Genomic DNA, 67,568 nt, shown 5'->3' with positions numbered 1-67,568 from the left:
TAAGTATCAATTATTGTCTTATCATCTATACTACTACTATTATTTAAAAAGCTTTCCCTATTTGGGATGGATAATTTTGTGGTTTAAAAATATCCCTACATCTTAAGTTTGAAAAATTATTGTGTACTCCTGGAGTACTATAAATGCGTACTCCCCCCTCTCAGCCAAAATACATCTCTAACTCCATGTGTCTACAAAATAAGACTATTATGTATTCAAATACTTGAATTGCTCCAACTCACCCATACTCCTTCATTCACTCAAAATTCTAAGCCCATGTTGTTGTTGTTGTTGTTTTTTTTTTTTTTTTTTTTTTTCACGACTAATTTAACCTTTTTTTTCTTTTTGAATTTGCAGTTTACTTACTCCTAATCTCACTTTTTTTTTCCGGTTTTTTTTTTTTTTTCATATCTCTTCTTCTATATTTTGAAAAAAAAAAAAAAAAAAAAAAAAAAAAAAAAAAAAAAAAAAAAAAAACTCATACTATAAAACTGTTACTATAACTTCTCATCCATAAATTAGGCACTACTACATATCTTTATTTTTTTTTTGAATTGCAACCTGAGTGTCAAAACAAAACATAAATAAATGTCTTCTCTTCCCCTCTCCTTCTTTCTCTCTGAAATATAAGTTGAGGTAATTTTTGTAATACTCGATCTTTTTTATGTTTTCTTACTCACATGTTTGTATGTCTTTTTTATTCTCTTCTCCACTAGAATTTATTTATATTTCAAATGGTCATTTTGTATATAAAAAGTACATAGTAAAGACAATCGATGCAATATTGAAATACAAATAATTATTCAAATGCTAGTGATAATAAAGAGCAATCGTCGTAGAGTAGAGTAGTGCCTCAACGGCCAATACTTAAACTTATCATTTCACTAAAAACAGAGTATAACAAAAATAAATGGTAGCTTACAAACAAGAAAGTGATGGGGTTGGTGATCCGAGTCAGCAACTTGTCAGACTCATCCAATACTGACATGTCGCATGAAAGGGACACGTGGCTTACATGAAGAAGTGTCATGGCTTCTATAAAGAGCCACTAACCCCTTCCTTTCTTTTCATGCCTGAATTTTCGATCTGTCCCAAATAGACTCAAGGAGTTCCACCTTTTACGAACTCCTCTTCATCTAAAATTTAGGTTCCATTTTTGTTTTTTGGTTTGTCTTTTGGTACTTAGTTTATTAGCTCAAGAGTAGCACTTCTATTGGGTTACTTTCTTTTTTGTTTTGGGGTTTGGAATTTGTTCTTGGAAAAATGAAAGAAAGCACGGGAAACCCATTGCTTATCAAATCTTTGAACCACATCTCACTTGTTTGTAGATCAGTTGAGGAGTCCATAGGTTTCTATCAGAATGTTCTTGGGTTTGTCCCTATCAGGAGGCCCGGCTCTTTTGATTTTGACGGTGCATGGTAATTAATTCATTTCACGCACAAGAAATCAAAATGAAAACAGTTTAATTTAGATGAAAAAATTAATGGGAATCTATAGATATCACTGTCCCTTTTCATTCTTGGTTTCACTAAAGTTTCTTGATAATTTTCTTTATTGGGTTTTGATAATCTGTGTGTGTTTGTTCTATATATGTAGGCTGTTTGGGTACGGGATGGGAATCCATTTATTGCAATCAGAGGACCCGGAGAGCATGCCCAAGAAGACTGAAATTAATCCAAAGGATAATCATATCTCTTTCCAGGTAATTTTGGGTATACGTACTGTGTGTGTGTGTGTGTGTGTGTGTGTTTGGTATACGGTTTAATTTGGAGTTCTTAACAAATTCTATGGCAGCGTTTTGGTTTCGCTAAATTTTGTGATCCATTGATCATTCTGCCAACAGGACCATAAATAAAATATTTTTTTTTAATTTTCTTTTTTTTTTTCCTTTTTAATTTCCTTCTTAGAAAAAAGATTTTGAGTTTGTTGGTTTGATTTTATATTATAATACTGAGAAAGTTGAGTCATTTGAGCTATTAATTTAATTTATTTATAACAATTTTTTTAGTTTATTATTTGCAATTTGTTCCTATCAGTATCAGTTATGTTGTTTATTTATTCTTAAATTAATGAGCTTCTTATTATAGAGATATTAATCATATTATATATCTCCTTGTTACTAGTATGTAACTATGTATCAATGATATTAAGAATATATTATTATTTTTTTTTAACACTTTTCAATTGATATAAATATATATATATATCGCTGTAACTCAGAATCAGAACGGAAATATTCTATTTCAATATATACAAAACCAAAATAACTTTGATTTTATTTTAATAGTGGATTTTTTTTTTTCTATGAAGTTGCTGCTCAGATTATTTAAATGGTTCATGCAATAATACAATTGAATAATTAAAGGGGAAAAAACTAAACAAAGAAGTGATTAAAAAAAATACCAAAAAAAAAAAAAAAAAAAACAATTCAGGCATTATTTTCTTTTGGATGAATGCAGAGAGAAAAGGATGACCCTCGCCCAGCTTTTGGGGAAATTTTGGGTAAGTTTTTTTAGCTTTAAGAAGTAATTTTGAGGGTGAATTGGATTAAATTTCGTTCTGCAAATTTTTTTTTTTTGCAATTTCTTTGAGGTGTATCTTAATATTTATTGCTTTGTATTTTCTTACATTCTGAATCTCTGTTACAAACCAACCAACCTATGGTCAAATTGCTGATAGTTGGAGCCCTTAAAACATTAACCTATCATTGGAGTTCTAAGACTAGTGGTTGTGAGATTTCATTTTAGACCACATAAATTGGGGAAGTATTATATATAAGAAACAAAAAGGAATAAAGATTTTCTTTTTACCTCAAAACAAAGCCCGAGTTATATGTTCCTATGATACAGGATACAGATCTTAAGCCCGGCCCAAACCTAAGGTGTTTTGGTGCTTCACGTGATCCTTGACCTATCCTAAGGAGAATGAAAGGAAAAACAATATGATGTTATTTTGGAAGAGCATGATTATTGAAATACAGTAGAATGGTTGGTAAAGATTAGTTGATATGGTAATGCACTGCCAGTATATAAGAAAGTTGCAGCTAAATTTAGTCTTAGCTTTCGGGTTTGGCTATTGATTATAAGCTAGTTTTTTTTACTTAAATTATTCATTGTTTGTGATTGTTACACTACTTTTTATCTCATCTTTATTTCAAATAATATAAAAGTTTAAACTTTTAAGTTTTAAAATTTTATTTTATATTATGCAAATAAGTTATTGAAAATAAAAAATTCTCAAACAGACATATTCCATATATGCTATAGATACATGTTATATACAAAACTCCCCTCGTGGATTTTTCATTACACTAAAAATACTCTGGGTTTCAAGTATAAATTACACTCAGCATCTCTATAAGATATAATATAATTATTTGTTTTATACGTAAACTAATAATATAGAATAGATTAAGTATTACATTCAAATCTTTAAAGGGTTTTGTATAAAACTATTTATTTATTTTAATGTGATATACTGATATGTGATGTGACGTGCCTATTTATATGTTTATCTGTACAAATCTTTTATAGTAGCGTACATTAATTATTCTACAAATACAACAAATGTTATTAATATAAGGTGATTTTTTTTTTTTTTTTTTTTTTTGTAAAGGAGTAGTTATATTGATGTGATGTGAAGTGATGTAACTATTTATATGATATATTGTATAGGTTGGTTGATTGTGCATCCTCACATCCTAGATTAATTTATGATAGAATAGGGCATTATATTTTCACAATATTCTCATGGTGAAAAAAGTGATGTAACTATTTTATATGATATATTATCAATGTTGGTTGATTGAGCCTCCTCACATTTTGGATTAATTTATGGTAAAGAGTTAGGTAAATTGCATTTTCACAATACTCTTTTAAAAATTTCTAGATAATAAATTATTATTAGTTCTAATTTAAATTTATTATTAAAACTACTTTTTTGTTCACTAATAACAACCTGTCACTTAAAATAAATTGTAAAAATATTATGGATATAATATTTCTCCTAATTTAATTACGACAATCTAATGATCATGTTACTTGCAACGAAATTGTAATATAATTAATAACATTGTCTATAACAATTTTGATGATAAAAGTTACAAAATTTTGCATGATGGGCAGTGTGAGAGCATGGGTGCAGTTGAGAAGAAGCTGAAGGAGATGGAGATTTCTTACGTGCGATCGATGGTGGAGGAAGGTGGGATTCATGTTGATCAACTCTTCTTCCATGACCCAGATGGCTTCATGGTGGAGATATGTGATTGTGACAACCTCCCTGTGATTCCATTAGCCGGCGAGATGGCTCGATCTTGCTCGCGCCTAAACGTTCAGATGGTGCAGCATCAGCAGCAGATCCGAGTGATTCAACAATAAGAAACAAGATTTGTTAGGTGGAGTTGTTGACAATAAAATTCATGAGAACTGCTTGCTTGTTTTTATTTGTGTGTCATTTTCTATTTGCTTAAGTCTTGTAATAAGACAAGATTTGACAGTGAGAACTCATACAAAGTGAGGACTCGGGTTTGTTTAAAAACTTTTAAAATTGGAATTTATTTATCTGTCTTGCCTTTTTAAATCTCAAACCTATCGATTTCTGATTCATTGCCATGATTTTGAAAACACCTAATTTAGTTTATAAATTCAACTTAATCTAAGTGGGTCAGTGACGTAGTGCTATTGTAGTATAGTATGGGCCGTAATGTTAAACAAACAAACGGGAAATGGTTCATATACTTTTTGTTTATACTAAGGAAGTTGCTGTTTTTATTTTTATTTAGGGATGAAAGAAGGCTTTTCTTTTTTATATATATAAAGAGAAGTTGTCCCAATTTTGGTTAGGTTTTTGAGCTACCAATCAATGATATTTTAGAAATCATATAGATTGATAGTGTGGTGGGTTAAACCTAGGATTTTTGAGTTTACATTGTATTCCAAACCAATAGATCCATCATCTGCATACTGGAGGAGGTTTGTTTCTAAACTAATTTGGAAGGAAACTCTTTTAATTCTTTCTATATATGTTTTTTTATTGAATGTGAATTTAAAAAAAAACAGCTAGATTGCATTTTTTTTTCTTCAAATATATATTAAATTTTATTTAAATCAAATGTTATATACTATTCGATCAATGAATTTATTTTTTATGCATTATATTTTATTACAAAAACTTGAAATTTAAACATGTTATCAATTATATATTTATTAATTTTTAATCTTTTAAAAATTTTACAAACATAGAAGATATATATATAATTCAATAATTAAATTTTTAAAATTTAGATTTAATAAAAAGATATGAGAAGAGTATTGGTTTGGAAATAAACCTTTTCCATAACTGCATTAGAGATGAAAAAAACGTGTGGAAATCTGATTTTGGCTTATTTCTTTTGGAGGAAAGAGACCTCTTTTTTTATTTTTTTGACAAAAGGCGATAAAATTATATTAAATAATCAAAGTACAGACTACATAGGAAGAAGAGTGTCAGAAGCAAAAAGCCTACGCAGAGGCAATGATTGCTACTGGGCTCAGAAAAAGAAAAAACAAACATGAAAAAGATCAAAAGAAAGACGTGTGTACCATTAATACTACACAGGATAGAGAGCTGCCATGTGCCGTTGATACTCCGAGGAAAGAGACCTCTAGTATTGCATTAAACAAACGAAACAAAAAAACAAAACAAACCCAAAACAAAATACATAAAACATAAATAAATAAATAAAGAGACCTATCGTGGACGTGATCTATAAAAAAGAAGTATTCTAATTAAAAGCTGATGTTTTTGTTCGGTTTATATTTCAGAACGAGCTACACGCTACTCGTCCCAGCCACCAGTGCTAAGAAAATTTAGATGCTAACGTTTGAAAGTGACATTCTGTTTTACTACAAGGTGAGCTCTAAGTTTTCCAAAACAGCAACGAAAAATGATTGGACAATTTTAGACATGCAACACTATTTACAAGCTCGTTTTCATAATCGTCACTCGCTTGCCTTTTTTTATGGGACCTACATGCAAAAGACAAGGGGAAAACATATAATTGTCCCAAGAATTTTTAGAATAGTAAGACCTTTTTTTTTTGGTAGTTTAGTTCTAATACATATTTTTATATTTTAAATAATATTACATATTTTTTTATCCATTGTATATCAAAAATTTTCAAATAGCATTATTCAAATTCTTCTATCAAACGGGCCTTAAAGGACTAAAAAACTAGAGTTGCATAAAGTTTATGACCACTTGAAATTAATGGAATATGGGGGTTTATTTATGATAGTCTTAGAGCTTTTCATCTTTAATTAATGGAATGACCTAACCATTAACCAACCATTTTCTCCTTCTCGTGGAATTAAAAAAAGAAAAAGGTAACCCTTTATCACTACTTGGTCACTAGAGGACACTGCGAAAATACCTTTTTTATTTTTTTGTTGATAACGTCTTCCTTTTTACTAAGCTTGCATTAAGTTTGGGTATTTTGCTCAATCCGTGCATCTGTGTTTTTTTAGTGAGCTTTATGAGTACTGTTTACAAATTCATAAAAGTCAACAAAACACAGATTTTTAGATAAATTTTTGTCCCATACCACCATTTATACCTTTAAAAATTATTTTGTTACAATGTTTTTAGCAATAAATTTTCAATTTTTAACAAATAAGCAATATCCAAACCCACTCTAAAGCCACCAGGAATGATTGCAGGAATCTTTATTCAATTCTAACTGAATTGTAAGGTTAAAGGGTACTTAGGTCACGAGTACCCCTACACATATTATTATTATTATTATCTGGTTAAAATCATAAGGAACGTCAAGGGCTGGCAATAACTCTTGTCAATGGTAGGACAAGTCATATATTAAGTTAGATTCAAGTATATCCCTTTTAAGACCAAAATGACAACAGGGTCTTGATATTTGCCATAGTAGATGAATAATTTAGCTATTTTGACAAACTTTGCTTGCGATTTTGGACCAATCCTAACATGGCTTGGGCTAAACAGCTGAAAGCAAGATGTTTCCCTTAGTTTTCCTTTCTAGATAGGGTAACGGGCACAAATAAGGGCAGCTGGCGGCCCTCCTTACCAGCAAATCCTTGCTCAAGTAAGGTTTGAAATGAAAAGTGGGCATAGGGATCATAATTCCTTTTGGAATTATGTGCTGGTTTGTTTAAGATACTTCGAAAACCTTAGAAAATGGCATTTGAAAAAAAAAACTAGACTCCCTTGCGTGTTTGAAACAGCGTTTTACAATTTTTTTAATATCGTAAATTGATTTTAAAATGTGTTTAAGTTGCATAGACGCCTAAATAAACGCACCCTGTAATTGGCTACTTTATGGATTTTTATAAAATTTAATTGATGGGTCACTTTCTTTGGAAGAGATGAACTTTCAAAGAAAGCGACCATCAATCCCCCCCCTTTCCCCCCCTCTCCCGTTTCCCCCCCTCTCTATCATTCTTATCAAAGCCACCCATGTTCCTATCTTCCTTTATGTGTCTATATAACTTTAACTTTTCTAGCCCAACTTGAGTGGTTATTGATTGGTCAAATCTACTTTCACATTTAGACTTTTAAGACCTTTTAACTCATGAATATTTTCACATTTATGATGGACATTATCATAAATTTAATTAATACGATCCACCATAAATGTAAGTAAAGAGAATGCTACGTTGTCATACTTTAAAAGTATCTAATAATTACTTTAGATATATGTATATATATATATATAAGTAAAAAAAAAAAAAAAAAAATTAAGAACAAGTATATAACAACAATTTTTTAAAAAAAATCAATAGATAAGGGAGGGATGATTTGAACCTGGACATTAAGTTAGAAATATCATCGGGTGCCAGTTGAACTACAAACCTCTTCTAATGATTGGGGTTAGTTTCCAGTTCATTATTTTTATTCAAATTATCATTTTCATAGTTCTTCTCAATTATGTTCTCTTTTGGTCAGCCATATATGGTTCAAAGTGAAATTTCTCCCCTTTTTTTCTATTTTTTGCCCACTAAACGCCCATTAGGCCATGTATTAAACGAAGTGGTTGTTTTTTGTTGTTGCTGGGCTTTTTGTTTGTACAGATTTCTGGGTTAGCTGTGTTGTTACTTGTTAGTAGTAGTACTGTGGTAAGAGGTGAGTGCGTAGTACGATGTAGCTTAGAGGTATTCAGGTTGAGGTGGGGAAAGCTGGTGTAATTTGTTCAAGCTATACACCCCAGCAGGTTCTTGTCTAGCTAGTCTAGTATGATAATTCAGGACAAGTCCTTTCGGCCCATTATTAGCCCTTGAGTTTCCCTTAAAACTCTCATTCCTCAGATGTTCACTCGGTGCCATTTTGTTTTTTGTTTTTTCCTTTTTAAGACCAAAAAATAAACTCCCCACATAGGGAGAGAAACACCTCACATAGACTCCCATTAAGGGTTTTATTTATTTATTAGAAAGACTCCAATTAAGGTTTATAATATAATATAGAGGGACATTATTAATTCAAAAAATTAGTCATAGTTTTGGACCCAATTATATTATATTAACTACTCAAATTCTTTATTTCTCTAGGTAAAACTTCTACTTATATGTGTATATCTAACAATTTCTCTTTCGTATGTAACTTTCTTGGACGTTTTTCCAAGATTATTTGTATGAGTTTTGCGCTCAAAGTACCTACACCTTGTCCATACTCCAACTTCGAAAGGAATCTTTATAATCTTATTACCTTACTACACATCATCATCAACTTTGATACTATTTGTTAGAGAGATGCTCCAAGGACATAATATAACAAATGGAGATATATTATATCACTTAACCTTAGGTTTGGTTTAATTATGTTATATTTACTCCTCAAGTTCTTTCTTTTTGCACCATGTATGTGAGACTTTTACTCAAACGTGTATTTCCAACAACAATTTAATTCACAAATTCTAAATTGCTACATTTGATTGTCTAAGATTTGAACTAAGGCTGTGTTTGGTTGCCGTAAAACGTTTTCCGGAAAATACATATTTTCTGGAAATGCTAATTTCTGGAAAAGAAAAATATTTCTGTGTGTTTAGTTGCATTTCAAAAAATTTTCCGGAAAATATTTTCTGGTGTTTGGAAAAGAAGAAGGAAAACACAAATCCAGAAAAACACAAGCCACAACCTAGAAAACACGAATCCAGAAAACACAAATCCAGAAAACACGATCGCGATCCGAGATCGCGATCAACGTCGCGATCCGAGATCGCAATCTCGCGAAGGCGAGATCACGATCAACGTCGCGATCTCGCAACGGCGCGATCTCGCGTTCGCGAGATCGCGATCGACGCTTCGCGAGATCACGCCGTCGATTGCGATCTCAATCCGGCGCGATCTCGCGAAGGCGAGATCGCGATCGACGACGCGATCTCGTGAAGCGTCGATCGCGGTCGTCGGATTGGTCTTCTCCTCTCGCGCGCGCGGACTGGAGCTCGGACTGGAGATTGGCGCGGACTGGAGCTCGAACTGGTCTTCTCCTCTTGCACGCGCGCGCTCTCTCTCTCTCTCTCTCTTTTTCCTGAAATCCTTTGAAGTGAAAATGAGGGGAGAAATTCATTTCTGGGTCAAAGGTGAAATTAGTGGTCAACCGGAAATCATTTTCCGAAAAATAATGTTTTTCGTGACAGCCAAACACATGGATTTTCCGGAAATTGATTTCTGAAATTGGCTTTCACCCAATTCAAACGCAGCCTAAAACGAAATTGTTGGTATCCGTTTAAATAAATAGGTTTAAGAAAATTTATTTACCTTATTGCGGTTTGATCATATCATGATCTATTTCCACAAACTTTTTAATTGCCACATTTCTATCTCCTGATTTGGATTAAAATGAAATCATAAATCTTATTTCGGACTGATACTAGCAATTTCATTTTAGTCCAAACCATAGGATCAAATGGTCAAATTAAGCAATTAAAAGTTGCGAACTATATGTGTAAGGCCATAAGTTACGAAGATAAATTATAATTTAACCAAAATATAAATCCCTAATGTTTTGTACAGCTACCAAAAATTTTCTTTAGTTGACGGTTCTGCTTTATTCAGGCTTGGGCCTTTGAAGATTTTTATTTTTTTTACATGTGGAGATTCAGTTACTGCAAACGTGGGCCTTAAGAGTGGTTTTTTTTTTTTTTTTTTTTTTTAGAAGAAGTTTGCCTTAAGAATTTGTTCTCTAAAGTTATAGCCCATGTCATGAACAATTTCTTTTAACTATTATATCCTACGCCCACTTTAATTAAAACTAATACTGCTGTTCCATGTTGATCTCAATGATCAGACTACAACTTTAGAATTTTCATGGAAAGCATTTAATTATATAAAAAATCGAAAATAGGCTACTCATTATTAAGTTGAAACTAATTCCAGTGCTTTATGCACCATTGAGTTCCGATAGTTACTAGATTCGCATTCTCAAGACTTACGAATCTCTAACTTCAAGTACTAAAATTTGGGTATTTAAAAAATTTGCTATTTTAAGTTTTGACACTTAAAAAGTTTCTATATCTATTTTAACATCCCATTTCATAATTCACCTTATATCTCATTTCATATTTTAACATACAATCGATTAAAATAATATAATCTAACCACCACAAAAACCAACCACCGCCACATCTAGCCACCGCCACCACCAGCCACAACCTCCACCAGAAAAACCCACTGCCACCGACAAAATCCACAACCCACAAATGCTTATAACCAATCTCAAAGACCCACACCACCACCATCACACCACAATTCATGACGATCCACAACATCCCACAACCCATGCATGCACAACCCACAACCCAGAAAACTGAACATTACACAACTCATCAATGAACCACAAAACTACAACCCACTACCAAACCAATACCCAGCAACCAATGCCAATCTCAACACCTCCAACTGATCTCGACCATGACCACACCACGACCCATGCTGATCTCTACGCAAAATGACCCACCGATGGCAAGGTCAGAGAGAGAGAGAGAGAGAGAGATTAAAAAAACTATTAAAAGAAAATAAACACAAGCTACAGTCTTATTAGTAAGAATTTACTATAGCTAAGTTGCAAATTTTAGCAATAGCAATCCAAATAAAACTTAGTTTTTGTGGGTTGATGTGTTAAAATAGCAAAATGGGAGTTCAAAAACTCCCATTACTAATGCTTGCTATTCTAAAGGTAGAAGCAGCCAGGAAAAAAATAAAAAAAGAAATATAACTAGCTAGAGATATATTTAAAAAAAAAAGAAGTTGATTTTGGCGTGTGATATACTGATATATATTCGATGACAAAAAAAATTATGCATAATAAGATAAAATGTATTTGTTTTTGACACCATTGTGCCTAATGATTACTCAATCTATTAGTACCTAAGAGCAAACTTACGCACAAATGTGGTTAATCAAAAGTCAAACAAGAGATTGCTTGCTTTTTGTTTTTGTTTGTTTTTGAGAGATATATATAAGAGATTGCTTGCTGGGCATAGGTAATCATGTGAGTAGATTGCCTAATAATGAATCTAGAAAATAATAATTTAAAGGATATAAAATGATAGAAACATCTTTAAACGTACGTCGCCAAGCAATGAATTTCATTGTTTAAGCAAACCTCCAAAAAAAAAAATAATAATTAATTAACCAATTAAATTGCTGAAACAATTTGATTATTACATTTTTATTTGAATAATTTAACAGTTACAATAATGAAGGAGGGGTTCCAATCCTAATTCTCATTATAAAGAAAAACAAACAATACCATTGAATTACAAGAATACTTCATTTTTAAGTGACTAAAAACATTAATTTTTTTTAATATTCCTAATTGCTTATCCCTCTAAAACATGCATATCTATCAAAGAGTGGAAACAAGCTACAACAAACGAAACGAAACACAAACTTTATTACAGTCACATGAAGATCAAGAAAGAGTATATATAATATATGTTACAGCCCTCTTTCTAGCATTTGCTCGTAGTTCTCTATGGATTCAAGCCTTTGGATCAAAAGTTGTTGCCTGAATTTCTTGATGAATGCTTCAGCACTTTCGTTGATGTCTTGGGATGGCTTGCTCTCTAGCTTCTTTGTCACCGCCTCTTTTATCTCTATTGTACGAGGCTTCACATGATCTCCTTTCTCTCTGAAATCGTTGGCTTTCTCTTTTTCGTGTTGCAGAGTTGTGGGAGGATCGAATGAAGACATGGAGCTATTCTTCATTATAGCTTTTTCCTTTTCTTTTCTTCTCAAAACGAAACCAGTTCAGGGCGAATGCTTCTTAAAATCCTTTGCTTCCATACATATATATATATAGAGAGAGAGAGAGAGAGAAGGAAACGTGGAATGATTTGTTGTGACTAGTAGTATTATTAGTTTATTCTGGTGTGAAAGAGCTCCTCTCTAGTAAAGGAAAATCTTACTGGATATACCCAGCTAGGATGAAAAGTGCATATACTTTTCCGCATCGAATAGATGTCCATTCAAATGGCTTTGACCTTTGAATTTACTGTTCAAGTTCCACTAAGCTGCTTTGTTTGAATAAAAGTCTGCACGAATCAACATGAGACGACTACGCTTTCTCTTTTTACAAATAAGAATATTCAAATTATATGCAGTTTTTTCATTTTAAATCTATCATGGAGGAATCTCTTAGATTAATTAATATATATATACATACCTAATTTTAACCATTTATCTATTATCTATTATAAATAAATATTAAATAAAACAATATTCTTTATTAACGGTTAAGATCGGATGGAGGTATTATACATACATATCAAAAAGCTTATATATATAAAACTTGCCATACTTTGATTATAAAGTCTTAATCTCTTAATTAGCGAACCTCTAATATAAATTCATCATTATAAGTTAAAAGGGTCCATATCCGGAGTAATTTTTCATTTTAGATAAATTAATTGTTATAATTGGGGCATAGATATTTAAATTATAATTTTCCTTGTAAAGGAGGCTAAATATTATCACTGAAATACAAAACTTTTGACATCCAAATTGTAGACTCCAAAGTAAAGTAAGGGTCAATGGTTTATACTTTCTACACAAATACTAGAGTTATGTATTCAATTTCTCCTCTTTTATTTTTTTCAAGGGAAGTAACTCAAAAAATTTAAAAAAATAAATAAATAAAAAATCATGGAACGGCTAAACATCTTTGTTGACTTTGGAAATAAAGTTAGTAGTTAACCCTCAAGCATGTTATTACTTATTAGATCTTCCATATCGATCGTGCGCCTTAAGGCATGGTTTAGGAGTTAGGACCGAATTAAAGGTGTCGATCAAAGCGCCATTTCTGCAGTGTTAAGAAATAATTAATGTAACATTATGTTTATGTTCACACACACACACACATTATTAGAAAGAGGAATCTTCATGGTTGACGGCAAAATGAGAATAGTATGGCATCTACACCTAACTTTTCTAATTACGAATAGCTAGCTAGGTACATTGCATGCGCATGTTCTCTTCAACGATAACAGAATAAAAAATTATACATTGCACATGTTTGGCATTAAATATTGAGCATGGCAAGTTGTCACCGTGACATGGGTTCCCCTAATCATTTATAGATATCCCAAAAAGTGCATCTGGTATGGGCCACGTTAAAGAAAACATAGAAGAATGGCCTACAAATTTTTGGCTTGTCTGGATTGCAATGGAAATAATAGGTTGAGATTTTATTTTACAATTTCATTTTCCTGAGATTTCCCTCGTTTTAAATCTTATTACAATAGGAGTGAAGTCGTGTACTTGTGTTCAGTTGAAATCTACCTTATTGGAGATATATTAAGCCCAATAGTATAGGCTCAGCTCCAATTATATTTGGTGTGCAATTTAAGTCTTATACTACAAGTCTATTAACAATATATAGTCAATGTGTGGTTAGTATGGGGTTTAAAAGTACTTGTTTTGCGTTCATTATATTGTAAAACAATAATTAATTCTACTTCACTCATATATCAAATATATAGCCCTTAAGAGTTTTTTTTTTTTTTTTTTTTTGTTGGACGTAGGTCATTAGACCAAACCACGTAATATTTTGTATGTGTTCTTGTATTACTCTTTTACGCTTCCACATCTATTTTCTATTTCCTCCAATTTATTTAACATGGAATCATAGTATCTTTAATTAATAGACTACAATATTTTTTTTTGGGTAGTAATTACACTCTCCTCTCCTAAAAAATTGGGAGAATGACACTTTATCTTATCTTAAACTTGAAGATAATAAACACTTAACCACTTATTGATATTCATTTGTTCAAAATATGAAAAGCGATAGTCAGTAGATATGGAGTGTAAGAACATTATCATCCGGTTTCTACAAAATATTCCATTTTACCATCTCAAAAACTACTTTATTTATTATACCATACTATTTTACAATACACTCAATATCCCATTTTTATTTATTTCATCTATTCATTAAAATATTAATTTCACCACCCCTTTCTCTCTCTTCCTCTCCTCTCCCCTCTTTCTCTCTCAGTCTCTCTTCCTCTTCATAAAAAAAAAAAAAGATAATTAAAAAAACTAAGCCACCACCAAGATAAAAAAAAACTAAAACTAAGGCACCACCAAGAAAAAAAAAAACTAACCACCACCCCCATCAACCACCGCCATTAACACAACCCAAACCACCACCATCAACCACTCTTCCTCTCCATTTCATTGTGTCTAAAAGATCACCACCACCATAAAAAATATTTATTAAAAAAAAAAAAAAAAAAAAAAAAAAAAAAAAAAAAAAACCTAACCACCACTACCATCCAGCAAACCTACCATGCCAATCACATTAGCCACCACCACTACAATCACATTAGCCACCACCATGCTAACTACCAAAGCCCATTAAAAAAACCACCAAACCCACTACCAACAATAACCACAAAAAACTAACCACCACTACCATCCAGCAAACCTACCATGCCACCGACCAGCAACCACCACTACAATCACATTAGCCACCACCATGCTAACTACCAAAGCCCATTAAAAAAACCACCAAACCCACTAGCAACAACAACCACCAAGAGAAACCCACGTCAACAACGATGCCAACAACCTAAGATGAAACCTACATTGACAAACACCAAGAGAAACCCACGCCAATAACCTAAGATGAAACCCATGCCAACAACAACGCCAATAACCACCAAGAGGAACCCACTACAAGAACCACACAAAAAAAAAATAATAATTAAAAAAGAAAAATAACCACCACCAATCTCGCTGACAACCACGTTGATTTAGAAACCTATCACACCGATCTCGCTAATAACCATGCCAACACACCGATTAGCAAACCCATTACCCATGATAGCAAACCCACCATGCCGATCTCGCCGACAACCACACCGACCAGCAAACCCCCATGGCAGCAAATCCACCACGCTGACAGACAAAGAAGAGGGAGAAACAGAGAGAAAATAGAGGAAAGAGAGAAACAAAGAGAAAATAAAGAAGAGAGGAGAGTCAGTACAAGATAGAGAGAAAAGTAGGGTAGGGAGAAAGAGAAAGAATGAATAAAAATGAATATTTTATTTTTTCGATTGAGCTACAATGCCATCATAAATTTAGGATGGTATTTGTAGGGATAAGAGTCCAAAATCATATATTGGGCCTTAGGCTCTGGCCGAGAATATTGATTAGTCCGAGGATGAATAAACAACAACGATGATGTCAAGTTCAAAGTCCTACAAGTAACATGCAAGAAGAGAGGTCGAGAAAGGTGGTCCGAGGAGGATTGTCTCCTCGGACGAATGAAGCACAGATCAAATGCCTATTCTACCACTTAAAGTGACCCTATAGGAAACGTACTTGAAGAATAGGAGCTAGGAAATATCTAAGAAAAAGCTGCTGTCACCGCATTAAATGCCCTGCAGCTAACTTTCTGGCCACATTTATGTGGAGAAAACCCCTGAACAATACTGTCTTGGCTACCGCAACTCACAGAAGGCCTGAAGGAGTGTTTGATGGGACAAGCACTCGAGTAGCAGCTTGGATGATCGACAAGTGTAGGATCATGATCATCCGAAGGGAACTATATAATGTAAAAGATCCTCCATGGATAGGGGATCGAGGAAGAAGAAGAGAAACACTGTAGCAATCAAGAACCAACCCTGTAATTGAACTTGAAAGGAATATATAAGAACTGATCTCTTCAGACTGCGCCGAGGACGATTTTCTCTAATTCAATTTAACTTGTTTCTCTGTTCTCGTTAATTGGGCCCACTTTATTTGCGATCCAACTCATTCTAATCCAGTCTTCTAACCCACTCTCTAGAAATTCATTATTTTGGGCTTTTTGGGCCTAAGTCCATCTATCGTCTGGGTTAGGGACTCAATTCTAGTCCTTACAATTAGGGCCGTTTGTGGGAATTTCTGGTGTGATTATGAGTTTGATTTTCAACTATGGTAGGTTTAGACCCACACCAGGCAGAGTCTAAGGGGTCCCAACGTGTAGATCATTTTCTCAATCTCGAGAGAAGAAGGAACCGGGGGGGGGAGTGTGCAGACTACCCACACTAGTAGAAGCCATTCTCGAGGCGGTAGTCACCTCTCTCACAAGAAAAATACCAAAGCCATGCAGCAGGAGATCAACCATTTGAAGAGAAAGCTGTGCCACGAGCGTAGAATGCGATCTCCCTCCATCTCTGACCTCTCCTAATGATGAAGAGGATGGTAGTTATAGACGGAGGTTAAAGACTCCTCCTAGTGAGTCTTTCTCGTATGAAGAAGAATATCGCCATGGGCATAGAAACAGAGGCTCATCTTCCAAGGGCCTGGGAAATGATGCGATGAGCAGGGCACTCAAACAAATTTCCAGATCACCTTTCACGCGCAGGATTGTGGAAGGGAGACTTCCTCGGCGGTTCACTTTGCCCTCATTCACCATGTACAACGGTCGTATGGACCCTGTGGAGTATGTGAGTCACTTCAACCGAAAAATGGCTATGCACTCCATAAATGAGGCATTGATGTGCAAAGTTTTTCCATCCAACTTGGGGCTTGTTACGATGAGGTGGTTCGATGGTCTAGGTGCAGGTTCTATTGGATCATTCGAGGAGCTCACACTTCTTGGATATCAAGTGGAATTGGAATGAAGATTAAAAGTGATCTCGAGTACTTCTAATCTTTTGTTTTGAATTTCACCGCAACAAGGTACACTCTTTTGTTCTTATATTCTGAAATTTACATAGTACATGTTATCAATTGTGAATGAGGTAGATCCATTAATTTTCCACTGCGTATGTTTTGTATACGATACAAACATGTATTGATCCTACACCTCTTCAATCCAAGCAATATAGTCAACAATGCTAGACACATGTTTAGCTAAAAGGTGAGCTAGTCTATTGCCCTGTCTCCTCACATGAGAAAATTCTAAATGCCTAAACTCCTTACTCATTTCCTGCATTCCTTGTACAACCGATGCTACAGAGGACAAGGAAGGGGATGTATCACAGAGAGAATTATAAACAATCAAGGAATCCCCTTCAAAGATGACATCATGGATGCCAATATCTTTTGCAAAGGGCAAGCTTGCTTCAAATGCTTTTGCCTCTGCCTCTACTACCCCTATTGGAGCTGTGATCTTCCTGCATAACGTTGCTTTGACTCTTCCTTTGTCAACGCTGATAACCACCCCTAACCCTACAGCTTTCTATGTTAGGAAGATAGCACCATCAATATTTATTTTGAACCAACCAACTTGTGGAGGAGACTAAGACACAATTCGTCGTGTCACTAGTAAGACAAGGCCAACAGACTCCATAGCAGACTTGTACTCCATGAGATAATCCGTTGCCCACTTGACCAGGTTCTGCCCAGATTTCCTTTCTCCACCACACCTCATCTCATTCCGGTTGTGCCACAAAGCCCAAGCAATGGTAACAGCTAGTGCTACCTAGTCATCTCCTATTCTTTTGATCATTAACAGGTTCCACATTACATCTTGGAACGATTGGTTTGCTACATAATTTTGCGATAGCACCACTTTTGAACGCTCCCATGCCTCTTGAGCTTTCGGGTGGCTTTATAAAACATGTCCTACAGTCTTCGATACCTCCCACAGCTTTCATAGATATCCTCTTGTACTACCTTTCTCTTCAACAAGTTGGTCTTTGTAGGTAGGGCATTGCGACAGGCTCTCCATCCGAAGTGGCAAATTTTATGTGGGATCGGTAGGCTTCAAAGTTTTTTCCAAAAATGCCAAAGAAGGCTATTGTCCAAACTATTACCTTGGTTGGCAGAATAGGATAGATTCACGGCTAGATTATAAGCACTTTGCATAGTAAATCGTCCATTCTGAGTTTCAATCCATATAAGCTTATCAATAGGCAGCCGAGAGCTTAAGGGAATGCTCTTGATGATATCGACTTCATGGGAGAGAAATAATGCATCAATGACTGTGGAATCCCAGCTAGTAGTGACACTATTAATCAGCTCTTGTACCTGAGTATCTAAATGCAGAAAATTCCTTGGAGAGATTACTCTATACGTGGAAGAAACCAGCAACCATTTGTCCTCCCAAACATGAATACTCACACCATTGCCTACTCTCCATCTTAAACCTTCTTTAACCAGGTTTTGGGCTGCCATAATACTTCGCCATGTGCAGGAAGGATTGTTGCCAATTGAAGCATGTATAAAATCACTCCTTGGGAAGTATTTAGCCTTTAGAACCCAATACACTAGTGAATCTTGACTCATTTGGAGTTGCCTACCTGTTTAGCCAGTAGTGCCAAATTAAAGAGTTTTAAATTCTTGAAACTCATACCCCCACAAGACTTTGGTTCACACATCTTCTCACAGCTAAGCCAAGCAATTTTCTTTTCATCTTTCCTTTGTCCCCATCAAAAATTTCTGATCATACTTGTCAACTCCTTGCAAAGAGATTCTGATAGTTTAAAACAACTCACGGTATAAGTCAGTATAGCTAGGGCCACTGCCTTGATTAGAATCTCCTTGCAGACTTTAAATAGCATTTTTTCCTTCCATCCTGCCAACTTCTTACCAAGCTTCTCCTTTATGTCATTGAAATAGTTTCTTTTATTTTTCCCCACAAGCGATGGTAGACCAAGATACTTTTCATGCTGTTTAATGATTTGAGTGCTAAATCTTCTCTTTATCTCCTTTTACCAAAGATTAATGTTACTACTATTAGTTTCTCAAAAAAAAAAAAAATGATACTACTACTGCTAACAAACAAAACGGTCAAATATGGAACTTTTACTAGAAGAACTCCCATAAGGGAAGAAGAATCATTTTTCTTTTCTTTTTCCTTAATTCTAAAATTAATTATTTTTATTAAAGAGTATTTTAAAATATACAATATGACTTTTGCTTTTTTTAACTCGTCTAATTTTTGAAAAATAACAACTCAAATTTGAATTTGAGCTCAATCATACCATTCTGGAAGCAAACTTGAGCAGCCTAGTGATTTGATATTTATGTAAGTTTATTTCTTGTTTTAAACACGTGCCTGACTTTTATAACCTTTATAAAAGGAAAAAAAAAAATTGTGCCTAACTAAATTAAAGCATGAAAATCAAGTTGGGTGAATAATAGATAAATATCGCATTACAGGACAAGCAAAGCTCATGATCAAAATTCAAAAAGGCAAACTTTTCAGCTATAATTTCTTGTCGGCCGTAATTCATATGTTGGCTTGCATATTTTATATTTCATATTTCATATCTTGAACTTGAAGGTAGCAATATTATCCTGATCTAGGTATGGGAAACAACAGTTGAGAAAAATAAAACTATATAAAAGCAGGAAAGTAAAATCAATTTTTTTTTTTTTTGAGAAAATATTTAATTTGTTTTGGCGTAATGTTTTTCTATGAAAATTATTGGAGACTGCTTTCCAACTTGACGAGTACTTTTTGGGAAGGAAAATACTGCAACTCTCATTTTGGGCCTGTTTCTTGAAAAATATTTATTTTAGCAACTACTATATAAAAAGAAAAATAGCAAAGTAGATAATTTTATTTTTAGTAGTATGACTTATTTAAATGATTTAATGACTCATATAATTTGATAGACGTAAATAATTTTATAAACCATCACATAATGGGGTTAAACAAATCCCAGTTAATTTTGAAGGAAAATTTTGTCAATAGAGCAAAGTAGCAAATTGTTCGGGAGAAATCCAAAGTCAAAACTGCACTTGATGGGCCTTGATCAAGTTGAGCAGCATTGACCTTTGATTAAGACTTTTATTGGAAGCGATCTTAAGATCAAATTGACTTACTCACTTCACAGCCAAAGTTTCTCTCTCTCTCTCCCTTAGTAGGAGCTTTCTCTCTCCCTAGGAGCTCTCCCTCTCGGTTTCCCCGAGCCTCCCTCCCTCTTGATAAGGGTCTTCCCTTCCCCTCAACCCCAAACCCCTGTCCTCCCTACCTCTCTCTTACTTTCTACCTTCTGCAAAATGGACATGTCCGTAATAGATGACCTGCAACACCTACGTCTCACAAAGGATGAAGAAGAAGACATCCAAATCTCCTCCATGAACAAATCGGGCCTTATGGAGGAGTGCGCTCTTAGTTTATTTGGCAAGCTTCTCACTGATAGAAAACAAAATCAGCGAGCTTTGAAAAATACCCTCAGAGCCGCCTGGAAGATGGGCTCGGATCTAAGAATAGTAGATGTGGGGAAAAATCTCTTTCAATTCAAATTCAACTCAGGGTTTCAATTGGAATGGGCTGAAAGGAACGGCCCCTGGAACTTTGAGAACAACTTGCTTCTTCTCTGCAGATGGAAAAGGGGTCTCTCAGCCACAAACATCACCTTCACTCATGCCCCTTTCTGGGTTCAAATCTGGGGCTTGCCGTTCGAAAACTTATCTGAAGATGTTGGAAAAGATTTAGGCAACAGCTTGGGGCACTACCTTGAAACGGATAAACGAATGTGGCTAACGGAGCAAGCTAGATTTCTAAGAATCAAAGTTGATATTCCTCTCAATAAGCCTCTTCGCCGAGGAGGTAATATTCTCAACCTTGACGGGGAGAAAACCTGGGTAAATTTTAAATATGAGAGGCTACCCTCATTCTGCTATGTTTGTGGTTTCTTGGGTCATGATGAAAAGCATTACCCAAACTTTTCTTGTAACCCGGATTCTCCCAAGCAATATGGAGAATGGCTGAGGGCTACAGGCAGCCAGAAAAGCAGTGCGGATAGGCAAAAATCTTCAAATAGCTGGAGCTTTGAAGATGAACAATCAGGTCGTTCAAGTGGAAGATCGGCTCCGACAATGACAAATCCATTGGATTCCACCTCCAAACCAAGGGCACCTTCGGAAATTCATGTAAACCAACAAAACAGAGACTTTGTGAAGCCCCAAAATCCTGACAGAAAAGAAAACTCACGATCTCATGCAGCGGATTTTCAGGGAAAGAATAGTGAAAGTTCAAATTTCAAACTCTCCCAGTCAGACCTCACCTCACGTGACAAGAAGGGGGTTGTAAGCTCAAGTATTGAAGCTATGGATGTGGTTTCTGAAGTAGGCCACACCTCAAAGTCTCACCAAGAAGCCCAAGAAGTTAGTAGCCCACTCAAACTCTCCTTAAATAACCCCATTCCTCTACAAAAGCCCAACTCGCCCACCAAGCCATCTCAGCAGAAAGAAAAAACAAAACTAAAAAGAATAGCCCGTGAAAAAGGTAGACAAGCCCATGGTGAGCAAAAAGCCAACCTCTCTAGGTCTAAAAGACCGAGTAAGTTAGTTTTTTCTGATGGTTTATATGAAGCTCACCCTCAAAAAAGATTGTACGATATGCTCCCACAAAACTCTGAACCTACCCTTGCATTATCGGCGGTAGCTGCTAAGCAGCACCGCCGGGCACAATGAATGCCTTATGCTGGAACTACCGGGGAATTGGGAACCCCCGGACAATTTATACGTTGCGCGATTATGTGCGGCGATGGACTCCTTATTTAGTCTTCCTAGTGGAGACCAAAGTAAAACACAAACGTATGGAAAAAATAAAGTTTTCTCTGGGTTTCTCCAATGGTCTCATAATTCCCAGCCAGGGTCGAAGTGGGGGCCTTGCTCTCTTCTAGTCCACAGACGTAAATCTCGAAATTAAATCATACTCTTAGTATCACATTGATGCTACCATCACTGAGCAGGACAGCAACTTCACCTGGAGATTCACAGGGTTCTACGGTCACCCCGAATCCAATTTAAGGAAAGATTCATGGAAACTTCTCTCTTATCTAAATAACCAATTCTCTCTGCCATGGTTTTGCTGCGGCGATTTTAATGAAATTTTATCTGTGATTGAAAAATCAGGTGGCCCCCCTAGAACTCAACGTCAAATGGATGGCTTTAGAGAGGCGGTGAATTTATGTGGTTTTCAAGACATGGGCTTCTCAGGGCCCCAGTATACTTGGTGCAATATGCTAGACAATTGTGACCGGGTTTACCTCCGCTTGGATCGAGCCTTTGCAAATTCCGACTGGTCAAACAAGTTCAGCAATTGCAAGGTTTATCATGTTGTTGATTCCACCTCCGACCATTGCATACTGAGAATTACTGACTCTATTGCCTCTCCCCCTCGCCGGAACCGCCATTTCCATTTCGAAGCTTTGTGGGCCAAGCGTGATGATTGCTATGACATTGTGGAATCCGCCTGGAACAGGGGAAGTCTCGAGAACACTCCTGAAGGTATTACCTCAAATCTTAGCTTGTGTGCTTCTACCTTGACCTTATGGAGTAGAGATGTTATTGGTAATATTCCTAAGAAAATTCAAGAGCATAAGAAATTGTTGAATACTCTAACCACTCTTGATCGGGATGGCTCACACAGTGTAGAAATTAATGAATTAAGGAAAGATTTAAATGGTCTTCTGGATAGTGAGGAGGTACTTTGGCATCAAAGAAGCAAAATTCACTGGTATAGAGAAGGTGATAGGAACACAAAGTTCTTCCACACTAGAGCTTCGGAAAGGAGAAGAAAAAATTCCATTTTGGGCTTATGGAACGATGATGATTGCTGGTGCGATGACAGAGACAGCATTGCTCGCACAGCAGTGGATTATTTCACAAAGATTTACACATCCTGCTCTCCCAATAGAATTGAAGAGGTCATCAACACCATTCCAACCCAGGTAACAGATGATATGAATGCTGAGCTTACTAAAACCTTTACCAGTGAAGAAGTTCTGCGGGGCCTCCACCAAATCCACCCGACCAAATCCCCCGGCCCCGACGGTATGTCAGCTATATTCTTTCAAAGATATTGAAATATTGTTGGTAGAGATATTACTAATATGGTGCTGAATGTGTTAAACTTAAATTTGCCCATGACTGAAATAAATAAGACTAACATTGCTTTAATCCCAAAAACAAGCCACCCAGCAAGAATGACAGAATTTCGGCCTATCAGTTTATGCAACGTCACGTATAAGCTCATCTCAAAAGTCCTTGCTAACCGTCTTAAAGCTGTCCTTCCCCATGTGATAGTTGAAAATCAAAGCGCCTTTACTGCAGATAGGCTCATAACCGATAATGTCCTAGTGGCATTTGAGCTTATGCACTATTTGAACCACAAAACAGAGGACAAAGACGGTTTTATGTCTATCAAGCTTGACATGAGCAAGGCGTTTGATCGGGTCGAGTGGGGTTTCATCAAAAGAGTCATGGAAAAATTGGGTTTTCATAACAATTGGGTCTCTCTGATCATGCAATGTATCTCTTCAGTCTCTTATTCCGTCATCATCAACGGAGAAGCTTTTGGCTGCATCACTCCTACGAGGGGCCTTCGCCAAGGCGACCCTCTTTCTCCGGGGCTTTTTCTCCTGTGTGCCGAGGGCCTATCTGCCCTTATCCATCAAGCCACAAGAAATAAGGCCCTTTCTGGAATCTCAATCTGTAGGGGCTGCCCGCCCATCACCCACCTTTTCTTCGCGGACGATAGCCTTTTATTTTGCAAGGCTAAGGTCATGGAATGCAATGTAATCATGAGCATCCTCGAAGTTTATGAATCTGCCTCTGGGCAAAAAATAAATCCAGATAAGTCCTCGGTCTTCTTCAGTCCAAATACCTCTCCTGCTGCCAGGGACGAGATCCTAAATTCTTTAGGACCAACGCAAGACTCCCGACACAAGAAGTATCTCGGCCTCCCTTCCTTGATTGGGAAATCAAAATCTCAAGTTTTTGCTGAAATTAAGGAGAGAGTGGGCAAGAAACTAGTGGGATGGAAAGGAAAACTTCTCTCCATTGGAGGTCGAGAAATTCTTATCAAAGACGTAGCACAAGTGGTGCCCACGTATACAATGAGTTGTTTTCAACTTCCAAAAACCTTGTGTGATGACTTGGAAAGCATGATGAGAAACTTTTGGTGGGGCCAAAGGAACCATGAGTCAAAACTTGCATGGGTTAGTTGGAAAAAGATGTGTAAGTCCAAATTGTATGGTGGCATGGGCTTCCGGAACCTCCAAGCCTTTAACCTTGCCTTACTCGCAAAGCAAGGGTGGCGGATCCTCACTAATCCCACTTCTTTGGTTGCAAGGGTCTATAAAGCTAAGTACTTCCCTTTTGAGGATGTCCTTCACTCAAGGATTGGAAGCAACCCAAGCTACGCTTGGAGGAGCATTTATAATAGTCTTCGGGTCCTAAAGGAGGGCACTCGTTGGAGGGTGGGTAATGGTAAGCAGATTCACATTTGGGAAGATAGGTGGCTCCCAACTCCAACCACCTATAGAGTGACCTCACCTCAATTAGATTTTGGCATCTTTCCAATGGTCTCTTCTCTCATTGATGAGGATACAAAATGGTGGAGAATGGATTTGGTAAGATCTATCTTTCTGCCCCACGAGGCTGCTTCTATCCTCAAGATTCTTATCAGCTTTAGACTTCCTGACGATCAGCTTGTTTGGATAGGTAACAAAAGAGGTTCGTTCATTCACCGTGAAAAGCGCGTACTACATCGCTATGCGCATGATAGATGATCAAGATCTTGGTGAGTGCTCTGCTGTGCACAGCCAAACCTCCTTCTGGAAAGCAATTTGGCATCTGAATATCCCCCCAAAGATCCGGATTTTTGCTTGGAAAGTTTGCAGAAACGGCCTTTCAACCATGCTAAATTTGCGCTGTCGGGGTCTAAATGTTTCAGGTTTCTGCCCAATCTGTGATAAGGAAATGGAGTCTATCCAACATGCTTTGTTTCTTTGCTCTCATGCCAAACTTACTTGGGCTAATTGGCCAGATTGCCCTGCAAGCTTTTCATCCCCAAATGCATCTTTTATGGACTCTGTTTCTAAGTTCATTGATTCAGGCTTGTTTGCGGATTTGGCTCTTTTTTTCTTTGTCCTTTGGTCAATATGGGGGAATAGAAATCAAGCCATTTTTGGGGACTCTGCACTTCCGCCAGCCATGGTTTGGGACACCGCAAAAAGAGCCCACTTGGATTTTGTTGACGCTAGGCTCTCCTTCCCCCCTGCTCCACCTCCTGCCCGTGCCCATTGGACTGCTCCCCCTGCCGGCTTCTTTAAGATTAATGTGGACGGAGCTACTGATGTTGGGAGTAGTAACTCTTGCATTGGAGCTGTCATTCGGGATTCCTCAGGCTTCCCCATTGGTGCTTTCAGCCTGGTTCTTTCTTCTTGCTTCCTTGCTGAAATCACAGAAGCATATGCTTTGCTTCATGGTGTCCTCTTTGCTCTGAAATGCAAGTCCACCAAGCTCTTTTTGAGTCCAGCGCACTATCTATTATCCATGACTTAACCTCTGAGGTTTCTGGCAGCGACTTTGGGCACATCCTTGAGGACATTCGGGTAGCATCCAGCTCCTTCAGTTTTTGTTCCTTCCATCACTTTAAGCGCGAAGGTAACAGAGCTGCCCACTCCTTAGCACTAGAAGCTAAAAGCTCAGGCCAAACAAAAATATGGAAAGGATTCCCTCCCCCTTGTATTCAGGATATTCTTAGTGATGATCTATTGTAATAGTAGGCTCCCTGCCTCTGTTGTACATCTTTCTTAATGGAATGAAATCTCTTCCAAATTTCCCATCAAAAAAAAAAAAAAGATCAAATTGACTTAGCAACATTGATCTCGATTTCAGTGCCATATACTCGTGGAATACAATTGTTAAAGAAAAAAAAAGTGTAAATAGATGAATGGCATCCAAAGTGCTTTACAAGAACAATTTTGCTTTGCCAAAGGCTGCCACACATGACCAAGAATTTACTTTTTTTTAGGGGAAAAAAATTCCTTAAAAAGATTCCAATCTTTTGATTCATCCATACTCTACCTTAGACGTTTACCACCTAAGCAAAGCTCAAGTATAGTATGATTGAAGAGATCAACTAAGCTTTAGCTTTTAATTAGTTCTTGAAATACTAAGACCATTTGCATTGTTGGTGTATAATAGAAAAATGAGTAAAATTTACACTTTTTTTTTTTTTACTAAAAATGACCAACGTTAATAAGTGTATTATTATATAAATTTACAAATTTTTTACGGTAACCATGTAAATTTACCTTATCACTTTTCATTTTGTATTTATTTATTTTTATTGTTACTTTTATTTTACATATTATGATGATGAAGAAAGAAATTGGATGATGGTTATTGTATGTGAAGAAAGAAAAATAATTAAAAATTTTAAATTTTAAATTTTAATAAAATATAACATAAAATAAATAATCTTTTGATGTTTTGAGAAGTGATAACGTTAAACAAGAAGAAGAAAAAAATCATTATACAAAACTAGATAAATATGTTTTTTATTTTTATGGGAGATAAAAATGTTTGCACACAAACAAATGTGAATACTGAATACTCTACAACTTTTGAAAAATGTAGAAACTAATGATGGCTCCCCTTCACGGAGTAGCTACATTCAGGGGAACCAATACGGGTTATCTTTTAGAGACAAGCTTATCGGTGAAATCCCTGGGGCTTTTGCTCAAGCTTTCGACTTCACCGACCAGATGGACACAGAGAGTGATTCGGATATTGATGAGGAGGAAACTACCAAGGAACTCCGACAGGGCATGGTGGCTATCAAGATATCCAAGGACACAAAGAGGCGCATAAGGAAGCCCTGGTCTAAGGCTATCATTGTGAAGTTAGTGGGCCGGTCAGTGAGCTTCTCCTATATGCAGAACAAGCTTAACCAACTCTGGAAACCAGAGGGGAGAATGGACTGCGTCGATCTCAGCTACGGTTTCTTTTTAATCCGGTTCTACTCTAAAGAAGATTTAAGCGATGTGTTAAAGAAAGAACCTTGGTTCGTGGGCGACCACTTTCTGTCCTTGCGGCCATGGGAGCCGTTCTTCAAACCGGATTCAGCAGATGTGTCTTTGGTGGCTGTTTGGATTAGGCTTTACCAACTGCCTATTGAACTTTATGAGGCAGAAGTCTTGAGAGAGATTGGAGAATCCATTGGCAAGGTCCTTAGAGTTGACACTCATACCACCTCGGAAGCCAGGGGTAAATATGCTGGTTTGAGCAATTAGTTCATTACGAAGGTATTCAAAGGCTGTGTTTTTCTTGTGGAAGGGTGGGTCACCTAAAAGAGGCTTGTCCATACACCATTCACAAAGGCATGGGCGCGGCAAACGTAGTGGACTCAGCGGAGATTAGTACGGTAGGGGAAGATGGGTCATGCAATGGGCATGAGGCTAACCACACTAATCCATGCAGCAAGTTGGCTGGCATTGCCACGTCGGATACTAGCGGAGTGGAGGAGGACTCAGACCTGTACGGGCCTTGGATGGTAGTGACCAGGAGAAGGAATGGTCACAAGGGGACAAAGCACACTCCCACTACCATGGAGGGGACCACTAAACCGGTTTGGCAGCACAAGGACACTCATACGGAAGCCACTAGAGGTGTGTCTTCACAATCCCAGCGTGATGCTGGTTCCCAGGGCCGTTTTAGCGCATCAAATAACATGGGCAAGAGGGCCCATGGCGCGCAGTCCTTTAGGCCCAGTCCAGAACCTTTTACGCTGCCTAAAGACCATTTTGGTCCCAACGTCCCTGTTGGGTCTGCCCCAGCGCCGAGTCGGGTTCAGGCCCAGAAGAAACATGCTAATTTAGTTCGGGGCATGAAGGTACTTGCCAAAAATTTTTCTTCCTGTCCGTTCCCTAGCAGCGCCGTCTCTACCCACTCTAAAGGTTTTGCTCAAAAACTCTCACCCCTCATCTCTGCGACCAATCCTAGCACTGAACATGGTTCCGATCTGGGCTCTGACTTGCCTTTCAAATTTATAGCGTCATCTGGAAGTATGGGTGGCTGCGTCGATCAGTGCGTCGAAGAGGCTGACGCTCGGCTAGAAACTAAAGGTCACGCGGAAGCTTGCCGTACCGGCCCAGTGGTGGGTCTTGACAAAACTTTGGATGCTTGTCCCGGAGCTCATGGGGTCTCGGCTCTTCATCAGGGTGGCTCAAGTCTTAAAGCTAACCCAGCAAATCGAACTACGCTTAATCGCCCGGAAGTTGAGGTTGGAAATGTTGGTACTTGGAAGGGGTTAAGCGAAGGAGGTGACGGTGAAGATAGGATGGAATCGGAGGAAGGTGGCGATGCTACTATCCCTCTGTACTGAGTGTCCAATTTTTTCTTCTGCCTCCCGTTTAATGGATATCATAATTTGGAATAGTAGAGGCGCTCTGAAGCCCAATTTTCAGAGCTACGTCGGTGATCTAGTTCATGACCATAATCCTGCTATCATGGTTGTTATGGAGACAAAAATTGGTGGTGCTAGAGCAAAAGAGATTACTAATAGGCTTCCATTTGATGGAGCCATTCATACGAATACCATTGGGTATGCAGGGGGGCTCTAGCTACTGTGGAACTCAGATAAGGTGGATATAACTGAATTAGCCAACATAGAGCAGGAGATTCACGTCGAAGTTAAGGTACGTTCCTCTAACCTTAGCTGGATTTTTTTTGCAATATATGCTAGTACTAGGAGTGAGGAAAGATGTATGCTCTGGGATAATCTAATTAAAGTGGCTGACCTTCACAATAAACCTTGGATTATGGCTGGTGATTTCAACGAGCCTTTGATTGATGAGGATAAATTTGGGGGCAGATGTGTTAATATTAATCGTTCTTTGATTTTTAAAGAGTGTCTTAACTCCTGTAACATGGTTGATATGGGGTTTTCTGGTCCAAGATACACGTTGACAAATAAGAGAGATATTAATAACCTGATTTTGGAGAGAATTGATAGGTTTTTTATGAATCCGGATTGGTGTCTTCTTTATCCAGATGCTAAGGTTAAGCATTTGCCTAGATGCCATTCGAATCACTGCCCAATGCTCATGGAAGCCACCCCCGGTAGATTCACTAGTCTTACCAGACCCTTCAAATTCCAAGAGTTTTGGCTGTCGAACTCTTCTTTCCCGGGTGTAGTGGCTCGAGCCTGGAGCAGAGGGGGAGGGCTAGCAGAGCGTATTGATAATTTTTCCAAGGATGCCTTGATTTGGAATAAAAACCATTTCGGCAATATCCATCTCAAGAAAAAAAGAGTTGTGGCTAGAAATTATGGAGTGCAGAAAGCTTTGGCCTCCCGCCCTAGTGCCGACCTTATTAATTTAGAAAAAGTGCTGCACCAAGATCTTGAGCTTCTTCTTGACCAGGAGCGTGATCTATGGGCGCTTAAATCTAGAATCAATTGGATGATTCAGGGAGATCGCAACACCTCCTTCTATCATGTATCTACTATTGCAAGAAGGAAGAGGAATCACATTGCTGCAGTGAAGGATGATGTGGGTAACTGGCTTACAGAGGATATGCAGGTCATGAATTTTTTCAGAAGGGGTTTTGTGGAGTTGTATACCACTTCCCATTCAAGTGCCCCTCGGGTTGCTAGTTTTAGTGATCAATGGTGCGCTCAGCTCAATGAGGAAGATATAAGGGGCCTTGAAGAGCTGGTCAGTCTAGAGGAGATCAAGTGTGCTCTTTGGTCAATGAAGCCCCATAAACCCCTTGGTCCTGATGGGCTGCATGCAAGCTTTTTCCAGCGTTTTTGGCTTACTGTAGGTGCTGCAGTCACAGAGGAAGTGTTGAAAGCCTTTGCTGGTAGATGCGTTCCCGAGTACTTGAATAAAACCCACATTGTCCTCATTCCCAAGATTCAAGGGCCTGAAACCATTGCTAACTACAAACCCATCAGCCTTTGTAATTCGGTTTACAAGATCATTTCTAAAGTAATTGTCGCTCGCATTAGACCCCATTTGGATAGGTTAATTTCTCCCTATCAAGTGGCTTTTGTTTCGGGTAGAAAGGGGGTGGATAATTTTATTATTGTTCAAGAATTGGTTCATTCTATTGGTAGAACTAAAGGGAAAAATGGGCTTATGGCAATCAAGATTGACCTTGAAAAAGCCTACAACAAGATTGAGTGGAGCTTTATCCGTGAAATGCTCCTTAAGTTTAAATTCCCAAGCAAGCTAATTGACCTCATCATGAGTTGCATATCCTCGGTCTCTTCTTCTCTCCTTTTCAATGGGGGCTGCCTTGAGTCGTTTCGGTCATCAAGGGGTATTAGGCAAGGGGATCCTCTCTCCCCCTACCTATTCATTATGTGCATGGAGTTCTTAAGCCATTTGATTGAAAGGAAGTGTGAGAACAAAAGCTGGACCCCTGTTAAAACCTCCAGGAACTGGCTGCCCTTCTCCCACCTTTTCTTCGCTGATGACTTAGTTCTCTTTGCCCATGCTAATCTGGAAAACTGTCAAGCCATAAAGGATGTGCTTTCGGAGTTTTGTACTAGATCTGGGCAAACCGTGAGCGCAGCCAAGTCCCGAGTTTATTTCTCCCCAAATGTGGACCCGGATCAAAGAGAGGTCTTCTCGGACATTCTCGGTTTCACCCAAACTTCTAACTTGGGTAAGTATTTAGGCTTCCCCTTAAAGCATCCGGGTAACCGAAGGCAATACTTCTCCTTTGTGTTGGATAGAGTTAAGAAAAAACTAGCGGGCTGGAAAGCGAATCTTTTGTCCATGGCTGGTAGGGTGGTCCTCATTCAATCCTCCTCCGCTATCATCCCTGACTATGTTATGCAAAGTAATTTACTCCCTTGTAAGATTTTGGATGGGATTGACCAAGTCAATAGGAATTTCCTTTGGAGGTCTATGGATCAAGCTAGGAAAATGCACTGGGTTAAGTGGGATAATGTTACCAAGCCTAAAAATCTGGGGGGTCTGGGGCTACAAACAGCTAGAGGAAGAACCACTGCTCTCCTAGCCAAGCTTAACTAGAGATTGCACTCGGAAGATAATGCCCCGTGGTCTAGGGTGCTTAAATTGAAGTATGGTACTAGGCAGAGAATTAATTCCAGACATCAAGCTAGACTGCCCTGCTCTCCCACTTGGAAAAGGCTGAGGAAAGGGGAGGAAGTCTTTAAAAAAGGGGTTAAGTGGGTTCCGGGGCACAATAGTAATCTGAATTTTTGGCATGACTGTTGGTCGGACCTTGGCCCAATTAGGAATATCATCCAAGGGCCTCTCCCTCGTGAAGCAAATGAGCTTAAGATCAGGGATTTATGCTCTGTTAGTGGCTGGAATTGGCCCTTAATGCCTTTTGAGTTTCCTTCAGAGATTAAGACTGCCATTCAGGCTGTTCCTATCCTTATCTTTGCAAGGAATGGTGACAAACTGGCTTGGAAAATGTCTCCTAAAGGTGTGTTCAACGCTAGGAGTGCCTATCTCTTAGCTTCGGACCAGCAGGAGCTCTTTTCCTTCGATGGGACTTGGATTTGGAAGCTTTGTACCCTCCCAAAAATCCAAATGTTTATCTGGAAATGTCTCCACAAAGCTATAGGTGTGAAAGAGCGGATGGCTGCCAGGGGAATGCATTTAGATAACACCTGCCCACTGTGTCATTTGGCTACTGAGAATATCTCCCATGCGATCCACGATTGCAATGAGGTGAAACCAATCTGGTATCAGCTGGGTATAGACAACAACAACCGCACATTTTTCTCTCTTAACATCAATGATTGGCTAACCTCTAATGCCAAATCCAAGAGGACTCCTTCTAATCATCCTCCCTGGAGTACCACATTCCTATTTGCGATCTGGCTGATCTGGCAACAGCGCAACCACGTGGTTTTTAAGGGTAAAAGAGCAAACCCTCAGCTGGCTAAAGCTATTGTTACGCAAGCCATGGAATACACCTTATGTATCAACCAGCCTAATTGCAACCAGCCATGGGTGAGTAAGCAGATCAGTTGGGATAGGCCAGACAGAGGCTGGTTTAAGCTTAACACAGACAGGGCAGCTTCAGGACCAACGAACAGGGCAGGTTGTGGAGGTTTGATCAAAAACGACCAAGGTAACTGGCTGATGGGGTTTTCTAGGAACATTGGGCAAGCCAACAGCTTCATGGCTGAGTGCTGGGCGCTACGGGATGGCCTGTTGCTGTGCCTTCAACAAAATCTGCAGAATGTTGTTATAGAGCTGGATGCTAGTGCTCTAGTTGCTACACTTAACAGCCCTATGTATGTAAATGTTGTGGTTTCCCCTTTGTTTGATGATTGTAGGCAGTTAGTTGGCCGGTTTTCTCGGTGCTGCATCAGACACATTTACCGTGAGGCTAATATGTGCGCTGATAAGTTATCTAAATTAGGATTAGTGCAGGATTTAGATTTTGTGCTGCACCACAGTCCGCCTGTGGACTTGGTTCAGCTTATTGAGGATGATAAGTGTGGATTGTACTCTAACAGGAGGTGCCCTGTACCTCATTCTGTTTCTTAAGATTAATGAATATCCATTTTACCAAAAAAAAAAAAAAAAAAAACCACTTTTGAAAAATCATAAATAAAGTGCATTACAGCCTATACCAGGCCCGGGGCCAGAATAAAGGTGAAGACCAAGCCCAAACAACAACCCCACATAAACCCAGTGGTAGAATCGTAAATATTTGACTTTAAACCCCTCTTATTCAAAAATGATTTTTCCTCCAATTAATCTTAATAAGAAATGGCCATGGAAACACTCCACCGATACTCACTCCGTTTCCGCCCGATATCTCTTGCCGATAAATGCCTTAAACCCGGCTCACCCGCCCCGGTATTTCGAAAAACCCGAATACCCATTTCGGTACTCGGATCTTCCAACCCGAAACCGCTATTCGGTACCGGTTTCGTGACCCGGAAACCTTACAGCTCAGCTCCCAGTTCCATTCCCAGAGCAGGGTGGCTTCTGGGTCTCGGAGACAAGAAGAAGACGAGCTTGCCCGATATCGTGAAGGCGGGCGACCCGGTTCTCCACGAACCGGCCCGAGAAGTTGGTGTTGAGGAAATCGGGTCGGAGCGGATCCAGAAGATAGTTGATGATATGGTTCGGGTTATGAGACAGGCTCCTGGGGTCGGTCTAGCTGCTCCTCAGATTGGAATTCCTCTAAAGGTCAGTTTCTATCTTTTCTTTTTTTTTTTTTCTTTTTTTTGATTTTCTTTAATGGGTCAGTTTCATTTTTTGTTTTAATTTCTGTTTGGTTAGTGGGAAAGTGTGAGGAAAATGTGAAGTGTAGGAGAATTATGGGTTTCATAAGTTTTTGTCATCAGGTTCAGTTGTGTGGACCATTTTAGTTGCAAAACATGTTATCAGTAAGTCATTAACTGTATGGGAGTGTGGTGTTACTGCTTTGTGTTCTGTGGCTTTGGCTGAATTGGAGTTTCATTTGTTGTTTATTTTGAGTAATGCGAGTGTGTGATGTCTAAATTGAAGCTACATTGGTGGATAAGGTTGTCAATTTCTTTTTCTTTTTTTTTTTGGACTGGGTTTTTGTATTTTGTAAGAGGACTTGATCGTTTTTTCTTTTTAAACTTTTTGCTCTAAACTGGAATTTACCACATAGAAGAGAATTCTTTAGGATTGAGCAAGATATCTTGAAGTATCATATAACAATGTAAGACATAAATTGACAAAAAAAAAAAAAAAAAAAAACAGTTAAGAGAGATGTGATATGAGTCTTGCAGTTAAAGGCTTACGGCTTATTTCACTTTACTTGCTTCTTGATCTCAAGGAGAGGTATTTTCTTATTGCTTTAAAGATTACTGTTTTGTTGCCACTAACTTTATGTGTGAATGAAGGGAAATTGAGGGACCATTCTGTCACCATATTTTGTTGCCAATTGCTACACTAAAGATTGTGAGCGAATTCAAATCTTTTAATAAAACCTTACGTCTTGGCAAAACCTACTTTTTAAGTAGTGGGGGGAGGTGTTAGAATTGTCTTATTGACTATGTTGTCAATATTATCTCTGCAGATAATAGTTTTAGAAGATACAAAAGAATATATCAGTTATGCACCCAAGGAAGAGACCAAAGCACAAGATAGACGACCTTTTGATCTTCTGGTATGTCAACTTGGATGGTCAAGGACAACATTCAAATGATATTGATATTTGTAGCATCCAAGAACTTTCACTTGACAATTACAATTTATTAGTTCTTTTGAGGCAGGTCATTTTCAACCCAAAGCTTAAGAAGAAGAGCAACCGGACTGCACTATTTTTTGAAGGGTGCCTGAGGTAAAATACAGACAGATAATGTGTAATGTGTTTTTTTTTCTTTTAAACTTACGGTATAGTTTTCTGTTCCTTTGGGATCCATTGTGTGATGCATGAGATGAGACAAATCTTTTATTTCCCATCTTTTGTTCCCATTTCAAGCTTTATTTCAGTGACCATCTTTTCCTGTTACGTTGTGATTAATTAAATAGTTGGCATTTGTATATTTTGTATTCTAGTATTTTATCTTGCCGAACAAGCCCTGTTAAGGGGATACAAAACATAACATATCACATAGAGTGAGAGTAAATGAAATAAAAGGGAGTCCTCAATGGGCAATGGCAGCATCATTTAACCTATGACTTATTCCATTAATTAATGACCATGGCTTCATTTTATGAAAGGCCTATCCTTTGAACAATAACTGTTATGATACTTCTGAAGGCTCTATTGCATTTTGTGCACCACTGTACATATGATACATTTGATTGGTGTAAAAAATACTATCAGGCTTGGGTGGGTTAGTCAAGTTGTTATCAGATATAAATTTAGCCTTAAGTTCCCATGCTTGAGTCAAGCTTACCAGTTGAAATTTGTGTAAAAGTTGAATAACAGTTACAAGATTCAAGGGGAACTGTGGAGGAAGCCAACACCTGTCATGTAAAACAAGTGAAATCTTTGTTTTAGTTCTGAACATAATACACTTAGATTGTCGTATCAAATGCACAAAGCTCCCACTTTTTGCAGAGAAGGATTCTTTACATTTTACACTAAGCTTTGATGGATTAAATTACGGGGCAGTCAGAAATTACAGTGATATTGGTCCTTCCTGATTTACTTTTTTTTGGTTAAGTTGCTCCTTCCTGATTTACTATGACCACAACTCAACTAGTCTGTATTATTTTATCTTTAATAAAGCTATCATCCAGCGTCTACCTTGATAGGAGCCCCATTAGTTGCCTTCTAGTTTACTGTGCTCTGAATTCATTTCCTTAAGGCATCCATCTGGTAGTGAAACAATGCTGAATTAGAAGTTTATTATTAATGTTGTAGTCCCAGCAATCATGTAGAATAATGTTGCAGCCTTCCTGCTATATATGTTCTTAATACATGTGAAACGTGCGTTAGTTTTTTACCTGGTAAGAACCAAAATGAGATTACTTCTTGGTATTCAATATTTTGTTACACAACATTATAATTTTGTTGTGTGGGAATTGCATGGCATTTAAAGGTATATGTCTGAATCTTTCATACTTCCATTTGTCCTCTGGTCATGAAATTGCTGAGAACTCATTACATGTGGTTAATTAATCTCCTTTGATTGTACTATTCTGTAGTGTTGATGGATTTAGAGCAGTGGTGGAGCGGTACCTTGATGTTGAGGTTGCAGGTTTGGATCAATATGGCCAACCCATCAAAATAGATGCTTCTGGCTGGCAGGCCCGTATTTTACAACATGAGTGTGATCATTTGGAGGGAACTCTTTACGTTGATAAGATGATTACCAAAACATTCAGAACAGTAGAAAACTTGGACTTACCACTTGCTGAGGGATGCCCCAAGCTTGGTGTTCGTTAGATGCTAGTTGATGGTTCCAGAGCTGGACGCTCCAGAGGCTTTGGTATGCAGTCTTGTTAGACTTGGTCGAAGTGATTCCATTACCGCATCTGGATGCAATTGACTGTGCCAAAAATCAAGGTTTTTTTCAAGACTGAAAATGGCCGTATCTTTTAATTTGAGGTGTCATCTTCTAGGCAATTAGCTAAGATTTCAAGATTAGTAACGCTCATGTTATGCAATTTTTTAAAACAATGTAACTTATATCAAAGACAAAAGATCCAGAAGAGAAATTTACTCTTGAATTATTGGGAGCATGGTCTTACCTATATGTTACTAGGATTTTACTAATGTGTGCCTTAAGGGCACACATTAATTTTCATTTTTTGAAAAAATTTTCTCGAGAATTAAAAAAGTAATGACAGTTTTTTCAATTCTCGAGAAAATTTTTTTCTATTAATTTGCTTTTTCAATTCTCGAGAAATTTTTTTTCCAAAAAACCGGACCCATGTCACTATATAACATATCTAATGAAGCCTCGTTCTTTTGGCATTATGGGAAAGGACAGATTTTTATAATAACTTTTTCTTTTATTTGTATTTTGTTAGTTGAATTAAATATGCTGATTTAGGCATTCCATATAAACAGCGAATTGAGTGCCTTTTCCAAAGAATGCCAAAAATCATGGTTCCTGAATGAGCAATCGAAAAGATTTTGGTTTATGTATTGTTCCTAAGCATGAAGCATCTCTTGTAAAATATGAGTAACACCAAACCTCTCTAGAGCCCGAACCTGCATTTCTCCAACTCACTATACCCATTGCTTAGCCCTTTCTCTAAGGGCTATTGCATAACAAGTGTAGAATGTCCTTTGAAATTTCCATGAAATTTCGTAGCTATATTTTTTAAAAGAAAAATTGCTTTATTAAGAGAAACACTTTATGTTCACTACGATTAACACCATGGAGCAAGAAAAATTACATAGCAAAGCTAAGAGGATTGTGAAACTCCAAATCATTTCTTTGCTAATGTTTTCCAAAAACTAGATCAGTTCTCTATTTCAGTGCAATTCTGATACCAATGTCGTGAAGCAGCTATCACTTAAACATTTTATTGAACAAATTTACAAACAAGTTGTGCTGAATTATCACATTATTTCTATACCTCATAATCTTCATTACTATCATCTTTGGTAGAAGTGGCAACAGCAACACAAAAATTCCATTGTACACTCAGATCACATCTCTAAATTAACGAAGGCCTTTGTGCAACCACACTCAGCCTCACAAACACTACAGATTGACGATCGCTCCTCATTGTACCATATTGCAGAATACCTACTAAAAATAGGAAACACACATAATTGATAAAATGTCACTAAATTATGCTTTTTATTTTATTTTATTTGAGTCTATTTGTAATAGTCCTTTAGGGCAGACAAATGATTTACAGAAAATGGTAACAGGCTTATTACATATAATGGGATGAATGAATTGGCAGAGCATTCATCATCAAAGAATTATGTACAAAAGTCTTCAGGCTTGACCCCAAAAATATACGGGGGAGAAAAAACATTTTAGCCACTTCTCATTAGGCCTGTTTATTTCTTGTTGAATCCAGTATGACTTTCTGTTTAATGAAGCTTTCTCAACACGGAAAGCAAGCAGGTGGGTTAATTAATCCTGAACTTGAGCCATATGCTTCCCAACAAAACGATTTTGTCATTCCCCCAGAACTTGATACAAGATCAATATCTTCCAAGTATAACCCTTCACATGGGTAGTCATCACTACAAGCAAATTTTATTGCTTTCTTTGTCGCTGAAGTTCCTTTAATGTGCATAAAGGCTATATTCTCCACTTTAACAGCTGAAGTCTGCATAATACTAGATGTTAACAATGATACTATATTTTTAATCAACAGCTCTATTCAGAAACTCTGGTTGATGAAAAGAACAAAGAGTCAGCAGTTCAAACATGAAAGGTCACAGCTGCATAGCCTTGCCAATATATAAAGACTAACTGTCTATCCAGTTTGAAAATTAAGGACAGTCTTTTGCTGAATAGGGTGTTATCAACATGCGAATGGAGACATGCACCTATCAACGAAGCAAACTATTTGTAAAATCTTTGATGCTTTTTTATTTTTGGTAAGTTACACACACACACACACACACATAGAGTAGGTCTTAAACCCACGACGTCACCCTTCAACCATTTATTATGGAAGAATGAAGTGCCAATTGATCCATAGCTCATTGGGAAGATCTTTGATGATATGCATGATATAAGGTGAATGGGATAGCCTATTCCTAGAAAATGGACTTGTCAAGATACACTTCAATATACATGTGATAGACATAAAATGTACCTTTATCTCTCCCATAAGAAGGTTGTCTATTAATTTTAACATGTTAATCTGGTCCATAGTTAGAAGGATAGGAGAAGTTTTCCAGAACAAGTTCTATAATCAGTGGCAAAGAAAATTGCATCTCCTGCAAGGATCTTAGTAATAATAACACTAAAAAACTTTAAGAATTCCATACCTGATTTGCACATGGAAGCCGTGAGTCGCAATAATATTGATCTATTATTATCGGATTTGATACATTTTCCATCAACACATTCTGGAAAGTAATATCAGTGGCAAAACCACTACCTCCCTGATGAAAATATCAAAAAACAAGGATTCAATCATCCAAAAATTCTGCATTTCCTTGTGGGGTGTGTGCTTGTGTGTGTGTGTGTGAGAGAGAGAGAGAGAGAGAGATGCAAGCTTGGTAAAGAAGATTACCTGCCATGTTTTGATCCTCACCCCATTATCAGTGTTGGACAGCAAAGCTCCATCCACCAGAACATCTTGCACCTGTGACCAAGAGTTTGATTTTCCCAAGCTTCCGATACTAAAGGATATGGATCAGAATTAGTTAATGTGTTCATGAAATCCATAGTTTTAACTTATTCCACCTACCTTATGCCATGACCTGGGCCACAGATAATGTCTTTGATCCGGATCCGTGAAGAGTTGCTGACAATAGAGATGCAGTCATCTCCTAGAGTAAGTTTAAGATCTCAATATAAGATAATCAGTAATACATAACTTGGACGAACAAGAAATGAACAAAGATTTTAGAAATAAAAACATGCATTTCTGGTTGCCAAAAATAGCATAGATATGGTATTTCACAACTCCTTTTCCAACCTCTTCAAGTTGCAACAAGTGGGTCTTATCTAAATGAAAATTCTGTAAAACTGAGTTTCAAACTCCCCCGTCACCAAGCTAGATTTTTTATAATATGTTGCTTAAACAAATTATTTCTTTATGTTGCAAACGCCATCATGAAAGTGGAACCCAATTATAAACCTTCACATAAAATTTAAGAACCAAAAGAAAAAATAAGGAAATATATATGAGAAGTTTCATATGCATGATAGAAACAAGGCTAAGCATTAGTTTGCTCAGAATGATATTTTTTATGATTAGAAATTAAGAATAAAGCTTCTTGTTGCAACTCTTTGTGGATAACCACCTGTTCTGATTATGCTATCCTTGACCTCAACACCTTTTGATGCACTGATGTGAATTCCATCAGTATTAGGGCTACGAGCAGGTGCTATCACTTCGAGATGGGATGCAACAACCCGAAGACATTTGGTGAATGAAATGTGCATTTGTTGACTATCAAGCACCATAAGGTTCTTGACATTCAAATACTTGCACCTATGGAAAGTAATGGCCTGCAGCGTTATTGTTGTACCATATTAGGAAAATAAATCTCTCAATGAAAAACTGAAACAATCAAATTAATGGAACTAACTGGACTTCTCCAAAAAAGAAAGCCAGCACTAACCGTTGGAGCATGTTCACACGGCTGCCATAAGACCATTTGAAGTCAAGGTTAGATACAAGTAAATCAATCTTTAAAAGAAATAAACTTAAGGAGCAAGATGGCAATACATTAGTTGAGTTAGTTTTGCAAGACCGAGCCCACCATTCCTGTCCCATCCCGTTGATTAAGCCTCCCCCTTCTATGGTAAGGTGATTCACCCCTTGGAAGTAGAGCCATTTACGAGGATTCAAACCATGCCAGGCATCAGGATCTTCGGGTGCAACTATTGTACCAGATATCTGTTAATAATACAAAATCAATAAAGTTAATAAAATAAAACGTTTTTAACTAACAACTTTTGAAAAGATAATAATCTTGAAAATTTAGAGAAAGATGCATTATGTTTGTCTAATTTGGTTATAGAAAGAAAGAAATTTGAAAAATTTGACTCTTGGAACATACCTGAATAGTGACCTTTGATCGGCAAGGCCCAACAATATCAATAGGATAAATCAGAAAAATATATCCAGTCGGAAGCACAATTCTTATTCGTCCAGAGAAAGAACAAGCTACTTCCCAGGCATCTTTGAAAGCCTGAAAGCATTGAAATACTATACTCAAGAATAGACTTTGAGCACTGTGAATGGAATAAATAAGGATGGTCCCTGCTTAGTATTCATGAATCCTACTCCAGATATTTCTCACTTGCTATAGACAACAGAAATAGTTTTCTTTTTAAAAAACTAATTGGAAATTGGGTTTTTGGTGTTATGTTATTGTCATATTATCAAGAGGATACAAGTACAGAATGCCTTAAACATTAAAAAGTAAATTCAATCATCTCTCCATAATAAACTAATACTTAATTTGATTACCAAGAGATGCAGGAACTGCACCCCACCCCACCTAATCCCTCCCCAAAAAAAGGGGAATCTTATTTAACAATCTGAACCAAATCAATTGAGATTCCAAACTTCCATTTAGTAATAAAGTGAAAAACATTCTCATATAATAGTATAATATTAATGATCAATTTAGAGGGAGTTTATATTTCTCTTTAACAAAAAAAATTATCATGAAGTTCGTCAAAGCATTTAACTATAACTAAAACAAAAAATTATGTCCACAATCTACAATATCCAAAAACACTCAATTAAGCTCAAAGAAACCATGGTTTCAAGAAGTGGGTACTATTCAAATCACTCACTGAAAATACAAAATCATGCATTTCAAAAAAAGGAAAGTAAAAAAAAGACATAATCATTAGGTAACAAAAGTTGGGTCAGCAATAATCTACCTCAGTATCATCATTAACACCATCTCCTTGAGCACCAAAGTCACCAATAAAAAGGACCCGTTTGGATCTGGGTCGGGTTCTGGACCTTCTGGTCGACCCAGATAGTGGGAGCTGTAAGAGAGAGTCAAAAGCTTCTATGTTTGATATCAGAAATGTGAATATAAAAAGAACGTAAACAATGAGACATGTCGAAAATGAACAAGATCTAAGCTTCCTCATGTTCTGACACACATGTCAAAAAAGACAGAGTGAGAGAGTGTATATATATATATATATATATAATTGGGATTTCTGTTTTAAATTTGAGAACATGGGCTCTCTGTCTGTGTGCTGAATGGAATTTACCAAAACGTTCAAAATAATTTTTTTTATTATTGAAAAAAATTAAAAAGAAATTAAAAAAAAGTACTAAATATGTTCTTTTGTCCTTTAATATACTTTGCGTTTTTACCAATTAATGGTGCGTCGTTTAAAATTTTTATTTTGGCTCGAGCAGGGGTACCGATGGTAAATAACTAGAAGCTAGAAAACGTACACGACATAAAGCAAAATGTACACGACATAAAGCAAAAAAAAGTGCACGACATACTGAAACGTCGTTTAAATTCTGTTCAGAAGGGTGATTTTATATATATATATATATATATAAACATAAAATAAAATATCATAAAGAAAAATCTCTAATTTTCAAAAATGTTATATAAAACGTTTGTTGAAGATTAAACTACCGGTTTAAATAAGAGAAAATACAATGTTCCATAATTTTTTTTCTTTTGCTAAAATATAATGTACACCTTCTAAATTTGATAAAAATTCATTTCAGTTCTTTAATTTTATTTTCGTTTAATTGAGGACTCTAAGTTTTAAAGTTATTCAATTAATGCATTTTATCCAATTTCGTTAAAAAAAATTGTTATTAAGTATACAATTAAATAATGAAAAAAGTTTTTTTTTGAAAAAATTCTTACATAAAAAATCTATAAAATATTTTTATAGATTTTTTCCATGTGATTTAAGGGAAATTTTTAAACAAAATTAAATAGAATGCTCGAATTGAATAAATTTGAAGCTTAAAGGATTCAATTGAACAAAAGTAAAGTTAAAATACTAAAATGAATTTCAACTAAAGTTAGAGGATGTAATTTGCATTTTAGTATCACAAATCTATTCTTCTTGAATTTTTGCAAGGCCAAAGACAACAATGAGGGACCAAGGATTCTCAATCCTCATAAGTTTATATTATCTTTGATCCTATTTGAAATGGCTATAAGTTGGCTCTTGTAAGCAGCCACTTTGGTACTTATCTTGAGACTAATTAAAGCTTCCATAGGGTCATTAAATGCGGTTGCCCCAAATCTCACTTGTAGGGCTTTCACAAAAGCTTCTTAGCTTGCAATGTAAATAGACCAATATCCCAAAGAAGTGCTTCTCCATCCATGTTATATGAGGCCATGAGCACTTGTAGCTGTGGAGCTAAAAAGTTATATAGCTATTTTAGCTCCACCAAAACACAAAAATAATTATACAACAGTGGAGCTAAAGCTATTTTTTTTTTTTTTTTTTAGCTTCATTGCTACAGTGATAGATGTGCACTGTAGCTGAGAAATAAAAAAATAAAAAAATTTATTCCTCCAACTAGATTAAAATATTATTTTTTCCTTTCTTTTTTTTTTTTTTTCTTCTCAGAACTCTCACAATCTCTCAACTCTCTCTCTCTTAACTTTCAAACCTCTCACATCGCCATCCCTTGACCCACGTCGCCACAGACCCAACTCCGACCATGGCAACCCCCACCACCACCACCACCACCACCACATCAGTCACAAATCCAACCATACCCACACTCATCAAACCCACCACCACCAATATCAATCACCACCTCCACCACCACCACCTCCACCACATTAGTCACAAACCCAACCACACCCACACTCATCAAACCCACCACTACCAAAAAAAAAAATCAACAAAACCCACGACCAAAACATCACCAAAACCCACGGCCAAAATCCATCACTGAGAGAGTCACAACCCATGAACCAAAACCAGACTAAGCGAACTTAAGAGACCCACGAGCTAGAGAAGAGAGCTGGACTTGAGAGACCAACGACAGATCCACCCACGGAGAGAAGACGGAGGTTTGGCCTGTGATGGTGGTGGGTTGCAATGGCCTGTGACAGTGGTCTGGCCATGGTGGCTTGGTGATGGTGTTCCACCATGGGTTTTGGGTTTGAAGGGGAGAGGGCAGAACAAAAGAGAGAGGGAAGAGAGAGAGACTGAAATGAAATAATGAGAGAGAGAAGAAAAATCAACCAATAATTTGTATATATATAATTTGGTTTTTTTTTTAAAGTAATGATGTTATACTGGACGATAATAGACTATCATGACGATTGAATTTTTTTATTTATTTATCAAAAGATAAATTTGTATCTATATAATTTGGGGTTAAAATAAAATATTATTGTTACACTAGATGATTATTTGCTATCATGATGATTGAGATGGTAAAAAAAAAATGTATAAGTATAATTTGGGGTTAAAAAAATTACTTGTTAACGCTAGACGATTATTTGCTATCATGTGGCGGCAGCGGCGGTGGCGGTAGCGGTTGCGGGTGGTTGTGATTATTGTTTATTGTAGTGGATATATTATTTTATTGTAGTAGATATATTATTTTATTGTGATATTTATATTATTTTATTGTGTTGAAAGCTAAAATAGATCCACTGCTACAGTATATGTGTAGATAAAATAGATAAGTAACTTTTTATGGTGTCAAATAGCTAAATTTTTAACTCCACTGCTGTAGATGCTTTAAAGACCATTTGGTCATCGAAGTGTTGTATTATAAGAAGTATTGATTGATTTCATAATATTATTATTAAGTTTGTTCCGTTCCGCTCAGAATGGCCAAAATATTCCATTCTGATTAGACTAAAATATATATGAAAGATGACTTTTGAGGCCTAGAAGCTTGTTAGGATCGACTGGGAGTGAGTGGGTATTTATTCGACGTCATTTTTAGGCAAGCGCGTGATGCTTGCATACCTAGGCATGTTATGCTTATGTGCCTTTTAGAATCTTTCAACTTTACACCTTATTTCCCGGAGCTCATTTAGGGTTCACCTTATTTCTAGGGGCTCATTTATGCATGCTTACATCATTTCAATATATCTCTCTCTCTGTCATAAAACCTTTTCTTTTCTTTTTTTTTTCTTTTTTAAATTTTTTTTTTTTTGCAAAGTAAATAAGGAGAAATAGAGGAATAGATGAAAGCTTTAGAGATGTAAGTTCAAGTCCATCCCAAAACTCCAAGATAGCTTGTCACTTATAAAGCCAATATCTCTTTCTATTTGAATATTAATGACCAATTTAGACAGGGACAGAACCATGTACAAGCAGAGGGGGGCTATGCCCCCCCCCCCCCAAAATTCTTTTAAAATATTAAACAATAGGTATATATTTAAGATTTTAGAAAATAAGTCCATAAAAAATTATATTTGCCTCTTTCAAGATAATTATATTTGCTCCTTTTGACTTCGAATCCTAGTTCCGTCCCTGAATTTAGAGGGAGTTTATATTTCTCTTTAACAAAAAAATTATCATGAAGTTCGTCAAAGCATTTAACTATAACTAAAACAAAAAAATTATGTCCACAATGTATAATATCCAAAAACACTCAATTAAGCTCAAAGTAACCATGGTTTCAAGAAGTGGGTACTATAAAATCACTAACTGAAAATACAAAATCATGCATTTCAAAAAAAGAAAGTAAAAAAAAAAGACATAATCATTAGGTAACAAAAGTTGGGTCAGCAATAATATACCTCAGTATCATCATTAACACCATCTCCTTGAGCACCAAAGTCACCAACAAAAAGGACCCGTTTGGATCTGGGTCGGGTTCTGGTCGACCCAGATAGTGGGAGCTGTAAGAGAGAGCCAGAAGCTTCTATATTTGTTGTCAGAAATGTGAATGTAAAAAGAACGTAAACAATGAGACATGTCGAAAATGAACAAGATCTAAGCTTCCTCATGGTCTGACACACATGTCAAAAAAGAGAGAGTGAGAGAATATATTTATAATTGGGATTTCCATTTTAAATTTGAGAACATGGGCTGTCTGTCTGTGCTGAATTGAATTTACCAAAACGTTCAAAATAATTTTTTTTATTATTGAAAAAAATTAAAAAGAATTTTTTTTTTTAAAAGTATGTTCTTTTATATCCATTAATATACTTTGTATTTTTACCAATTAATGATTCGTCGTTTAAAATTTTTATTTTTGCTCGAGCAGGGGTACCAACGGTAAATAACTAGAAGCTAGAAAACGTACACGACTTAAAGAAAAATGTACACGACATAAAGAAAAAAATGTGCACGACATACAGAAACGTCTTTTAAATTCTGTTCATAAGGGTGATTTTATATATATATATAAAAACATAAAATAAAATATCATAAATAAAAATCTCTAATTTTTAAAAATGTTATATAAAAGGTTTGTTGAACATTAAACTACCGGTTTAAATTAGAGAAAATACAATGTTTCATAAAGTTTTTTTTTTTCTTTTTTTTTTGCTAAAATATAATGTGTACCTTCTAAGTTTAATAAAAATTCATTTCAGTTCTCTAATTTTAATTTCGTTCAATTGAGTGCTCTAAGTTTCAAAGTTATTTAGTTAATGCATTTTGTCCTATTTCGTAATAAAAAAAAAAATTGTCATTAAGTATGCAATTAAATAAGGAAAAAAGTTTTTTTTATTTGAAAAAAATTCTTACATAAAAAATCTATAAAAATATTTTATAGATTTTTTCCATGTGATTTAAGGGGAATTTTTAAACAAAATTATATAGAATGCCAGAATTGAATAAATTTGAAGTTTAAAGGATTCAATCGAATAAAAGTAAAATTAAAAAACTAAAATGAATTTCAACTAAAGTTAGAGGATGTAATTTGCATTTTAACCTCTTCTTCTTTTTTTTTTCTTTTTTTTTTTTTTTTTTGGGTTGGAACAAACACACACAACTATTGAGGGCTTGCCTTGGTCTTCCATACCTTTGTGGTTATTCTTGCTACTCACAAATCTATTCTTCTTGAATTTTTGCGAGGATTCCAAAGACAACAATGAGGGACCATGGATTCCAAATCCTCATAAGTTTATATTATCTTCAGTGGCAGCTTCAAGATTATTTTCTAGAGGGTTTGATAAGAAACATAAATTATACAAAATTCTAAAATTAAAAAAAAAAAAGATAAATTAAATATATCGACATCACAAAAAAAAATCTTTAATAAATAAAGTTTTACAATTGCTATCTATGATGTTTCGTATTTTGAAATTTATGCATGATATCTTCATTATCAATCCTACTAGCTACATTTGTTTCATTGTACATAGTCAAACAATCATTCATCCACTAATTTCCCATTTGATTGATTTATTTAATATTTCTTAAGATCTAAATGAGCTTTTTCTAAGGTTTAAGATTTAGTAAATTCTACTTTTGTTGTTAGGCTAATTAATTTTTTTTTTCCAGATTTTAGATCAAATTGATTTGTTATTGAGATTTTTCTTTGTGTTTAAAAATGTCAAGATATTCTTAAGATGATTACATTTAAGTTTATTTTAGTTAGGGTGTTCAAATTTTTATTTTACGTGTCAAAACAGGAAAAATAAAATAAAAATTATTATAATAATAATTTTTTGGTTTAATTCAGGGGGTTCATTTGAACCCCTTGGGCTCCAAGTGGAACCGCCCTTGATTATCTTTGAGAACCTTAAGGAAGAATTTAAGTTTATGCTTCTCAAATAGACCTTTGATCCTATTTGAAATGGCTATAAGTTGGACCTTGTAAGCAGCCACTTTGGTACTTAGCTTGAGACTAATTAAAGCCTCCATAGGGTCATTAAATGCAGTTGCCCCAAATCTCACTTGTAGGACTTTCACAAAAGCTTCTTAGCTTGCAATGCAAATAGACCAATATCCCAAAGAGGCACTTCTCCATCCATGTTATATGAGGCCATAAAGACCCTTTGGTCATTGGAGTGTTATATTATAAGAAGCACTAATTGATTGATCATAATAATATTATTAAGTTTGTTCCATTCCGGTCAGAATGGCCAAAAATTTCATTCTAATTAGTCTTAAATATGTAAGAAAGATGACCTTTGAGGCCTACAAGCTTGTTAGGATCGATTAGGAGTGAGTGGGTATTTATAGGATGTCATTTTTAGGCAAGCACGTGATGCTTACATACCTAGGCATGTTATGCTCATGGGCCATTTAGAATCTTTCAACTTTACACCTTATTTCCAGGGGCTCATTTAGGGTTCACCAGGGCTCATTTATGCTTAAATCATTTCAATACCCTCTCATCATTTAATATCTCTCTCTCTCTCTCTCTCTCTCTCTCTCTCTCTCTCTCATAAAACTCTGTTAGGACATATGTGTTTCACATGATTAAGAACATATGTCATGATTTTATGTAATTGGCTTATCCTTTGACAAAACGTACTTTACTTGTATTTGGGTAGATTTAGGATGTGTTTAAATACTTCAAGAAACCATGTTTCAAGATCAAGTGTTGAAGCCTTCAAGTTTGTCCAAGAAAACAAGCTGAAAGTGCAGAATTACTAAAACTCGACAGCTAGCATGTGTTGAGGTTTAAGGAAGTTGTTCAGCCCGTGTGCTCGACACCTGCTCGACATCTCCTATCTATCGAGGTTTAAGAATTTCAGAATTCTGATCTGATTTTTTTGGGATCTGTGAATATGTCTTTGGGCCTTCTTTTCTCCTAACCCTAGACATATAAAAGGGTTGTTTTAAAGACCGTCAAGCTGTTCACAAGTTGCACAAGCATTAAGCAAATTCTGTTCAAGCAAATTGTGACCGGAGACAAAATTTTTGCCCTAGTTCATCTCTTTCTCTTGAAAAAGTTGCTGTGTATGTGCACCGTAGGGTTTTGTGACTAAGCATCTTCTTGATCTTCATTGTATGGATGAATTAAAGAACTTTGCAGCCAACAACCTTCTCTAGTTGGTGATTGAAATCGCGTACTGGGATCCGCGCAATTAGTTAGTCACGTACTTAGGAGCTGTGCATCGAAAGGGGAGCTGTCACTACAGAACAAGTCCAATTGGGGATTGGGGTAAGGGTTCAACTGTAGGTTGGTAAGGTACTTGGGATTCCTTTACTTGTAACCGCTTGTTGTGATAATAGTAGAGTTTCGGGAGTGGTGACCTGAAAATCAACCTGTGAGGTTTTTGCTGTGTAGGTTTTCTCCATTTGTAAACAAATCACCGTGTCATTTATTTTCCACTGCATATTTAGTTGTTTGGTGATTTGTTTGTGCTACCACGCGCTTTGCATGTTAATTTGATTAATTAATAAACTTGGTTAATTAATTAATTAATTTATCACAAAAGGTCAATTCGTTTTTGGCCTATCAAACCCTTTTTTTTTTTTTTTTCTTTTTTTATAAAAATTTTGCTAAGTAAATAAGGAGAAATAGAGGAGTAGATGAAAGCTTTAGAGATGTAAGTTCAAGTCCACCCCAAAGTCCAAGATAGCCTTTCACTTATAAAGCCAACCTCCCTTTCCATTTAACTAGTGGGAGTTAGGTATTTATTTTGATTTATAGTTGCTAATTTTGATTTGCTAAAGACAAACATCTAAATTGAATTGTGATTTCAAATGTTAAACCAATGGTTACATTCTTTGATTCTGAATTTACATCCTTTCATTAAAATATTTTTGCAAGAATTATGATCTTCTACAATGTTAAGGTGAACTAGATTATGGAGTTCTTAACTTTTTATTCATTGATTTTGAAATAATTACATACAATTTTACCACATCATCAATAATTTAATTGAAATTAAAATGGAGATAGTCAATACTTTTTTAAATGTTGATAACATGATAAAATCTAATCCACTCATTCTTAAAATTAATGGATTGGAATTTTGTAATTTCATGATTGAGTTATCTTAAGAACCCTAAAAGACCCTTAATATTTTTCAGAAGGTTTGATAATATAAATTGAATTAAACTCTAAACACATATAAGTATTATAATTAAACTTTAATATTGTTTTCAAATATGTTTTGGGAGAAAGTGGGCAAATGTCATTTTCTCCCAAACTAAGCAGCGTTTTGCCCCATTTTCCAAACTAATTAGGGAAATGCCCCTCTTTTGTAACTCGATTTGAGATAAATCGTGTTAAAAAAAAAAATTATGGAGTCCTATAGCAGCGTTTTTAAGGACCTATAGTGAGGTTTTAAGAACCTATAGTGGTGTTTTATAACTCGACCTCCATGAAATCGAGTTATAGGCAATTTTTTTTTTTATATTTTTTTTACCTATAACTTGATTTCATAGAGGTTGAGTTACAAAATGCTACTATAGGTCCTAAAACGTCACTATAGGCTCCTTAAAAACGCCGCTATAGGGCCTAACTCGATTTATCACAAATCGAGTTTCAAAAGAAGGGCATTTCCCTAATTAGTTTGGGAAAGGGGGCAAAGAGCTGCTATTTTTTCTCGAAAAGGGCATTTGGCAATTTTTTCCATATGTTTTGTGTATCACATGGGTTAACTACTAGTAATATATAAAAGTAGAAGTATTATTAATTTCGTTTATACAATGGTAGAGTAAGTTGCAAAAGGCAATAGAAAGATGACTACGTATTATCCATAATACAAGGAAATCGTTATAACTCTGGAACTTCTATTTTACGAAACACATTGTGCTTATTAGTATGCAGCATGCTATAATCTTTTTGTGTAGCTACACTTGGGTAGGATGAGCATCGACATCTTTGGTCTGATCAATGGCAAATTGAAGCATTGTGTTTGGGTCAGGAACATCGACATTCAATTTCTCATGTATCAAAGTCCAGTGGACCAAGCTCCCCTCATCCTTTGGAGTAGCTTGAACAATGAATTTGAAACTCTTGTGCGACTCCATGAGTAATCCTTCAATCATCTTCAAAGTGATTGAGTGGTTTTTGTCATCTATGGTTATGAGTACCTCCTTAGACAATACAGCTTTCTCATCTTCGGTCTCAGAAAAAATAAATAAATAAATAAAATGTGCAAACACATGTGAGACAAGATATAAACTTCACCTTTTTCATTGTTGTATACTAAATATATATTTATTGCTGGAAAGAAAAGCATGTATTAATTAATAAATCAACAACATTACAAAATTAAAGCACATCTTTCGCAATAGGGGAAATTATTATGTACTCCCGGAATACCATAAATGTGTACTTCCTCCTCTCACATGAATATTGGGTCCTACTAATTAAATTCATGGTGGGACCCACCATTCATGTGAGAGGAGGGAGTACCTAATAATTTTCCTCGCAATAGTTAATGGATTTAGATCTGGGTGCAATTGAAATCAAGGACTAATTTTAGCTAAACCTGTCCATGATGAAATTGTATAATGACAGCCACCGATGGATCCATGGTTTAAAGTTAATGTTGATGATGCGATCTTTGCTCAATCTCAAACAATGGGAATCAGTGTTCGTCTTCGTGACTTTGCTGGGAGAGTAGAAGCCGTGCTAAGTAAAAGCCTGCCTGTGCTTAGGGGTGGTAATTTGTGTTTGCGTGTCAGGTTGATGTTGTGTCAATTCATGAATATCCGGTTATATAGGTTAACACTAACCCAACATGTTTTTTAAACGAGTCAAGATTCTTCAACCCTAACACGACCTATTTATTAAACGGGTTAGTCATATCGACCTATTTATTAGATTTTATTAAAATGAAAAAAAAATTAAGAAAAAACAAACAAATAAATATTTTTAATATAAAATTCAAAACTAACAAGTAACTACATCAAAAATTATCATTTAAAACTAAAACATATCCCAATATCACAAATAATCAATTACAATATGTTAAAGAAAATAAACCACAACAACTAATAAGTTTATATACCTAAAGTTTGAAGGGTATATCGATAAAATGCCATTTAATTAAACGGGTCAGACGGGTTAAACGAGTTCTATGTATTGAACACTAACCCAACCCATTCATTTAACGGGTTAGTTGTGTCAATCCGAATATGACATGAACTTATTAAACCTCATCCCATAATCTGCTAATTTCATGTCATGTCGTGCTAGGTTCGCGGGTCATATCTAATTTTGCCGCCCTTACCTGTGTCTCTGGGATCACTTGAGACTGAAGCTGAGGCCATGGAGGAGGGTATTCAATTTGCATGGGACATGGGTATTTGTGATGTGGTTGTGGAGAGTGTCTCACAAATTGTAATTTCTGATTTGATAGGGTCTAGTGAACCTCCAATTGTTATTGCCAACATCATTGAAGGAATTCACCAGAAGCTATATGAATTCAAAAGGATAGAACTTTCTCATGTAAAAAGACAAGGCAATTGTCCAGCATTTTGGCTTAGTATGCTAAGAACATTGATTCATATGTAACTTGGATAGAAGAAAATCCACACATATTTGAGTCTGATTTGGCTCATGATGTATCGTGTTCATCTTTGTTTTAATAAGTTACAATTTTCTTATTAAAAAAAAAAAAAGGACTAATTTTAAAGTTAACTTTTGCCTTAGCTATTGGATTAAAAAAGTTAAAAAGTTTTGTGATATAAGGACTGAGGGAAAAAAAAAAAGTAATTTTTTAACTTTTAATCTCACTATTTGGTTTTAATTGCACCTAGTGCTTTAGCTACTAGAATTCAATCCATAATAATAATTAAAAAAAAAAAAAAAAAAACCACTATAGAAGATTGAAAGGCAGTACAGGACCAAATACAAAATTCTCGAAACCCCTCTCGGTGTGACTAGGAGAAGCAAAGTTCCTTTCCCTAGGAATTATGGATGGCAAATTAATTGGTGGGTTAGATGATAGTTTGATTGGATCATAAATGGGTTTGATATATAATTATACATCTACCCATCTATTACTCGTCTAAATAAATTGTTGATATCTATTACCCACACAACTCGCTTGTTATAGACAAGACTTAACCTGCCCATTTACCCAATTATTACATTCACATGCAAACATACACCAAAAATATCTAAAAAGACCCAATCATCTTAAATTCTCTAAAATGATTCACATTCCTCTAAAACCTTCTAAAAAAAATCAAAATATGCCCAATTCCTTCAAATGGACCAAAATACCACTAAAATATTCAAACGACCAAAATACATTCTAAAGGGTTGGGTTCAGGTTACACCTGGTGTAACTCTAAGTAATGTTACATTACTCAATATTTTTTAATTGGATGCGAATATTGACAAATCCACCATTAGATTACATTATCTTCGTATACTATTCATGCTTGCAAAATTTCGAGATGATCAAAGATTAATAGCGATGTCATCAATTAATTGTTAAAATTCAAATTTTTGTAGTTTAAAATAATGCATAAAAGATGAGTTTGTAAATCAAATGGTAAATAACATCCAATTGATATGAGAATTGGCATGCATGTTAAAAACATATAAAACATATAATTCAACGGTTAGATTTTCAAAATATTAATTCAATAACAAGTTATTGGGTGATGTAATATTGCTTAGAGTTACATTAGGTGTAACTCGAACCCAACCCCATTCTAAATGTCTAAAATGATTAAATATACCAAAAAATAATGATTAAATATACCATCAAAATATTCAAAATAATTCCCCTTAGAACCACTAAAATGACTAGAATACCCCCTAAAAACCATCATAATAACCAAAATACCACACAAACCATCTAAAATGGCTAAACTCGAAACATCCAAAATAAACAAGATACCCTTTCATAAACATCTAAATGTGCAAAATACCCTCCCAAAAACCTTTAAACTGACAAAAATACTACTAAGAACCTCCAGCATAAAAGAAAATATACCTAAATAAATCCCGAAATGTCCTAAAGACCCTTGAAAAGTTCGAACTGACCAAAACATACATGGACATTCAAAATGATCAAAATTCTATCTAAACATCCAAAATGGGCTTTTGATTGTAGGGCCCAACTCTTGTTAAATATGGAACCCACGGGCCTGATTTGTGAAATCAAGTAATTGGGTTCAATGATAGGCCTGTTGCATGTAGAGAAAAACGGGTTATAAATTATAATAGACTTATAAAACGTGCCAAGAAGTTAGTGATCTGTACTTCGGCTTTGCACATGTTGTAGTCCAAATTTTTAAATGCCTTTTTTTTATTCGCAAATGTGATGATATTAATGCCTTTAAAGTGGACATTAGACATTGGAGAACAAGTGATGAGCCATCATGTGGACATAAAGCACAAACGAGTCCTCAGCATTAAATCGATATTCATGATTCCCAAAAATGCTGGAAGCTTTTGCTTTTCAAAGCTTCAGGCACAAAAAAAATACCCCATCACGCCATACTCTTAATATCATCGGACAAAGAAGCTCAACTTGAAAAACAATAAGGTAGAATCATATTTGGTAATTGGTATCCCAAAATATTTAGGACCAAGCATAGATTATATTAACATGTGGAAAGGTATCAAAATAACATACAGATATAAAAGTTTTTGTTGAATCCGTGTATTCTTGTCTACACTAATAATAAATTATTTTAAGTCCTTTCATATCTATTAAATCAAAGTATAAATTTCTTTATTTATAAAATAATTATTAATAAATTATTATATTCTCGGACCTCGGTGAAACTAGTTACCTGAAAGGAAAAAAAAAAAAAAAAACCACTTCATTTTTCGGTTTCTTCTCTAATCCATATTTTAAAACAACATTAAAAATTCTGATCCACACCATCAACACAAACAACTGTTTTTGAAAAAGTCTATGAACAACTTTCATGTGACAACTTTTTTACCACAATTTTATTTTGGGTCTCAAATAATATTGTTAGGGTCATATTTTTATATAGTTGGTAAATTATTAGACAAAATGCACCTTATTTGTATTTGGACAGTTTTAAGTGGATTGTTGCTATATTAAGTGGTATTATTGAAAACATAAAGGTTGTACCAAGAAATAAGTAAAGAAAAGCTAAAAAAGTGAATCTCGACACTAGCTCAATACAAGTTATCTATTGAGAATTAATGAAGAGTCTCAATACAAGCTTGACACCTCTCGATCTATTGAGTTTCACAAATCTAGATTTCTTAAATCTATTTCTCAGCCCATGATGACTTGGACTTCTAGGGTTTCGTTCACTAAACTTCTAAAAGATATAAAAGCTTTATTTTAAAGTCATCACAAGACGCTAAAACTCAATTAGAGAATCTATACGCTTAATGTGAAGCTACTGCGTTCTTATGCGTCTTAGGGTTTTGTGACCAAGTGCTTCTTTCTTTACAAGTGAATTGAAGAACTTTGCATTCAACAACAAGTTTCAAGTTGCTGGGAGTTAGTCACGTACTAGGGTCCCTGCAAAAGATAGAAGTCTCTACAAAATCAAGACCAATTGGGGATTGGCGTAAGGATTCTACTATAGGTAGGTACTTTGGGATAGGCCAAGTTTGAGGTAAGATTCCTTGTACTTGTAATTTTTTTTATTTTGATTAGTGATTCTTGGGAGTGGTGATCTGAAAATCACTCGGTGAGGTTTTTGCCTTATGAATGGTTTTCTCCATTAGTCAACAAATCACCATGTCAATTTAGGTTTCGTTTGGGAGTTCATAAAAGAATAGAATAGAATGATCATAAGGAATGTATTTAACCAAGGGAAATGAATGAAATTAAATAACCTTGATTAGATGTTTTGAAATAAAGGAATGAAAATGAATGAAATGTAAGTAATCTTATTTGGGAGTAACATAGAGGGCATGAAATGAAATCATTTTATGACAATATTACTATTAGATCTCTATTTTAAAATGAAGGGTTGAATATATAGATGTATGAATGGTTTTCTCTATTAGTCAACAAATCACCATGTCAATTTAGGTTTCGTTTGGGAGTTCATAAAAGAATAGAATAGAATGATCATAAGGAATGTAAATGAATGGAATGTATTTAACCAAGGAAAATGAATGAAATTAAATAACCTTGATTGGATGTTTTGAAATAAAGGAATGAAAATGAATGAAATGTAAGTAATCTTATTTGCGAGTAACATAGAGGGCATGAAATGAAATCATTTTATGACAATATTACTATTAGATCTCTATTTTAAAATGAAGGGTTGAATATATAGATGTATTTTAGGAGTTTTAGTAAAAAATTTATTAAATCTAATTTTATTCCCTCTCATTCCTCCCAATTTCGATGGGAATGAAAATTTGAGGTTTTAAAGGAATATAGAGGAATGAGTGTTTCCTCCTACCCATTACATTCCCTTCTAATTAAACTCCCAAACAGGTGAATGAATTTTTCATTCCCTCTATTAAAACTCCCAAACAAAGAAATGGAAGAATATTCTAAAATTATTCTTTTCATTCATTTCTATTCCATTCCATTTCCTCCTCCCAAAGGGCTTACTTTTTGCTGTACTATAGATTATTTAGTGATTTGTTCGTGCCTTCACGATTTGCATGAAATTTGACCTAATTAATCAATTGTGGTAATTGAATTAATTAATTAGGATCCATTTATAACAAAAAAAAAAAATATTATCACCAATATTATCAATCCAAATAGCAATCACACACAAGAACACATATATTTAGGTGGAAAATCGTTTCTCCTGTAAGGGAAAAATTATGAGACAAACTCTGAATAATTTCACTATTATCAAATCTATTACAATAATTCTGAAGTTTATGCCTAACTTGAAATTCTCCAAATACAATAATAAATCCACTAGTATATGTCTCACGGATAAAGAAAAATCTCATTATTTTCTTTACTCTCACACACTCTAATTATTTATCTCGAAGGAGGCAACACTTTACTCTCCTCTTCTTCTTTCTCTTTTCTATGTAGCTCTCCGACTATCTCTCTCTATGCGACATCTCTTTCTTTGGCACTTTGCAACAAAAAAAAAAAAAACTTCACAAATTTTCCTTGATTTGTGTGCTTTACAAAAAACATTGTTGTCTCTTTTCTTATGTTACCTCCCAAGCGAAAATCTTTTTATTTTTTATTTTTATCTTTTTTCTTTTTCTTGATTTCACACTCTATTTTCCCTCTCCCAATAGGGAGGACCTTTGAGCTAAAGCCATCAAATTCTTATACCATTGTCCATTTATAAGACTATTTTCCTATTCCATCTAGAACAAGAAATACATTACTTTTTTAACAAGGAATAGACTTTCTTTCCACACCAAGGAATAGTTTTTCCTTCCACACTAAAGAAACCAAAATTAATTTATCCTTCTTTGACTAGGAAACCCAATTGACTTTCTAAGCCACAATTGAAATTTGAGGCAATTTCTCAACAATCTCCACCTTGACTCAAATTCTATCAAATATCTTCTTTCCTATTAGGATAGCTCCACCGAAATCAAGTAATCTTCTTTCCTCTTGGAATAGCTCCACCTTAATTAAAGCAAACCTTTCTCATCCATCTTAATTCACACAAAAAAATCATTCACTAAAGCAACCAAGCTCTGATACCATTGTTGGGTCTAAATAATATTATCAACAATATTATCAATTCAAATAGCAATCACACACAATAACACATATATTTATATTTACCAATAAATTAGAAATAATTAATTGATATCTTATGAAATTATTTTTAAATTTAGAAAATTCAACTTAGATTTATATAAGTATATTTTATATACGTACATATATAAATATATAAATATATAGTATTATATATTCTCAATTCAAGTGCCATACTCTCAAACTTATTTTAAAAAGACCATTTATAATAGAATTATAGGTCACGAGACTTGTAGCTCAATTGTTCATTTAGCACAAATTTGAAGCCTTATTCTTTATGAAGTATAATTTTTTTGTTTTAAAATTTTATTTGTGGATAGAATTTTCCAAATATTGAAAAACAAACAATTTTTTTTCTTTTTTTTTTTTGTGGTAAAGTTTAGATGTAATTACTTACTAAGTTACATTACAAATACCCCCCTCAAAAAAAAAGTTGCATTACAAATATAATATTTTCACAACAATTAAACTGTTAAGTTTTTATTACAGCAGGCAATATTGGAAGCTCTATTTATAAGAAGTCTTTAAAGCTCCCAGAAATTTTATTTTACACAAATACATTGTGCTTATTAATACGCATCAAGCTGTAATCTTTCTGCCAAGCTATTCGAGGGCAAGATGAGCATCAATATCTTTGGTCTGACCAATCGCGAACTGAAGCATTGTGTTTGCGTCAGGGTCATCGGCATTCAGTTTCTCATATTCCAAAGTCCAGTGGACCAAGCACCCCTCACCCTTTGGAGTGGCTTGAATAATGAATTTGAAACTCTTATACATCTCCTTGAGTATCCCTCCAATCACCTTGAAAGTGACTAAAAGGTTTTTGTCATCAATGGTTTCGATTACCTCCTTAGACATTACAGCTTTCCCATCTAAAAGAGTCAAACAAAAACAGAATCAATTGTACAAACATTTGGACTTTTCTGGTTTGTTTTTCTTGGTGATACTGATACTTCACCTTTCCCATCTACCTCCTTATTTATTATTGTTAACCCCATCCCTACTTAGCTTATATAATTTAGACTTTTGTTGTTTGTTTTCTTTGTGATATTTTATATAAAATTTATTCTATTTTTTTATATTCCCTACTACATAAACAATAATAATTGGATTTCAAATCCTTCTTTTTTTAATGATTTATTATGTATCATAAAACTTTATTTATAAGCAGTAAAATATAATTGTATAAAAAAAAGCAGTAAAATATAAAATTAATTATAAAGTATTACTCGGCAGTAAAGGAGCAACCATAAAAATGAGTTAGACAGTAGAAGCCATTAGCCATTGACACCTCACCTAACTTGCATGAAGAAAAATAATTGATTTGTACTTCTAGCTAGAGTTTCTCTTGTACACTGAATATTTAAAACTAGCTTAATACATTTATAAATAGATATCCTATGTAATGAAAATGTGGTCTAACAAAATAGATTGCAATGAAATAAAATAGCAACACAATAACACTTTGATAAACATATATGCATGCACCTATGTAAATTCTATGGCATCTGACAAACATCTTTGGCATTTGACATTTCTAGCAAGGAAAAAAGAATTACACATGATTCAGCAAAATAGTGACCAAGGAAGAAAGGGAAGACAAGTTTTGAAAACCGACCTTGTAGGAGTGCAAAAATTGCTAGTGATTATTAGACACTTTGACACCTTTTTGTGTTTGCAAGTAGAGTGCAAACTTGTTTTGGAACTCTATTTTTTTTATTTGTGTGTAATGTTGATAACTCTGATTTAAGTCAATTTGCTATAGTGATTTTTCTCAAATTTATTGGCTATAGGATATGCTTGTCCAAAGTCACCCTATTGACCCAAAGTATTGGTGAGAGGTGCGATTAAAAAATCTAAAAGAATCATCAAATTTTAACAATATTAATTGAAAAGGTGCTAGAAGGGACTACAAAATCCATTTAAGCAATATGTTTAATAATATGCTCTTTTCATTTTTTATTTTATGTGAATGCTCTTTTTACTGACCATAATTAAAGTTTGGTAAAGATAATCTTTTAAAAAGTTAGAATATTTCGTTACAAATATTAATAGAAAGGGGGAAGTGTTATTTTTTTCAAATATCAAGAGAGGGTTGTGAGTAAGTGTTCTATCGTTTGTCTCAAAAAAAAATAATAATAATAAATATTGTGGGTGGGAGAGGGGTGTAATTTGCTCCCAAAAAAAATTTTAAAACCTAATCCCTTCCTTTTATGGATTTTTGTCCGATTTAGTTTTAAGAAAAATTATGAAAAAACATCAGCTCACCCAACAACACAATACAATTCCACTTTTTTCCCACCAAGTTATCAGCACAATCATCAACAAATCTAAGACATACACATTTGTAAGGGCAAGTATTGTATAAAATGTGAAAATATTTCAAGAATCCATAAGACATGATCAGCAACAAATCTTGATTGACTTACCGAAGAGAAAATACCAGCACATGACAGAGCCCTCTTGTCCCCATTCTCCTTCAACCAAATCAACACTCTGTAAAAAGTTAGGGCTAAGTTTCGGTACCTCAGCTAGTCTCTTGCTATTAACCTCGTGAAACCTATTTGCTGAAGCCTTAATCTCTACTTCAGCCTCTACTTTCTCAAATAGAGACATCTTTTCTTTTCTATGTTAGTTGTGTAGGCAACTTAGCTCATTTATTTGGTTTGGACGGAAAGAACATTTTATAACAAGTTAATGATGTTGAAACTAAAAAAATACTTTATAAAAAAAAGTGTCAGACTTGCATTTACACGGCAACTGTGAACTAAACAATAAGATAAGTTCAAAAATATGGTTATCCACAAAAAATTGGTTAGCCTATATTTTAAAATAAATAAATAAAAGCCACGTGAGTTGTCAGCTGCCTAGCCTAGTACCTATGAAAAGGAAAAGATAGAAACAGCCATCAATTCTTGTTTTGTCACATCTACAGATCTACTCCGCTAGTTAAAAATTAAAAAGAAAAAAAGAGGAGAGATATACATCTAATACTTTTATGTTCGAGCCCTGTTATTCACATATGTTCTTAGTAAGGTTAAAATTCTGCACAAGTAGTAATTATGAATTCGGTTCGCTTGATGCCTTGTCCGAATGTAATATAATCATCAATCTTTTCATTTTTATTTAAAAAAAAAAATACATCTAATACTTCTTTCATTGGACGTACGGACAAAAAACTGTCACAAAGCTCTCATACTAGTAAAAAACAAATCATGATTGACTTGCGGAAGACAAAAAACCAGCACATGATGGAGCCCTCTAGCTTGTTCCCCATTCACCTTCTAGAAAATCAAGACTTTGTAAACCTCAGCTACTTTCTTGTTGTTAACCTCGTGAAACATTTTAACCCAAAAAAAAAAAAAAAAAAAAAAACCTCGTGAAACACATATGCAGAAGCCTTAATCTATACTCCAACATCTACATTCTCAAATAGAGACATCTCTTCTATGCTAATCGTAGTACGTATTTTGAAACTCAGTTCTCATTTGATTTTTTATTGCCAAAAAATCAAAATAAATAAATAAAAAAGGAAGAAATGGAAAATCTGAGGAAAAATAAAGATTATATTACACTTTTGTCCTTTAAATTTTGAGATAGTTTTCATTTTAGTTCCTGAAATTTAACTTGTGTGGATGGAAAAATCATTTTATAAAAGAATTAAGCCAAAAGCCTAATAGTTATTGGTGGAGCTAAAAATTTTTGCTTGGGAGAACCAAACTATGGTTTTCATAGATTGGTCAATATATATATATATATATATATATCACAGAACCAGATTTAATGGACCAATCTTAAAATTTTAAAACATCATTGGTTCAAATAACCAAAAATTTCAGGAGGAAAAGTGATTATTAGCCAAAGATGAATCATGTTGTGTGGGCGGTTGTGACATTTTTTCCCCTTTCATTTTGGCTAATTAAATCTGGTCGAGAGAGGAGGAGAAGATGATAGAGAGGCCATGGGTCTTGGCTAAGTCCGGTTGATAGAAATGGCTGGTTGAGAGAGAGGAGAGAATCGGTGAAGGGAGAAAAAAAATAGTGAAAGAGAGAGAGAGAGAGCATAGTTTTTAATTAAAAAATGGGAAGGAATAATAGAATATTACTAATATTTATGTATAGCTTTAAGTCATAGTAGATTGTCATAGATAGATGGTAGTTTATTGTAACTCCATTGTTAAAAGATTTAGCAATAATATAATCATTGTAGCTCTATTTCTGTTATATGGGTTGTTAAAAATAGCAATTTGACAAATTGACTCCATCATTATGAATGCTCTAAGTGCATCAAATATGAATGGCTATATACAAAAATACATGTAAAAATGGTAGTATAAAATCAACTACTTCTTAAGTTATTGACTGCAGTGCACATTACCCTTGCAAGTAATTATACATGGTAATTTTGGGCATCTTAAAGGGTTCTTTAAAAAAAAAATTAATTAATTAAATAAATATATTAGTGATGTGGATATTTGTGTATTGCCCCCATAGGAAGGGTCAATCTCATGCATTGCCCCCATGGTTAGGGTCAGTGAAAAGTTAATAATCCCCTATCAATTCTCAACATCCACCTCTACAACATCCCAACACTTGTAGCATCAAAATCATGACCTGAACCATGGCCACATATTGCTCCCATGGACGGGGTCACTAAAAGTATCTCATGGCAAAGAATTTTATGAGGGGTGTATACAGACATATCATTTTAATTCGAGTAATGCTAGAGATAGAAACTTTTTTACAAAATCTTTTACAAATTGCTAATTTAGTGAGTGGTTATTTGTAAATGAAGAAATGATATTAGTGATAGACCTAGATAAAAATGAGTAATTCTTAAGTACTCCCGGAATATAGAGAATGATACATGTTTCCTTCTCTTACATTCATGGTAGAGTCCATTTATTAAATTCATGATGGGTTCTACCATAAATGTGAGAGGATGGAGCACAATTTCTCCATGCTCCAAAAATACCTAAGAAATTTCCAATAAAAACTAGTAAAAAGTTGGCCATTTCAACAATTTCTAAAATGTTGTAAAATTACTCTTTTAATTCCGCAAAGATAGCAACTCAAAATTTATAAGATAGTGATATGAATATAAAAGGTAACGAATATCAATAACAATACCTTTTCTTTTATAGGATGTATAACAATACCTAATAAGGAAAAAGTTTATAAGAAATTATTATTCTATGCTGCTCCAAAGACTTTACCAAGACTTGTTAAGGGTAATTATTGAGTACTTTTGGAGTACCATAAATACGTACTCCCTCCTCTCACATAATTGTGGGTCCTATTAATTAAATTTACGGTGAGACCCACAATTTATGTAAGAGGGAGAGTAAGCATTTATGGTACTTCCAGAGTATTCAATAATTTTCCACCCGTTAAATTTAATTATGAGGTCCTAAAGTTCTATTTTTTTATTTATTTTTTGAGTGAAAAGATAATAGCCAGACCACTAGCTCAAAGTAATCCTTCACAACTCCAAAATAATTATACACAATTCATGTACAATATTTAAAATATCAGAGAAATTAAAAAGATGTAAAATTATTTCTGTGGGGGTAAAATTCGCCAGTCAACATTGGGCCATGGTACTCGTACTAAGCCCAACCATAATAGGAAGCGAAGACACGGGCAGAGGACCCCCCAGCCCAATCATGTTGGGCCGGGCTTGCTTAAGGGGCGTCCGAGGAGGAGTACCTCCTCGGACGCACCAAATGGGAGTCCGATTCACACCCTTTACATGGTGAAAGGTCATCCAAAATCAAATGAAAATGCAGGACGTTCAGGGGGGCAACCACAACTGCCGCATTAAATGCAAGGAAGTTACTTTTCCAGCCGCATTAATGTGAAAAGGACAGGAGAACAGAATTATCTTAGCCAGTGCAACTCACAGAAAAGAAGGAGGATGTCCTATGGGACAGGCACTCAAGTAGAGGCCCAGATGATTAACAAGTGGAGGGTCATTATCGTTCGGAGGATGCTATATAAGAAAAGAAATTCCCCATGGCCAAGGGGAGAAAAAGAGGGAGAAAGAGAAAGGAGTTCTGAAAACAAAGCATAAGATACAGCCCCACGAACTGTTATCCCAGGAAGTTTAATGGAATATCCCCACGTTCAAATGGTTGCACGGCTTGCTTATAACTACGTTTACTCTGTCAAGACCTAGTTCTGTGACCTACTTTCTATAAATTCATTGTTGAGGGTCTTTTGGGCCAGAATCGCTCGTCTGCTGGGCCTGGGCTCCAAAAATCGCCCTTACAATTGGCGCCGTCTGTGGGGAGAACTTGTGTCTCGACAAGTGAAACAATAAGGGATGGAAGGATCAGGTCCGCGCCAAACCGGATGTGCTGAATCTCAACAACAGGACAACTTTCTAAATCTCGAACGAGCGAAGGACCAGGATAATCAACGAAAGGGCAGTGTGAACACCTCTCACACGAATAGAAGCCGTTCAAAAGGGAAGGATCACGCGTCCCACAAGCACAACGAGCGAAAGACTCTACAGCAAGAGATTGACGATTTGAAGAAGAAGCTGCGTCGAGCCCAGCGAAAACGTCCTTCACCCGGCTTGGACACTAGCAACAGCGAGGATGGCGAATACAGATGAAGGTCAAGAACCCCTCTGAGCGAGACGTTTTCCTATGAGGAAGAACGGCCTCGCAAACACGACTGCAAAAGCCCGTCTTACCAAGGCCTGGCCAATGACGCCATGAGCAAGGCCCTGGATCGCATCTCCTAGTCGTCATTCACACATAGAATAGAAAGGGCAGTGCTTCCTCGGCGGTTCAATCAGCCAACGTTTGCCATATACAATGGTCGAACTGACTCAGTGGAGCACGTGAGCCAATTCAACCAGAGGATGGCCGTCCACTCCAGGGACGAGGCGTTAATGTGTAAGGTGTTTCCATCCAGCTTGGGACCCCTGGCAATGAGATGGTTTGATGCCCTCCCGCCGAATTCCATAGATTCCTTTAAACAGCTAACGCAGGCTTTTGGTTCCCGCTTCATCACTAGCACTAGAGTTCCTCGGCCTCTCGACTCCCTCTTATCTCTATCCATGTGGGAGGGAGAAACGCTGAAGGCCTACTCGGACAGATATTGGGAAACATACAATGAGATAGAAGGAAACTACGATGACGTCGCCATTAGTACATTCAAAAGGGGCCTGCCGACAGAGCATGGCTTGAGAAAGTCTCTCACTGGGAAGCCAGTCACCAACGTGCGACAGCTCATGGACAGAATAGAAAAGTACAAAAGGGTCGAGGAGAACCAGCATGATCCTCGGACCACAGACTTGGGGGAAATTAACCACGCCACGATTCTCAGTAAGTGTTAAACAGAACCCAAGTCCTGCATGGCTCCTCGGACCACAGACTTGGGGGAAATTAATCGTGATACGATTCTCAATAAGTGTTAAACAGAACCCAAGTCCTACATGGATCCTCGGACCACAGACTTGGGAGAAATTAACCACGCCACGATTCTCAATAAGTGTTAAACAGAACCCAAGTCCTGCATGGATCCTCGGACCACAGACTTGGGGGAAATTAACCGTGATACGATTCTCAATAAGTGTTAAACAGAACCCAAGTCTTGCATGGCTCCTCGGACCACAGACTTGGGGGAAATTAACCACGCCACGATTCTCAGTAAGTGTTAAACAGAACCCAAGTCCTACATGGCTCCTCGGACCACAGACTTGGGGGAAATTAATCGTGATAGGATTCTCAATAAGTGTTAAACAGAACCCAAGTCCTGCATGGCTCCTCGGACCACAGACTTGGGTGAAATTAACCACGATACGATTCTCAATAAGTGTTAAACAGAACCTAAGTCCTGCATGGCTCCTCGGACCACAGACTTGGGGGAAACTAACCACGCCACGATTCTCAGTAAGTGTTAAACAGAACCCAAGTCCTGCATGGACCCTCGGACCACAGACTTGGGGGAAATTAACCACGCCACGATTCTCAGTAAGTGTTAAACAGAACCCAAGTCCTGCATGGCTCCTCGGACCACAGACTTGGGGGAAATTAATCGTGATACGATTCTCAATAAGTGTTAAACAGAACCCAAGTCCTGCATGGATCCTCGGACCACAAACTTGGGAGAAATTAACCACGCCACGATTCTCAATAAGTGTTAAACAGAACCCAAGTCCTGCATGGATCCTCGGACCACAGACTTGGGGGAAATTAACCACGCCACGATTCTCAGTAAGTGTTAAACAGAACCCAAGTCCTGCATGGATCCTCGGACCACAGACTTGGGGGAAATTAACCGTGATACGATTCTCAATAAGTGTTAAACAGAACCCAAGTCTTGCATGGCTCCTCGGACCACAGACTTGGGGGAAATTAACCACGCCACGATTCTCAGTAAGTGTTAAACAGAACCCAAGTCCTACATGGCTCCTCGGACCACAGACTTGGGGGAAATTAATCGTGATAGGATTCTCAATAAGTGTTAAACAGAACCCAAGTCCTGCATGGCTCCTCGGACCACAGACTTGGGGGAAATTAATCGTGATAGGATTCTCAATAAGTGTTAAACAGAACCCAAGTCCTGCATGGCTCCTCGGACCACAGACTTGGGTGAAATTAACCACGATACGATTCTCAATAAGTGTTAAACAGAACCTAAGTCCTGCATGGCTCCTCGGACCACAGACTTGGGGGAAATTAACCACGCCACGATTCTCAGTAAGTGTTAAACAGAACCCAAGTCCTGCATGGACCCTCGGACCACAGACTTGGGGGAAATTAACCATGCCATGATTCTCAGTAAGTGTTAAACAGAACCCAAGTCCTGCATGGACCCTCGGACCATAGACTTGGGGGAAATTAACCACGCCACGATTCTCAGTAAGTGTTAAACAGAACCTAAGTCCTGCATGGCTTCTCGACCACAGACTTAGGGGAAATTAACTTCGCAGCCGTTTTTGTCTAATTATGAACTATTGTTATTTTCACGTATTCATTCATTTATACTTAACTTTCAACAGTAAATGACAAAACTGATATCCATTCATGATGAAAACAAAAGAGAATAAAACAACAATATCTGAAAGGAAATAACCTTCATCATTCAAGCTTAAGAGCGGTTCTGTTCACAAACATTAACAACGCAAAACAGAACAAAACACGAAAAGTAAAACAAATAAATTCCTATACTACTTTCCTAAGAGCCCTGAGTCGGAGCGAGCTGATCATCTGCTGCTTGGTTCTCCGGGGCAATCTCCTTGACCTGTGCAAGGATCTCGCTGATACGAAGGTTGTCCTCGGGTGACTTGCCCTGCGCGACCTGCTCCGTGCCCCCAGCCTCGGGAATAGAGGAGTTTGTTGGAAGAGGCTCGGTGGAGGCAACCTTGTCAGGAACCTCGTGTATGTCCTCCGGGAAAAAGATGTTCTCAGCCTTCCTGAGATCAGAATCTATTGGGACGGCTGCCCGATCCAGGGCTACACCCTAGGACGTGGTGATGTATTCCCTGCAGATGGTGGCAACTTCCTCGGCCAGTCTAACCTCAGTATCATGGACTCCACGTTCATATGAAGCCACCACAGCCTTCTCGGCAGCTTCCCTGGCCAAGCGGGCCTCCTCCTTAGTCCTTGCAAGCTCAGCCTTGAGCTTTGAAACCGCCTGCTGCTCCGCTGTAAGTTTCTCCTCAGATTGGCAGAGCTGTATGCGCAAATCGTCAGCTTGCTTTTCGGCATTCTTAAGGTCGGCTTCTGCACTCGCATGAGCCTTCTTCACCTCATTTATTTCATTATTTTGGCTATCAAAATCCAGTTTAAGATTGCCAGCGGCCTTTTCGGCGGCAGAGCGGGACTGAGCCTCCCTATGCAAATCCTCACGAGCCTTCTTGGCCCATTCCTCAGCAACAAAAATTTGTTGAGTGACCTGTGCTCGGAAGGAAATAAAAACCCTATTAAAACATGACGATAAGAGGGTACACAATATAGAGACGAGAGAAAAGATCTCACTTACCATGGCCATGTCCCTCTTCAATGACATGAAAAGTTCTGGCTGACGAGTCTTTCTGAGGCCCTCCATATCACGAGGCAAGAGAAGAGGTTGCTGTAGGGCCTCGGCCAAGAATGATGCCTGCTCTTGTTAGGATTCCCATAGGGTCGCATCCTAGGGGATCGGGGTGCCGTCTAATTTGATTCGAGGCGACCATGTTCGTTGTTCCCTACGAATGGCCGCCTCGTCTCGGCTATCAGTGGACCTAGTCCTCTTCTCTCGGGGCTCTTTCGTCTCCTTACCCTTCTTTTTAGGCCCGGCCTTTTCACGGCCAATCTCTCCCTCCTCTGTTTCTTCTACAGGCCTTTTTCGCCTTAAGTTAGGCATAGGCTGTAGCGCCGCATCCGACGAGAGAGGGAGAGGAGGAGCAGGAGCCTTAGGGGCAGTTTGTCCCTTCGAGACGTCCTTGGAGGACTGCCCCTTGCTCCTGTTAGATAGAAGGCCCTTGAGGCCAGTCCTTGGCTGCAAGTCCATTCCTTCTTCTTCAGTCTCTTCGCTGATATCAGCTTGTGCGATGACTAAACCAGTATCAGGAGCCGCTGAGGCACGGTCTAAATCGGCGTCAGAGTCCGAGAGCTCTACTACTCTGACCGACACCTCTCCTTCCTCAGTAAATTGGAACTGGTCTATTTGGTCTTCTAAGGAAGAATGTGTAAGGTTGAATTTATTCAACCATCTAATTGGCTTTATTCCGTGCCAAATTTGCTTGTAAATCAGCATTTAGTAACCCTGTATTTAGGTGGGATTGTTGTAA

At 36.3% G+C, this 67,568-nt stretch overlaps 6 protein-coding genes across 9 annotated transcripts; 3 read left to right on the top strand and 3 right to left on the bottom strand.

Moving 5' to 3' along the window:
• Window positions 1-1,061: 1,061 nt before the first annotated feature.
• LOC126725665 (glyoxylase I 4-like) lies at window positions 1,062-4,585 on the top strand. 2 transcript variants are annotated; one of them, XM_050430482.1, is made up of 4 exons: window positions 1,327-1,418; window positions 1,597-1,702; window positions 2,460-2,502; window positions 4,125-4,585. In XM_050430482.1, exons 1-4 carry the CDS (start codon window positions 1,361-1,363, stop codon window positions 4,374-4,376), a joined length of 459 nt encoding a protein of 152 aa, XP_050286439.1. In that variant the 5' UTR covers window positions 1,327-1,360; the 3' UTR covers window positions 4,377-4,585. The 2 variants fall into 2 exon arrangements, with proteins under 2 accessions (XP_050286438.1, XP_050286439.1); XM_050430481.1 differs by lacking the exon at window positions 2,460-2,502 and having other exon boundaries at window positions 1,062-1,418.
• Window positions 4,586-11,699: 7,114 nt separating this feature from the next.
• On the bottom strand, window positions 11,700-12,387 carry LOC126725664 (uncharacterized). The gene has a single exon (XM_050430480.1). It carries the CDS (start codon window positions 12,210-12,212, stop codon window positions 11,943-11,945), a length of 270 nt encoding a protein of 89 aa, XP_050286437.1. The 5' UTR covers window positions 12,213-12,387; the 3' UTR covers window positions 11,700-11,942.
• A 10,999-nt stretch (window positions 12,388-23,386) lies between these two features.
• LOC126728039 (uncharacterized) lies at window positions 23,387-27,484 on the top strand. Its single transcript, XM_050433922.1, has 4 exons — window positions 23,387-24,814; window positions 24,906-24,984; window positions 25,138-25,671; window positions 26,829-27,484. Exons 1-4 carry the CDS (start codon window positions 23,387-23,389, stop codon window positions 27,482-27,484), a joined length of 2,697 nt encoding a protein of 898 aa, XP_050289879.1.
• A 5,447-nt stretch (window positions 27,485-32,931) lies between these two features.
• On the top strand, window positions 32,932-36,355 carry LOC126725663 (peptide deformylase 1A, chloroplastic). The gene is made up of 4 exons (XM_050430479.1): window positions 32,932-33,385; window positions 34,248-34,337; window positions 34,444-34,511; window positions 35,828-36,355. The coding sequence occupies exons 1-4, from the start codon at window positions 32,960-32,962 to the stop codon at window positions 36,066-36,068; spliced, it is 825 nt and encodes a 274-aa protein (XP_050286436.1). The 5' UTR covers window positions 32,932-32,959; the 3' UTR covers window positions 36,069-36,355.
• A 1,054-nt stretch (window positions 36,356-37,409) lies between these two features.
• LOC126725661 (probable polygalacturonase At1g80170) lies at window positions 37,410-45,233 on the bottom strand. Of its 3 annotated transcripts, XM_050430476.1 has the most exons (10): window positions 45,003-45,233; window positions 41,173-41,283; window positions 40,338-40,469; window positions 40,004-40,174; window positions 39,897-39,917; window positions 39,576-39,783; window positions 39,017-39,098; window positions 38,840-38,948; window positions 38,592-38,708; window positions 37,410-37,921 (listed from the first exon to the last, which is right to left on the bottom strand). In XM_050430476.1, the coding sequence occupies exons 1-10, from the start codon at window positions 45,210-45,212 to the stop codon at window positions 37,694-37,696; spliced, it is 1,389 nt and encodes a 462-aa protein (XP_050286433.1). In that variant the 5' UTR covers window positions 45,213-45,233; the 3' UTR covers window positions 37,410-37,693. The 3 variants fall into 3 exon arrangements, with proteins under 3 accessions (XP_050286433.1, XP_050286435.1, XP_050286434.1); XM_050430478.1 differs by lacking the exon at window positions 41,173-41,283; XM_050430477.1 differs by lacking the exon at window positions 45,003-45,233 and having other exon boundaries at window positions 41,173-41,428.
• An 11,968-nt stretch (window positions 45,234-57,201) lies between these two features.
• Window positions 57,202-59,458, bottom strand: LOC126725658 (MLP-like protein 43). The gene is made up of 2 exons (XM_050430470.1): window positions 59,210-59,458; window positions 57,202-57,652 (listed from the first exon to the last, which is right to left on the bottom strand). The coding sequence occupies exons 1-2, from the start codon at window positions 59,394-59,396 to the stop codon at window positions 57,384-57,386; spliced, it is 456 nt and encodes a 151-aa protein (XP_050286427.1). The 5' UTR covers window positions 59,397-59,458; the 3' UTR covers window positions 57,202-57,383.
• Window positions 59,459-67,568: the final 8,110 nt, after the last annotated feature.

The sequence above is a fragment of the Quercus robur genome, chromosome 5 (genome assembly GCF_932294415.1).
Source record: "Quercus robur chromosome 5, dhQueRobu3.1, whole genome shotgun sequence".
NCBI classification, from domain to species: domain Eukaryota; kingdom Viridiplantae; phylum Streptophyta; class Magnoliopsida; order Fagales; family Fagaceae; genus Quercus; species Quercus robur.
Note: the sequence above shows the minus strand (reverse complement) of the source record. Positions and strands in the feature narration are given on the sequence as shown.

Bases quoted from the DNA above. Each gene is read 5' to 3' on its own strand.
- LOC126725665 (XM_050430481.1), top strand. From the start codon at position 1,264: ATGAAAGAAAGCACGGGAAACCCATTGCTTATCAAATCTTTGAACCAC. The intron at 1,419-1,596 runs GTAATTAATTCA...CTATATATGTAG, and splicing joins TTTGATTTTGACGGTGCATG to GCTGTTTGGGTACGGGATGG. The intron at 1,703-4,124 runs GTAATTTTGGGT...CATGATGGGCAG, and splicing joins ATAATCATATCTCTTTCCAG to TGTGAGAGCATGGGTGCAGT.
- LOC126725664 (XM_050430480.1), bottom strand. From the start codon at position 12,212: ATGAAGAATAGCTCCATGTCTTCATTCGATCCTCCCACAACTCTGCAA.
- LOC126728039 (XM_050433922.1), top strand. From the start codon at position 23,387: ATGACAGAATTTCGGCCTATCAGTTTATGCAACGTCACGTATAAGCTC. The intron at 24,985-25,137 runs GTGAGTGCTCTG...TAAATGTTTCAG, and splicing joins GATAGATGATCAAGATCTTG to GTTTCTGCCCAATCTGTGAT. The intron at 25,672-26,828 runs GTGTCCTCTTTG...TGAAAAATGTAG, and splicing joins AGCATATGCTTTGCTTCATG to AAACTAATGATGGCTCCCCT.
- LOC126725663 (XM_050430479.1), top strand. From the start codon at position 32,960: ATGGCCATGGAAACACTCCACCGATACTCACTCCGTTTCCGCCCGATA. The intron at 33,386-34,247 runs GTCAGTTTCTAT...TTATCTCTGCAG, and splicing joins AGATTGGAATTCCTCTAAAG to ATAATAGTTTTAGAAGATAC. The intron at 34,338-34,443 runs GTATGTCAACTT...CTTTTGAGGCAG, and splicing joins GACGACCTTTTGATCTTCTG to GTCATTTTCAACCCAAAGCT.
- LOC126725661 (XM_050430476.1), bottom strand. From the start codon at position 45,212: ATGAGGAAGCTTAGATCTTGTTCATTTTCGACATGTCTCATTGTTTAC. The intron at 38,709-38,839 runs GTAATCTTCTTT...TATTTTCATCAG, and splicing joins TGAGGATCAAAACATGGCAG to GGAGGTAGTGGTTTTGCCAC. The intron at 37,922-38,591 runs GTATGGAATTCT...AGTATTATGCAG, and splicing joins GGCTTCCATGTGCAAATCAG to ACTTCAGCTGTTAAAGTGGA.
- LOC126725658 (XM_050430470.1), bottom strand. From the start codon at position 59,396: ATGTCTCTATTTGAGAAAGTAGAGGCTGAAGTAGAGATTAAGGCTTCA. The intron at 57,653-59,209 runs GTAAGTCAATCA...TGACTCTTTTAG, and splicing joins GTGCTGGTATTTTCTCTTCG to ATGGGAAAGCTGTAATGTCT.